Source organism: Pongo pygmaeus, chromosome X (assembly GCF_028885625.2).
Source record: "Pongo pygmaeus isolate AG05252 chromosome X, NHGRI_mPonPyg2-v2.0_pri, whole genome shotgun sequence".
NCBI lineage: Eukaryota > Metazoa > Chordata > Mammalia > Primates > Hominidae > Pongo > Pongo pygmaeus.
Window position 1 is genome coordinate 49,688,337 of NC_072396.2, and position 70,242 is coordinate 49,758,578.

Here is a 70,242-nt window from a genome sequence, read left to right on the forward strand (position 1 = left end):
ATATTTTCAATGTAGCCCCATTAAAAAGAGAAAAAAACAGATAAAATTATTTTTAATAACATCAATATATTTAACTTTACCCAATATATTCAAATATTATTTCAACATATAATCAATATAAAAATTACTGAGCTATTTTAAACTTTTTATACTGAGTTTTGTGATCTGGTGTACATTTCACATTTATAGCACATCATCTCAAGTTAGACTGGCCACATTTCAAGAGCAGTAGCCACATGTGGCTAGTAGCTACCATATAGGACAGCATAGGTCTGTGGAGTCTACGGAACAGACACTGCTATAAGCTCATTGAAACCTGTTCCTGTTCTTCCTGAGCTCACTCTACCTTTTCCAACCTCCTCTGCAGATAGATGTGGGCACATGACAGAGTTCTGACCAATGGAGTATGGGCAAAAGTGACATATACCAGTTCCAGGCCTGGCCCATAAAAATCTCTCATGCAATCCTCCATTTTCTCTCTTTCCCTATCTACCAACTGAAAACCAACTAACTCCAAGGACCTAGAGGAGGACAGAGTCACAAAATAGAGTTTGCCTGGGTCCATGAATGAACAGTAGTAAATATTCAGATTGGCTTTTGAATGAGCAAGAAATAAACATTTATTTGTCAAGCCCCTGAAATTCTGGGTTACAGCAGCTAGGATAATTTAGCCTAATTAATAATAATCTCTCCCTCTCTCTTTTTTTTTTTTTTTTGAGATGGAGTCGCCCAGGCTGGAGTGCAGTGGTGCAATCTTGGTTCACTGCAACCTCAGCCTCCCGAGTAGCTGGGATTACAGGTGTATGCCATCACGCCTGGCTAATTTTTGTAGTTTTGGTAAAGATGGGGTTTCACCATGTTGGCCAAGCTGGTCTCAAATTCCTGACCTCAAATTATCTGCCTACCTAGGCCTCCCAAAGTGCTGAGATTACAGACGTGAGCCACCATGCCTGGCCAGTAATTTTTTTTTTTTTTTTTTTTGAGACAGGATCTCACTCTATTACCCAGGATGGAGTACAGTGGCACAATCTCGGCTCACTGCAACCTCTGCCTCCCCTCCCAGGCTCAAGCGATCCTCCCACCTCAGCCTCCCAAGTAGCTGGGACTACAAATGCACACCACCACACCCAGCTAATTTTTGTGTTTTTTATTGAGACGGGGTTTTGTAATGTTGCTCAGCTGGTCTCAAACTCCTGAGCTCAAGCAATCTGCCCTCCTCGGCCTCCCAAAGTGCTGGGATTACAGGTGTGAGCCATTCTGCCTGGCCAATAATAATCTCTTGACCGAAATCTAGACACCGGATCTTACTGTCTATATGAACACAAGCTCTGAACCTATACAGAAACACCTGTGACCCAGTACTGGCCCACCTGATCTCTTTGTAGGAAGCTGTCATAACATAGGTCTAAGAAGCCCCATCCTGGCCACGAACAGTGGCTCACACCTGTAATCCCAGCACTTTGGGAAGCTGAAGCAGGCAGATTGCTTGAGTCCAGGAGTTTGAGACCAGCTTGGGCAACATGGCAAGACTCCATCTCTATAAAGAAAAAAAAATTAGGCAGGCATGGTGGCATGCACTTGTAGTCCCAGCTACTTGGGAGGCTGAGGTGGGAAGGTAGCTTGAGCCCAAGAGGTTGAAGCAGCAGTGAGCAGTGTTCACACCACTGCCTCCAGCCTAGGAAACAGAGTGAGACCCTGTCCCCTGTCTCAAAAAAAAAAAAAAAAAAAAAAACTTAATCCTTAACTTGCACAGGAACAGGAACCCAGTCTGGAGCTCTCTAGAAACCCCTGCTTGATTCAGTAAAGGTACAACAATATAGAAACCATAGGAATCCCTGTCCTCATTCTGTCCAGGAACATTTGAAATGACCCACCAGAGGTATACTAGAAGTGACCTGACCCTGCCCATGAATCCCTGTCCTCACACACCTCACACAAAAGGAATACCTCTCCTTAAGAAAAAAGGCCCCTACCCTCAATCCTGCAAAAGAATGTCAGCCAGATAGAGACCAAGGCCTGACACTACAGCACAGATCGGCAAACTATGGCATTCAAGCCAAAGCCAGACTGTGGGCTGTTTTACATTTTTAAAGTGTTGTTTTTTAAAAAGAGAAAAAAAGAAAAATGCCACTGAGACCGTATGTGGCCTGCAAAGCCTAAGATGTTTACTCTCTGTCCCTTTATAAAGTTTGCTGACCCCTGCTCTACAGAAACCTCTCTTCTGATCCAACAGAAAAATGGGCCTTGACGCTTTGCAAGACTCCCTACTCTATCAGGCTGCAGGTATCAGAACTCTAGAATTTTTTGTAGTGTGTTATCATTGTATGTGTTTTCTTTGGTGAGTGTAGGGGTTTAAAGGTCTTAGGTCTGCAACTCTTTTGCGCTGAGACAAAAGATAGGTTCAGGTAAGAGGGGTGAGAGGGAAGAGGCGGCAGGAACTGGCATCTTCAAGAGGATCAGAGGGCAAAGCCACTGGGCGATGAGACCGTCAATCTGTCAGTCTGATGCGGAACCCCCGGACTGCTTATCTCTCCGGTCCCAGCTTATAGCCCGGTAGGAAATGGTGGAGAATGAGAGAGGGAGATTAGGAGGACAAACCGGCCTCCTGCAGAGCTGACACTTAGACACGGAGTGGGAGTTGCGGGGGAGAGGGGGTGCCCAGGGACAGCTCCCCAGACTCCCCAGGCGCACACACACTTTCTATTACTTCTTGGGAGCAGTGGTTACCCGTTGGAGGAGGCAGATAGGGAGAGCTGCTGCCCATGAGAACTCCCATCCTCAAGTCCATTCTGGCCCTGGGCACTATTATTATCACAACTTTCCAGATGAGGAAACTGAGCACAGAGCTGTTCAGCAACTTGACCAAAGTCACATGGTTAAGTCCCGTAACCTCAGTTTCCTTATCTGCAAAGCAGCCTTAATAATGGGAACTACCTCATAGAACTGTGGCTTACAACGATGCCTGTCACATAATACTTGCTATCGTTACCATTCCCTGCCCCCACTAAGACTCCTTCCACTCAGAATATTGCGGCAGAATATTAATAGCTAATATTCGGCCAGTGCTTCCTGTGTACCACCGTAGTGAATATTAACTCGGAAAATCCTCACATTTAGCATCGTCACCACGCCTATTTTGGCCGCCACCAGCCAACGTCCAGTGGCAACCTCGCTCTCGGCCCAGCCACAACCAGCCCGCTCGCGCTACGTCATCACGGTGCGTCGCGCGGGAAGTCGCGGGGAAAAGGGAAGACGCCCCTTCCTAATTCCCTCGCTTCCTTGCTTGCTGTCGAGACACCGCCGGCCCGAAGGGCTCCTAAGTGACTGGACAGGGACGGAGGGGCGGCGGCTATGGCATCCGGGACGACAGCGACGGTAGCCGAGGCAAAGGAAAGCTTGCGCCGCAGCCGCGTCGGGAACCGCCGGCGCCTGCCTTTTACGTAGGCGCAGCACAGCTGGCGTAGCACGCCGGCGCACCGCCCCGTCGCCTGTGAGCTCGCGAGAGGTGTGGCTCAGCACAGCTGGCGTAGCACGCCGACGCACCGCCCCGCCGCTTGTGAGCTCGCGAGAGGTGTGGCTCGCGCGAGGGGCGCGGCCTTGAGGAACGGTCCCCTCTGGAGGCGGGATCTGGGCGGGCAGTCGAGAGACCAGGCCCAATGGAAAAGAAAGGCCCGGGCGCTCGCGTCTCCACGGGTCGCCAGAAACTTGGCGGAGCGAGCCAAGGGCGGAGTTTGAGAAAGGGGCTGCGTCCAGTGAGTGGAGCGGCGAGTACAGTGCGTCGACGGCGGAGGCGGGAAGGGGGCGGAGGCCGACCGAAGGCGGCTAGGGACTGGCTGAAGGGGGTTAGCGAAACGTTAGCGGTCGAGTCTGGGCAGGGGGTGGAGCTGGTTGAAGGAACGGGGCAGTCCCCTGAGGAGCGGGGCTGGTTGAAACGCTAGGGGCGGGATCTGCCCGAGTGGAAGGTACCGGTCCGGCCCGATAAGGGGTGGAGTTAAGTGAATCGTTAAGGGTGGAGTCGAGACCGGGGCCGGCTGAGTGAAAGGGTGGGTGATTATCCCGGGAGATAGGCCGAAAGGGCCGGTTCGTGAAGGAATGGGGTCTGGGCCGGGCTTAGAGGGTCTGGGAATGGGGCTTAGGAGAGTAGAAGGGGCGGTGATTGGTTGGAAAGGGCAGGCCCTAAAACGGACTGAGTGAGTCCGGGGGCTCATTGCTCCGTGAAAGGGCAAGACCAGGGAGAGAGAATCGTGTAAAAGGGGTGGAGTCTAGCGGGCCGGGCGGGGCCAGGTAGAGTGGCCACCTGAGTGGATGGAGAAGGCCTGAGAGAGGCGGAGTTTGGAAGGCTGTGGAGAATCAGATCGCGTAAGGAATGGAATCTAATAGAGGGGGCGGAGCCTGGAAAAGGGCAGAGAGGTGGGGTCCTCAGGGCACACTAACCCCCTCACATACCCACGCTCCCCCCCACCCCCTGAACCGCGGCAGGGGCCAAGCCTCCTCAACTATGACCTCAACCGGCCAGGATTCCACCACAACCAGGCAGCGAAGAAGTAGGCAGAACCCCCAGTCGCCCCCTCAGGACTCCAGTGTCACTTCGGTGAGGCCCTAGACCCGCCCTGATGAGGGGGAGAGGGAGCAAGTTGGTCATGCCCTGGACTCTGACCCTTCTCTCTGATTCACAGAAGCGAAATATTAAAAAGGGAGCAGTTCCCCGCTCCATCCCCAATCTAGCGGAGGTAAAGAAGAAAGGCAAAATGAAGAAGCTCGGCCAAGCAATGGAAGAAGATCTAATCGTGGGACTGCAAGGGATGGTGAGCAGGGCCTGGCTGCAGTTTAGCCTCGTATGACAATCAAAACCCAAAGGTTCCCCACCCTGGACAGTTCCCTCTGACTCAGGGCCTAAAATGGATCTGTGTCTCCTTTTTTTTTTTCCTCTGCAGGATCTGAACATTGAGGCTGAAGCACTGGCTGGCACTGGCTTGGTGTTGGATGAGCAGCTAAATGAATTCCATTGCCTCTGGGATGACAGGTGAGGCCGGGTCCTCCAGGCTGTCTCCAAACCACAAAAATAACACACACTTACAGCCCATTAGCAAGAATAAATCTTTTCTTACCCCAGCCTGGATACTGGAAGCAGATGATTTGGGGAGGTAGGGCTCACACTTGAAAGGGTTCTTCTATGTAGCTAACAAACATTTATTGAGTGCCTATTGTGTGCCAAGAGTTGGTGATACAAATGTACCAAACAACAGACAGGGTCTCTTCTCTAGGAGCGGATTGGTGAGTAGGAGGGCAGATCATTAAACAGCCAACAGCAGTATGAGGTGTTTAATGAAGACAGACTTAAGACCAGGGGATTCAAGGGTGTATGATAGAGGATCCTAAACTAATATCCAGGCTTCCCAGAAGCCTTTATAGAGGAAGAGACGTTTGTACTGAAACAGAAGGATGAAACCTCCGATTTGCTTTACTTTTCAAAAAGAATCAGCAAATCCTTTTGGCTATATGTTCAAAATATATTCACCATCTGACCTCTCCTCACCACTTCCACTGCCACCATCATCATCACTCACCTAGACTTGCAGAGACCTCCCTGGTCCCCTACTTCCAACCTCACCTCTATTATCTGTTCATGCAGCAACCTAAAAAAATATGTATGAGATGATGTCTTTGTTAAAATACTTTAAGGAGGCCAGGCATGGTGGCTCACGCCTATAATCCCAGCACTTTGGGGGGCCAAGGCAGGTGGATCACTTGAGGTCAGGAGTTCGAGACCATTCTGACCAACACGGTGAAACACTGTCTCTACTAAAAATACAAAAATTAGTCGGGCGTGGTGGCGCACACCTGTAATCCTAGCTACTTGGTAGGCTGAGGCAGGAGAATCGCTTGATCCTGGGAGGCGGAGGTTGCAGTGAGCCGAGATTGTGCCATTGCACCCCAGCCTGCGCAACAAGAGCAAAACTCTGTCTCAAAAAATAAAAAAAAAAAGAAGTACTTTAAGGGCAAACTGTTGCCCTCAAGGTAAAGTCCAAATTTTTCATCCTGGCCTCAAAGGTTCCACATGATCTGACTCCACATCACTCTGTGACCTCATCAGCCAATCCTTCTCTCCCACACTAGTCCCCTTGTTCTTCCAATATGCCAGGCACCCTCTTGCCTCTGGTCTGTACCCTGACCAATCCCTTTCCCAGAGATTCTTTTCGGCCTTCTCCTCTTCCAGCTACCTTTCACATCCCAATGAAACTTTCTCAGAGAAGGTTTTGCCTGGCCAAACCCTACCCCAATACCTGATCTCATTTTCCTAGCCCATGACATTGTTTGCTAATTATCATACATGTGTGTTTACCAATTAACATCTATATCCCTTATCCCAACCTAAGACTAACTTACTATGGGAAAAAGACTTCTTTTATGGAATACCTATTTACAATCTATTGAGGAGCTAGGGATACAGCAGTAAACAAAACAAACAAAAGCTTGTGTCTTCAGGGTAAAGGGGGAAGACAGACAAAAAATAAAAAATAAATGATACACTGTGGTAGAAAGAGCAGTGTTATGGAGAAGCAGTAAAGGGAGGATAGTAGGAGAAAGTACAGTGGAGGAGACTTCAGTTTTAAATAGGCTGGTCAGGGAAGGCCTCACTATTTGAGCAGGGATCTGAAGAGGTGAAGGAGTAAGTCATGGAGACAGTTGGAGGAAGAGTATTCTAGGCGGGGGTTTGGGGGGCCAGCTAGAGTAAAGTTCTAGGGCTGGCTGAAGAGTATTTGGTTCAACTGAGAACCAGGGAAGAGACCAGTGTAGGTGAAGCGAAGCAAAGGAAAGAGGGAGAGGTAGGAGATGGGGTCAGAGAGGTGATGGAGGACAGATTGTTTAGGGCCTTCTGGGCATGGGGAATACTTGGCTTTTACTCAGAATGGGATGGGAGCCTCGAAGGGACATGAACTGATTAGGGTTTTAACCGGTGTCTGGCTGCTATGCACAGAAAGGACTGTTGAGGTGGCGAGGGTCGAAGCAGGGAGGCCAAGGAGATGCCGCCACAGCCCAGGCGGGAGGGTATGGTAATAGCAGTGACAGTGGTGAGGAGAGGGTCACACACCAGAGCTGATGGGAAGCAGGACTGACACCACAGTTTTGGGGTAAGCAGCTGTGGAAGGGTGGATGGGGAGATGTGGAGAGAGCAGATGTGGAGCTCCCCAGTGTCCTCATGCATCTGTGACTGTGCCTCCATCTCGCCAGCTTCCCGGAAGGCCCTGAGCGGCTCCATGCCATCAAGGAGCAACTGATCCAGGAGGGCCTCCTAGATCGCTGCGTGTCCTTTCAGGTAAGGCCCCCAAGCCAACACTCTGGGTGAAGGGCAGGGAGCTGACCTGACCTGGGCGCAGCCCATGCCTTAACCCTTTATCCCCCCTTTATTCCTCATCTCTCCCCAGGCCCGGTTTGCTGAAAAGGAAGAGCTGATGTTGGTTCACAGGTGAAGGCTTGGGAGCCTTGTAGGGATGGGGAGGAGCCTGCCCTGGACAAACCAGGGCAAGCTAAACGCTTTGGGAAGGAATGTCATGGTCTCTGTGGCCAGCCTTGGGCAAGTCACTGAGCCTCTCTGAATCTGTGTCATCGCCTGTAACAAGGGGACCAGTAAACATAAGTTCCTCAGGAGAGTTTGATGTGTGTCAGGTGCTTAGAACAGGGCCTGATATATAATCAGCCCATGATGAGCTATTACTGTTATCACGATCTGATTGTGTGAATAGATGGTGGATGTGTGGACAGAGTGATCGGGGTTCCCCCAGGGGCTGCAGGAACCCAGATTTAGAGGCCTGGTGCTATGTGGCTTGAGGAAAGCTACCTTCCAGAGCAGGTATCTGAGCTGAACTTTAAGAGGAGAAAAAGAGTGAGTCAGATGAAGAGGGTGACTGAGGGGAGGGAAAAACAGACAGCTGGACCAGTGTGGCCAAAGGCCTGAAAGTAGGATTTGGTGTGGCTATTGCAGGGGAGCAGAAAATATTACTGGAACTGAGGCGGGCTAGGGAAGAAACAGAATGTGTCTTATATCCTGGCTATTCCTTCAGGTTGACAGTTAGGGGAGCCAAGCCCTAATTTGACCAGGGGGTTGGTGTATGGACAGCTCAGCTGGGGAAGAGACAGGGCCCTGAATCTCATCTCCCATCTGTGTCTAGCCTAGAATATATTGATCTGATGGAAACAACCCAGTACATGAATGAGGGAGAACTCCGTGTCCTAGCAGACACCTACGACTCAGTTTATCTGCATCCGGTATGGATGAGAACTCTGGGGGCAGGGAATGGTGGCAATCTTGGGGTCCCCATCCCTATGCCCACCCCACCCTGGGGGAAGCAGCTGAGTGGATAGGGCTGTTCTCTCCCTTATTCCCTTTCTGGCTCCCCACTGTCTCTCCAGAACTCATACTCCTGTGCCTGCCTGGCCTCAGGCTCTGTCCTCAGGCTGGTGGATGCGGTCCTGGGGGCTGAGATCCGGAATGGCATGGCCATCATTAGGTAGGACTCTACAGCATTTGACTTTTTACATTGTTTTAAAGTCCTTCCTTCAAGTGTAAAATGTATTAATATGGGTAATATATTCATGTGATTCAAGAATCCAAAGGTACAAAAGAGAATGTAATTAAAAATCTTGTCTCCCATCCTTGTCACCCAGACACCTGCTTCCTCTCATGGGACGTAGTCATTGGAACCACTGACTCTTGTGTCCTCCCATAAAGTCTTATTCAAGAAATAAATACCATATTTCATTGATTCTAAGGTGTACATTTTTTCATATCTGTAACATCTTGAAATCCAGATGCATCTTACAAACAGTGACATCTCAGAATTCCATTGGCAGTATTTTCTGCTTCGTTTTTGGCATGTAAAATCATGGTACATCTTATCATCATTGGCATCCCAGAACTGATGAAATGCAAAAGCTTTCTCCTCCCTCCCCTTTTTTTAACCACAAATGGTAGTAACATGACATACTCCCTTCATACCATCTTTTCACTTACACATCTTGGAAACCTGTCTCTAACAGTATGTATCTTGGAGCCCGGTAGAACACCACTGTGTAAATGCACTCTATGTTAATCAGTCCCCAACTAATGGGCAATTTGGTTCTCCCCAGTCATTTGCTGTTTTAAAAAAATGCTACAGCAAATATGCTAGTACCTTTAAAAATAAAATTTTATTTTATACTAACATAAAATAAAAATGTTACTTCACCCTTTTTAAAATACAGGTTGTGGGCTAAGTTCCTGCAACAGAATGACTGGGTATGAGAATGAATGCATTGATCATTTTATTTTTATTTTTATTTATTTATTTATTTTGAGACAGAGTCTCGCTCTGTCACCAGGCTGGAGTGCAGTGACGCAATCTTGGCTCACTGCAACCTCTGCCTCCCGGGTTCAAGTGATTCTCCTGCCTCAGCCTCCCAAGTAGCTGGGACTACAGTCGCCCGCCACCACACCCAGCTAATTTTTTGTATTTTTAGTAGAGACGGGGTTTCACCATGTTGGCCAGGATGGTCTCGATCTCTTGACCTCGTGGTCCACCCGCCTCGGCCTCCCAAAGTGCTGGGATTACAGGCCTGAGCCACCGCACCCAGCCTTTATCATTTTAATGAACATTTTCAAATCTCTTTTGGAGACAGGGGTAGATTGGCAGGGGGTGAGAGTTTGAAGGCCTCCATTACTCAGTTCCTGGCAGATTTTTAGGCATCAGCATTAAAGGAATTGGTGGTCCAGGATTAGAGAGCAGGGGACAGTCTGTCTCTGCAGAGGAGGACCCCTCACATACTCCAAGCTGTTACTTTCTTGTCTTGCCCAGGCCTCCTGGACATCATGCCCAGCACAGTCTTATGGATGGCTATTGCATGTTCAACCACGTGGCTGTGGCAGCCCGCTATGCTCAACAGAAACACCGCATCCGGAGGTCAGCAACAGAGGGCAGATGTGATGGGGGTGGCATGGGGTGGGGTGTCCTGGTCTGGGCTCTTCCCCCAGATTCACCTTGATCCCCTTGCACAGAGTCCCCTCTCTCTCCTGCTCCTAGGGTCCTTATCGTAGATTGGGATGTGCATCATGGTCAAGGAACACAGTTCACCTTCGACCAGGACCCCAGGTATACCCCGACTCCCACCTAGGTGCTAGACTCCCAGCCACTACCCACCCTTACAGGCCCAGCCAGAAGGGGTCCAGAAGGAGGAAAGGGCATTCACATTCATGGGGCCTATCCTGGGATCAGGATCTGTGCTACTTTCTGTGTGTCTGCCGTCTCTCCTAATTTCATTCTGAGGCAGGGACTATTGGGTTCCCTATTTTACAGATAGGGGGACTGAGGCTTATAGGTTAAGAGGTCACACAGAGAAGAACTGGGAGAGATGGGATTTGACCCACAAATATTTGAAGATCTTATTCACTGATTAACCCTTGGGTTAGAGTGAACCTTAAATTACTGCTTTATTTTTTCTGATTAGGATAATGCTTCAAAGTGTTTGTTTATCCTTTCAGTAGATAGTAAAAAACAAATATAAATAAATAAATAACAAACTATTTGTTTAAAGAAATTAAATAATACAGAAGTGTCTGAAGTAGTAAGTCTCCTCTAATTTCCATTACCTCAAAAATAAGTGTTGACAGTTTAGGTTATATCCTTACAGATTTTTTCTATAGATGTCTGAATTTTTATTATTATTGTTATAATTATTAATAACACACTGCCTAATGGAATAATTCTCCACATGTTCTTTGACAACTTGCTTTATTCATTTAACAGCATATCTGGGACATTTCTCCATGTTAGTACCTCTTAAAGTATCTTGTTCTTTGTAGTATTCAATTTTATGACTGTACCTCTGGTTATTTAACCCCAGGACTTTTAAGATGCTTCCCAGTTTTTGCTATTACAGGCACTTCTACCGTGAATAGTCTAGTAAATATGTAATTCTGCACTTCTCTGAGTCTATTTGTAGGATGAATTTCTAACAGTGGGTTGCTTGGGCCAGAGAGTCAGCATACTTAAAAGTCTGGTATACACTGCCAGACTTCCCTCCAGGAGGGGACGGGAGGGGACCAGCTTACCCTTCCTGCAGAAAGTGATTGAGCAAGTCCTTGTCAGTAGGGGACATTACTAAGTACATGTTGAGTATCCCTTATATGAAGTGCTTGGAACCAGAAGTATTTCAAATTTCAGATTTTTTTCAGATTTTGAAATATTTATATTATACTTAGTGGTTGAGCATCCCTAATCTGAAAACCCAAAATCCGAAATACCCCAATGAGCATTTCCTTTGAGCATCATGTTGGCCTTCAAAAAGTTTAGGATTTTAGGGCCAGGTGAAGTAGCTCACGCCTGTAATCCCAGTACTTTGGGAGGCCGAGGCAGGCAGATCACCTGAGGTCAGGAGTTCAAGATCAGCTTGGCCAACATGGTGAAACCCCGTCTCTACAAAAATACAGAAAAATTAGCCAGGCGTGGTGGCACACACCTGTATTTCCAGCTACTCAGGAGGCTGAGGCAGGAGAATCACTTGAACCCAGGAGGCAGAGGTTGCAGTGAGCTGAGATCGCACCACTGCACTCCAACCTGGGTAATAGACTGAGACCCCATCTTAAAAAAAAAAAAAAAGTTTAGGATTTTACAGCATTTCAGATTTCAGATTTCTAGGTTAGGGATGCTCAACCTGTAGTAGTTTTATCTAGCCTTCTACCCAGCTGACTACAGAGAATCCACTTATCCAAGACATTTTACATCTGAAGAATCCAATTCAGGTTGGTTGTTCTCTAGACATTGCTTTATTATTTTCCAGCATTCAGTGTTCCTGACAGGTGTCTGCTTTTCATTCCTTTCCAAGTAATCTACTTTCCTCTCTGCAAGGTTATCTTGGTGTTTTTTTTTTTTAATTATTAGACAGGGTATCACTCTGTCACCCAGGCTGGAGTATAGTAGCATGATCGTAGCCCACTGTAACCTCAAACTCCTGGGCTCAAGCAATCCTCCTGCCTCAGCCTCCCAAGTAGCTAGGACTGCAGGCATGTGCCACCACACCAGGCTAATTTTTTAAATTATTTGTAGAGACAGGGTCTCATTATGTTGCCCAGACTGGTCTCGAACTCCTGACCTCAAGTGTCCTCCCACTGCAGCCTCTCAAAGCACTGAGATTACATGCATGAGCCACTGTACCTAGCCTTGATGTTCTAAACTTTTACCCTGGCCTTTTCACTCTGTTTAATAGTAGGTAGACATTTTACATCTGAAGATTCATGCTTTTCTTAAATTCTTGGAAATTATTTTCTATTAGATCTTTGATAATTTCTTCTTTGTTTTCTCTGTTCTCTTTCTAGGACTTCTGTTAGTCAGATGTTAGACTTCCTGGGTTGATCCTCTATGTCTCTCTCTTTTTTATTATTTATTTATTTATTTATTTGAGACAAGGTCTTGCTCTGTTGCCCAGGCTGGAGTACAGTGGCACAAATACGACTCACTGCAGCCTCGACCTCCCGGGCTCAAGCAGTCCTCATGCCTCAGCCTCCTGAGTAGCTGGGACCACAGGTGCACACCAGCATACCCAGCTAATTTTTTAATCTTTTGTAGAGACGGGGTCTCACCATGTTGCCCAGGCTTCTTATTTTTTGTCTCATGTTTTCTGTCTCTTTTTTCTTTTGCTGTGACCTGGGAGATTTTGTCAACTTTATCTTCAAGCCCTTCTGTTGAATTATGTATTTAGATATTCTGTTAAACTCCAAAAGCTCTTTCTTCCTCTCTGTTTCTATGTCCTCTCATTCCTGATCTTGTTTTTATAGAGTATGGATTAGAAGTGCCGGCTGGGTGCAGTGGCTCATGCCTGTAATCCCAGCACTTTGGGAGGCCGAGGTGGGTGGATCATTTGAGGCCAGGAGTTCGAGACTAGCCTGGCCAACATGGTGAAACCCCATCTCTACTAAAAATACAAAAATTACCCAGATGTGATGGTGCGCACCTGTAATCCCAGCTACTCAGGAGGCTGAGGGAGGAGAATCGCTTGAACCCAGGAGGCGGAGGTTGCAGTGAGACAAGATCATGCCACTGCACTCCAGCCTGGGCGATAGAGGGAGACCCTGTCTCAAAAAAGGAAGTGCCTTAAGTTTCTTCTGTTGTCTGAATTATGTCTCTATTCTGAGGCTGGTTGAATTATTTTTTTTTTGGTCCTTCTCTTTTATGCTGATGGTTTTCCTCAAATGTCTAGCAATCCTTATTTGGCTATTTATACCCAAGAATGAAGGCCCATTGTAGGGGGCTGTCAGAGGACTACTCTGCTGCAGTGTTTGTAGGTCTGTTTTCCTGAAAGGCATTTCCCCAGAATGGGGACAGGGAATGTCCACTGACAGGTTGCAACTTTAGCAAGTGTGGGCAAGGACCTGGGCATTAGATGGGATCCTGCCAGATGTCAGAACAAAGGAGGCCTCTTCTTTGGGGTAACATCTCTTTTTTCCCTCAGCCTTTCCAAAGGTGTGTCTGTTGTACTTATCTTTTCCAGTCTAGCTTTGGGCTTTGTTGGTCATCTCTACTGTTTTATTATGGTGGGTTTTTAATACTTCATTAATTTTTCTGGTTTTATCTTTATTAATTTTTTCCTCCAACGTTCTTTATTTTGTTCATTTCTGGCTTCTGGAATTTAATGCTTCAACATTTATCAACTCATTGGCCGATCTCATTTCATCTATACCTGTACCCACTGCCCTCTTCTTGTTTTCCTTCAAAGCTAATCCCAGATACCATATAATTTCTCCTGTAAATATTTCAGAATGCATCTCTAAAATATAAGTACACTTTTTTAGAAAAGCATTACCTTAGTATCAATACCTGAAAATTAGCAATAATTATTTTTTTAATCTGCCAAGGGTCTGTCATTCAAAAAATTCTTTAATATCATTAATCATTCTTTTTGTTTGAATAAATGCATAGGAGGCTATAGCTGTGTGTTCTTTCATGGGTACACTATTGATTACACACACAGATGTGAAATACTGTGAATATATTCAGTGCATTCTTCCTTATGAACAAACATGTGTAAACAAACAAACAAAAAGAACATGTCCATGCCCTTGGATCTCCCAGCTCCCCATCTCTCAGTCTCTGAACTCCAGCAGCAGGGAGACAAACTGGATAATCCTTAAAATACTGTTGTGAAGACAAGGAAAGCAGATGATCTAAAACTAAGTAGTTAAAAGAAACAAGTAACTTTGTTGCATTGGTGATTCAGTGAATTGGCTCTTCAGAAGGGATTTTGTGTGCATTGACCTGGATCTGTACTGGATTTCTCCAGGAAGGAAACCTCAGGTTATCTTGGGTGCCCGCTTATCCTGCTCAGCATGAGACAGAGCACCCTGGGGCCCCTGGAATCTCAAGTCTACTTTCTAGATGATTCATTGAAGTCTCTTATTCTCTGACATCCTTCCACTCTCTCTTTCTGGGTTGCTGTTTGTTTACAATTTCTTTACTGTATTTTGACTGGGGTGGTAGGAGGGTGAGGAAGTAAACCTGTGCTATCAATCCACCATTTAACTCGAAGGTGGTTGAACTTATTTTGAATTTCCCTTCTGTTTTCTTTTTAAACTTAGCTTGAATGCTAGTTCTGCTGTTTGTTGACTTTGATGGCTCTCTTTTAGAGTCAGCTTTCTTCAGATCTTTTCTTTATTCCTGTCTTCCCCAATGATATTTTTTTCTTTTTTTTTTTTTTTTTTTTTTTGGAGACAGAGTCACGCTCTGTCCCCCAGGCTGGAGGGCAGTGGCCCAATCTCGGCTCACTGCAACCTCCGCCTCCTGGGTTCAAGCAATTCTCCTACCTCCACCTCCCAAGTAGCTAGGATTACAGGCACACGCCACCACGCCCAGCAAATTTTTTGTATTTTTAGTAGAGATAGGGTTTCGCCATGTTGGCCATGCTGGTTTCGAGCTCCTGGCCTCTAGTGATCCGCCCACCTTGGCCTCCCAAAGTGCTGGGATTACAGGCGTGAGCCACTGCACCCAGCCCTCTGATGATAATGTTTATGTCCTACTGTGTTTCTCTTCCTCTAATGATTAACTTACTAAAAGTTTAGAACCAAGATTTATCTATCACTGTCAAAAATAAAGCAATCATCCTCCACCTACTCAAGACCAGAGCTTTTGCGTGTTTTTATTCCCCAATTCTAAGCTCTTTTCTTTCAGTTTTAAGAATCTTTTTATATCACTTGCATTAAATTTCACAACATTATCAACCCATTAAAATGTGACTCTTAAGTTTGTCTAGATTCAATGCATACCACTATTTCTTGCATTTCCCTAAAAAAGCTGCCTTAGATCCTCTCTGGAACAAAGCAGGGGGTAAATGACCAGATAAAAGGATGGATGGATGATAGATGATTCATTTTGCTTTCCCCAGTCAGAATTAAGCCCTCCCATGGCCCCTTGCTGGGCTTTCTGTCAAAACACGTGCATCGCATCTTTTCAGTATCTGTTTTGCGTGTCGGTCATTCTCACCCCTCTGAGTGCTCATTCTCTCGCCTATAAAATAGAAGTAGTAGTAGAGGTGGCCTGTAAGGCACTGGGGAAAAGGAACTGCCCTTTCACTGGCTTCATGACAGCCCCAACCAGCACCCCCTCTCCAGTTCCACCCACAGAAGCAAGTCTCACCCCTACCCCCCAGGTCTCTCCACTTCCTGCTAGAGAATCACCCAGCTCCCCAGCCTGGCTTGAGGCTCTTTTCAGCCTTAGCTGGCTCCCCCCAGCTAAGAGCCCCATGCTCCATTTGGGCCTCCAGTGTCGCAGGGTTTGACCTGCTGTTACTACTACCTTTGTCATAGGGGCAGATAGTGGGCGGACATGATCTAGAGTACCCCACAGAGTCAGGAGCCCCCATGATCTGGGATAGACCCTAGAGCTGAGCCTGAAATTGGGTAGGCACTGAGGGGTCAGTGATGTTTGCTGAGGGAGAGGTTCTGGTGAGAGACTAAATGAATGAGCGAGTGAGGTAATGGATAAATAAAGATAAGAATGAAAAAATGATAAGATGATTAAATTGGTGACTGAATGTAAGAGTAAATTAATGGAAGAATGGATTCATGGATTAAATAATTAATGGGGAAATTAATGAATGAGAGAATGAACGAGTGGTTGAATGGGGAAATGAGTGGTAGAGGAAACTAGCAACTGTTGGGTTGGGGGTGTCTATGGGGATTGACTTCTCCAACTCTCTTACCTCTTTTTCTTCTGCCCCCAGTGTCCTCTATTTCTCCATCCACCGCTACGAGCAGGGTAGGTTCTGGCCCCACCTGAAGGCCTCTAACTGGTCCACCACAGGTTTCGGCCAAGGCCAAGGATATACCATCAATGTGCCTTGGAACCAGGTCAGCATCCACCCACCTCTGCCCCCAAAGTGAGGCCCAGCCCCGCCCTTCTGTCAGCAGCTCGGGACAGGTGGCTGAACATCCCCCATCACACTCCTGTGTCTGCAGGTGGGGATGCGGGATGCTGACTACATTGCTGCTTTCCTGCACGTCCTGCTGCCAGTCGCCCTCGAGGTCCTGGGGATCTGGGGTGTGTTGGGAGGAGGAGTGGCCTTGAAGGTTAGGCTGTGAGGGTAGGTAGCCTCATGGAGTCTGTTCCCCCTTCAGTTCCAGCCTCAGCTGGTCCTGGTGGCTGCTGGATTTGATGCCCTGCAAGGGGATCCCAAGGTAAGGCAGGCTCCCTGGGGTGGCAGGTGGGTTGCACGGAGCCAGGCTGACCCTCCATGTCCCCCCAGGGTGAGATGGCCGCCACTCCGGCAGGGTTCGCCCAGCTAACCCACTTGCTCATGGGTCTGGCAGGAGGCAAGCTGATCCTGTCTCTGGAGGTGAGTGACTCACCTTTGTCCCTCAGCCTGTGGATCCTGGAGGGCTTAAGAACGAAGCTTTCAAGTCCAACAGGAGTTCCTGGCCCAGGAATTCACTTACTAGCTGGACAACCTTGCATAAGTCACTTCACTTCTTTGTACCTCCGCTTTCCTTCTGTAAAACGAGCATAATAATGGTAATCACCTCATATCATTGTCCAGTGAATTCAGTGAGGCCCCCTTCTAAGTTCCTTGTTGCTTGACATTTGGTATGCACTCTTTTATTATCATCATTATTATTATTCCCTGGTCATGTCTGGTCCTTTCCTGATTCCCCTTCACAACTCCTTGCCCCAGGGTGGCTATAACCTCCGCGCCCTAGCTGAAGGCGTCAGTGCTTCGCTCCACACCCTTCTTGGAGACCCTTGCCCCATGCTGGAGTCACCTGGTGCCCCCTGCCGGAGGTGAGCCCAGGTGGAGGAGGGGAAAGCGGGAGCGTCACTGCCTGCCCACATTCCTAGACATCATATTTTCTCCCTGCCCTGCAGTGCCCAGGCTTCAGTTTCCTGTGCTCTGGAAGCCCTTGAGCCCTTCTGGGAGGTTCTTGTGAGATCAAGTAGGAAGTGGGGTGTGGGCCTGGTGTGGGGTGGATGTGGGATGAGCCCTGGGGGAGACTGTCTTCAGACTTCCACTGACTTTACTGTGCTGCCTTGGTGGGAGAGGGTCAGGCCCTCTCTCTCCCTGGGCCCTGGTTTCAGGCCTCCCACCCCTTTTTCTGTTTGGGTCACCTGAGTTCCAGAGTATGACGGGGATTCAGATTGAGAGGGTAGGACAAACGTGGCCTCCCCCTTGTAGCTGAGACCGTGGAGGGGGACAACATGGAGGAGGACAATGTAGAGAGCGAGGAGGAAGGACCCTGGGAGCCCCCTGCGCTCCCAATCCTGACATGGCCAGTGCTACAGTCTCGCACAGGGCTGGTCTATGACCAAAGTATGATGAATCACTGCAACTTGTGGGACAGGTAGGCATTTGGAGGGCTGGATGAGTAGGTGTTGGGGGTCCCTCCCCCTCAGGCACTAAGCCTCTACCTCTCGTTTCCCCACTGCTAGCCACCACCCTGAGGTACCCCAGCGCATCTTGCGGATCATGTGCCGTCTGGAGGAGCTGGGCCTTGCCGGGCGCTGCCTCACCCTGACACCGCGCCCTGCCACAGAGGCTGAGCTGCTCACCTGCCACAGGTCAGACCCCGGTGCCTGGGGTGGGTGGCTTCCCAGGACTGTGGATGAGGTCTCCGGGGCTGGAGCTTGGGTTTCCCCTCCTGGGGAGCTGCTGCAGGACTTGAGAGGGGCTGAAGTTCCTGTCTTGGGGGCGGGGCCCAGGGAGGGGACAGACACTCCTCACTGTCCTGCGGGTGCTCCTCTCTGTGCTTCCAGTGCTGAGTACGTGGGTCATCTCCGGGCCACAGAGAAAATGAAAACCCGGGAGCTGCACCGTGAGAGTTCCAACTTTGACTCCATCTATATCTGCCCCAGTACCTTCGCCTGTGCACAGCTTGCCACTGGCGCAGCCTGCCGCCTGGTAGAGGCTGTGCTCTCAGGAGAGGTGTGTCCTCTGTGGGCTGGGGAGAGGAGGACCTGGGGGAAATGGAAAAAGAGGGCCACCTGCTGTTTCTGGAGGCTCTGAGAGAGTCAAGCAGGGCCTGAGGAAAGGGGCCATGGGGAGGGGCAAGGGAGGGGGTGGGCCTAGAGGCTGGAGGAATAATGGAAGGAACTGGAGAAAGGGAAGGGTGGCCACGTGCGATGGCTCACGTCTGTAATCCTAGCACTTTGAGAAGCTGAGGTGAGCTCAGGAGGTCGAGGCTGCAGTGAGCCATGATGGCACCACTGCACTCTAGCCTGGGCAACAGAGTGAGACCCTGTGTCAAAAAAAAAAAAAAGGCCGGGCGTGATGGCTCACACCTGTAATCTCAGCACTTTGGGAGGCCGAGGTGGGCGGATCATGAGGTCAGGAGATCGAGACCATCCTGGATAACATGGTGAAACCCTGTCTCCACTAAAAAACACACAAAAAATTAGCCGGGCGTGGCAGCAGGTGCCTGTAGTCCCAGCTACTCAGGAGGCTGAGGCAGGAGAATGTCGGGAACCCGGGAGGCGGAGCTTGCAGTGAGCCGAGATCCCACCACTGCATTCCAGCCTGGGTGACTGAGCGAGACTCCGTCTCAAAAAAAAAAAAAAAAAAAAGGTGGAAAGGAAGGTGAGGGCAAGCTTGAGGGCAGGCTGTCTGATCTTAGCACCCTGCTGCTTCCCAGGTTCTGAATGGAGCTGCTGTGGTGCGTCCCCCAGGACACCACGCGGAGCAGGATGCAGCTTGCGGTTTTTGCTTTTTCAACTCTGTGGCTGTGGCTGCTCGCCATGCCCAGGCTATCAGTGGGCGTGCCCTACGGTAAGGACTCCCTGGGGACCCCCCAAATCCTGATCCTTGTGGGGACCTGGATGCTCCCCCCAGCCCATTGCTTACTCATGCCCCATGGTCCAGCTTCCAGGACTTCCCCAGAAAGGAGTGAGGGTGCAGTCTTTACCCAGAGAAGGACCGAGGATGGAGCCTCTCAGTGCTTATTTAGATAGGACCCCCAGATCATGTTACCTGGGCACTTATAAAACAGGATCCAGGGTCCCACCCCAGCATTTCTGGCCTATAGCAGCTGCCTCGACAGAACCCAGGTCTAGGCTCCTGATGCATACTCTAGAAGACCCACGAACCAGCCCCCAGCATTAGCTGCCCAAGGCCCAGGGTCCAGTTCCCTAGCAATGACCCAGAAGAGCCCAGAGCCCAGCCCCGAGCACTTGCTCAGGCCTACCGGGAAGCCCTTGGGAACCAGGATCAGACTTTTCTCCTTAACTGATAGGACCCAGGGTCCTGCCACTCAGCACTAAATGCCCCTGCAGACCCCAGGGGTCTAGCCCAGCCCTCTTCCAGGGGGTGAGTATCCAAGGTTACTGAGGTGCTGTCTCCTCCCCAGAATCCTGATTGTGGATTGGGATGTCCACCACGGTAATGGAACTCAGCACATGTTTGAGGATGACCCCAGGTAAGGAGCTGCAGTCAGGGGCCGCAGTGTGATCAGGGAGGTGGGTGAGCACCTCAGGGGTACTGGAGCCCCTAACCAGCCATGGTCCCCTTCCCACCCCCTCCCCGGCAGTGTGCTATATGTGTCCCTGCACCGCTATGATCATGGCACCTTCTTCCCCATGGGGGATGAGGGTGCCAGCAGCCAGATCGGCCGGGCTGCGGGCACAGGCTTCACCGTCAACGTGGCATGGAACGGGCCCCGCATGGGTGACGCTGACTACCTAGCTGCCTGGCATCGCCTGGTGCTTCCCATTGCCTACGAGGTACAGCTCAGGATAGATCGCAGGATGTATGTGACACACCTGTGCAGGTGGCAGCCTGGACCTGCCTCCTCGGCATGTGTGTGTGACTACCACGTGGCTGATCATACGAGACAGCCCATGGGTGTTTAATGAGGTTACCAGGGCAGTTGGTGGCTGTGATCATCTTGTGTATTTGTGCACAGGTGGCTGTACATGACTGCCTTCTCTGTGTGACACTGTGTGAGTGACTGTCTTGACTGTGTGTGTGAGGGCCTTCTGACTATGCAGCAGTGGCCCGTGTCCTGGCTGGATCTGTGTTGTATGTGTGTGCCATCACAAGTGCTTGAGTATGTGCGTGTGCGACTCTGTGCAGGCAGGTATTTCTCACCTTTTCTCTGTGTGATGGGTGTGATATTGTATGTCACTAAATGCAACCATCTCTGTGACAGCCTGTGTGGGACCTTCTGGATGTGGAAGGCTGTGTGTGACAGCAGTCACTGTTTGGCTGTCTGCCCTGGCTGTTTGTGTGTATGTCTCTGACTGGGAGGTATCTGCCTTCCCTCTGTGTGAGCTGGGGGGCTGGTGGCTTGTGTATGGCTGACTCTGGGAGGGAGGGAAAGGGTGTGAGCACCGCTCTGTCACCCTGGGCGCCGGTGTGCATCTTTGGATCTGCATGTGCATCTGACTGTGCATGGGTAGCCAGGACAGCCTTCTGTGTGTGTACAACTGTATGTGCAAGTAACCAGCTCTTGTGGACACACCAGAGTGCATGTCGCTGTTGTGGCTGTGTGGTGATGGCATGTGTATGTGACTGTGCCGGGTGGCTGTGGGTTATTGTCCTCTTTGAGAAACTGTGTGTGTGTACATGACTAGTGCAGATATATAGTACTGGTCTATATGGTACTGTCTGTGTGGCAGTACGTGTGGCTCTGTGTGACCATCTTCTCTGTGTGTGGTGCTTGCTTTGCCATCTTCTGTTATGGAAGTGTGCAAGCACCTCTCTTTGGCACCATGTATAAAAAACCCTGTATCTTGTGTATGTGTGTCCCACGTTTGACCCTGGGGTATGTGTTTGTGAGGACATGTCTCTGTCTCTCTGTTTTTCATGTCACTCTCTTGACGTGTCATTCTGTCTCATGTCCCCATCTGTCTCTTTTTTTTTTTTTTTTTTTTTTGAAACGGAGTCTTGCTGTGTCACCCAGGCTAGAGTGCAGTGGTACAATCTCGGCTCACTGCCAGCTCCGCCTCCCGGGTTCACGCCATTCTCCTGCCTCAGTCTCCCGCGTAGCTGGGACTACAGGCGCCCGCCACCACGTCTGGCTAATTTTTTGTATTTTTAGTAGAGACAGGGTTTCACTGTGTTAGCCAGGATGGTCTCAATCTGACCTCGTGATCCACCCGCCTCAGCCTCCCAAAGTGCTGGGATTACAGGCGTGAGCCACCATGCCCGGCCCCTATCTGTCCCTTTCTGCCATCTCCATGTCTCTAAGTCTACATCTATTTCTTCTACCTCTGAGTCTGTATTTCTTCTCTTCCCCTCTTCATTTTCAGTCTCTGCTTTTGTGTCTCCTAGTCTCCAGGTTCTGTGTCTCCATCTCTCTGACTTGCATCTCCATGTCTTCATTTGTCCTTTTCTCCATGTCTCTGGGTCGCCATCACTTACTGCCTACCAAAAGCCCCTACCCTCATGCTTATACATCTCTTCTCTCCCTGCCTCAGTTTAACCCAGAACTGGTGCTGGTCTCAGCTGGCTTTGATGCTGCACGGGGGGACCCGCTGGGGGGCTGCCAGGTGTCACCTGAGGGTTATGCCCACCTCACCCACCTGCTGATGGGCCTTGCCAGTGGCCACATTATCCTTATCCTAGAGGTAACTCTCTCTTGGTCCCTCTTCCCACAGTGGGAGGGTAGTTTGGAAATGTTGGCACCATCACTCAGGACAGTTTCCTGAAATCTCCTTTGAGTGTCCCTGCCTGGGATTGTTGGCACATACTGGGTAGTAATAAGAATAACAGCAACATTAACATCCTTAATTGAGTGCTCACTATGTGCAGAGCACTCTTCTGAGCACTTCTTGTGTCTTATTCATTCAGTTACTTAGCAGAGCAGCCTTATGAGGTAGGGTCAGCTTACCTCATTATTTTCCTCTCTGAAGATCAGGGAAACTGAGGCACAAAGAGGTGTGATGACTAGCCTGAGATGGCACATTTACTGATGGCAGAACCAGGACTTGAACCCATGCAGCCTGGATCCAGGGTTTGTGCTTTTTACTCTACCTGAACTGCCTCTAACAAGTTCCTGGGACAAAGGAAATTCACTGACCTTTGTAAATGACTCAGTATCCCCACACCCTGTGCCTCAGTTTCCTCATCTTTACGAGGCAGGCTAATCATGGAGGAATGCCTGGCATATGGTAAATGCTGGATCTTTTGGATCTGGTTTTTGTTTTGTTTTGTTTTGTGTGTGTGAGACAGAGTCTTGCTCTGTCACCCAGGCTAGTCTGCAGTGGCGTGATCTCAGCTCACTGCAGCCTCCACCTCCTGGGTTCAAGTGATCCTCCCACCTCAGCCTCCTGAGTCACTGGGATTACAGGCACCTGCCACCACGCCCAGCTAATTTTTGTATTTTTAGTAGAGATGGGGTTTCACCATGTTGGCCAGGCTGGTCTTGAGCTCCTGGCCTCAAGAAATCCACCCACCTTAGCCTCCCAGAGTGCTGGAATTACAGGTATGAGCCACCGCACCTGGCCCCTGGTTACTGTTATGCATTGTTCAGATATTAACCTGCTCAGCAACCTTCTGTGCTCTTATTTTCTTTTTCTTTCTTTCTTTTTTTTTTTTTTTTTTTTTTGAGACGTTGTCTTGCTCTGTCGCCCAGGCTAGAGTGCAGTGGTGCGATCGCAGCTCACTGCGTTCAAGCAGTTCTCTGCCTCAGCCTCCTGAGTAGCTAGGATTACAGGCGCCTGCCACCACACCCGGCTAATTTTTTTGTATTTTTAGTAGAGATGGGGTTTCACCATGTTGGCCAGGCTGGTCTTGAATTCCTGACCTTGTGATCCACCCGCCTCAGCCTCCCAAAGTGTTGGGATTACAGGCATGAGCCACCGTACCTGCCTCTTTTTTTTTTTTTTTTTTTTCCTTTTGAGACAGAGTCTCGCTCTGTCACCCAGGCTGGAGTGCAAATGGCACTATCTCGGCTCACCGCAGCCTCCATCTCCCAGGCTTGAGCAAGCAATTCTCATGCCTCAGCCTCCCGAATAGCTGGGACTACAGGTGCATGCCACCACGCCTGGCTAATTTTTGTATTTTTAGTAGAGATGGGGTTTCACCATGTTGGCCAGGCTGGCCTCAAACTCCTGACCTCAGGTAATCTTCCCGCCTTGGCCTCCCAAAGTGCTGGGATTATAGGGGTGAGCCACCACGCCCGGCCTGTGCTGTTATTTTCACCACTTTACAGATGAGGAAAATAAGTCACAGAGAAATTAATTGGCTTGCAAAAGTCCCACTTACTATGTGCCCAGTACTGCTTGTGACAGGACACAGTGGGAGTTAAGAACACAGATGACTCCATCAGAGAGCCCAAGTTCAAACCCCAGTGCTGCCTCTTCAGCTGTTATGACCTCGGACAAGTCATCTAACCACTCTGAGCCTCAGTTTCTTTATCTGTAAAAAGAATTGCGACTGGGATTCCTGTAAAGTGTAAAAAAAGTCAATACAGGAGTCCATGTGGAGAAAGAGTCCAGTTGTTCCTGTACTAGGTCAGGGCAGGGGCTTTTGTATGGGTTCACAGCAGTCGTCTTGTGCAGGTCAGGTCAGTGGTTACTGTATGATGTGAGGCCAGGGGTTCCTGGACAGTGTGAAGACGGATTTCTGTATGGCATGAAGGCAAGTTCCTGTATAGATTAGCGCCTGTGGTTGTGAGGATTGAGTTAATATGCATGAAGTACTTAAAATCGGGTCTGGCACACAGCAAACAATAAATGTCAGCTGTTACTAATGCTTTTATCAGTATTGTTATCTTGCACTTTACATCACAATTTACTCCCCACAACAACCACCTTACACAGTGGGTGCTGCCCATCTTAAAGGTGTGGGTTCTGTTCACTTGTTCCCAGTACTCCCCCTCCCTCTTCAGACTTTCAGGGCTCAGTAGGGAGGATTGGGGAGGCAGGACATGTTGCCCTCCAAATTCCCCAATGAACCCCCACCATACCTTTCCCTCCCCTTTTCCTTAACAAAGGGTGGCTATAACCTGACATCCATCTCAGAGTCCATGGCTGCCTGCACTCGCTCCCTCCTTGGAGACCCGCCACCCCTGCTGACCCTGCCACGGCCCCCACTATCAGGGGCCCTGGCCTCAATCACTGAGACCATCCAAGTCCATCGCAGATACTGGCGCAGCTTACGGGTCATGAGTGAGTGGATTTGGGGGCGATGGGGGGAACTCAGGGAAGGAGGGGGCTGAGGGGCAGGGATTAGAGGCAGGAAGGGGGACAGTACCCATACTCAAGGATCTCCCTCCCTGGTTCCAGAGGTAGAAGACAGAGAGGGACCCTCCAGTTCTAAGTTGGTCACCAAGAAGTCACCCCAACCAGCCAAACCTAGGTTAGCTGAGCGGATGACCACACGAGAAAAGAAGGTTCTGGAAGCAGGCATGGGGAAAGTCACCTCGGCATCATTTGGGGAAGAGTCCACTCCAGGCCAGACTAAGTCAGAGACAGCTGTGGTGGTCCTCACTCAGGACCAGCCCTCAGAGGCAGCCACAGGGGGAGCCACTCTGGCCCAGACCATTTCTGAGGCAGCCATTGGGGGAGCCATGCTGGGCCAGACCACCTCAGAGGAGGCTGTCGGGGGAGCCACTCCGGACCAGACCACCTCAGAGGAGACTGTGGGAGGAGCCACTGTGGACCAGACCACCTCAGAGGATGCTGTTGGGGGAGCCACGCTGGGCCAGACTACCTCAGAGGAGGCTGTAGGAGGAGCTACACTGGCCCAGACCACCTCGGAGGCAGCCATGGAGGGAGCCACACTGGACCAGACTACGTCAGAGGAGGCTCCAGGGGGCACCGAGCTGATCCAAACTCCTCTAGCCTCGAGCACAGACCACCAGACCCCCCCAACCTCACCTGTGCAGGGAACTACACCCCAGATATTTCCCAGTACACTGATTGGGAGTCTCAGGACCTTGGAGCTAGGCAGCGAATCTCAGGTAAGGCCCACCACACCCAGGTAGGGGCAAGAAGGGGCAAGACTCGGGCTTCTCTGATACATCTCTTACTTCTGCGTGTCCAGGGGGCCTCAGAATCTCAGGCCCCAGGAGAGGAGAACCTACTAGGAGAGGCAGCTGGAGGTCAGGACATGGCTGATTCGATGCTGATGCAGGGATCTAGGGGCCTCACTGATCAGGTGAGCTCAGGGAGAGGCTGGGACTGTGGCTTCCTTCTCTTGCCAATTTGTGTCTCCAGGTAGGAGCATGTGATGTATAAACATATAATGGGGAGATGGGGTCTTCAGCTTACCTAGTTTCACCCACCCACTCCAGGCCATATTTTATGCTGTGACACCACTGCCCTGGTGTCCCCATTTGGTGGCAGTATGCCCCATACCTGCAGCAGGCCTAGACGTGACCCAACCTTGTGGGGACTGTGGAACAATCCAAGAGAATTGGGTGTGTCTCTCTTGCTATCAGGTATGGAGCAGAGGAAGGGGATGGGGCGGAGGTTGGCCCGGGAGCAAACTGCAGGGGGATGCTGACCCCCACCTGACACTCACACCCCCAACCTCAGGTCTACTGTGGTCGTTACATCAATGGCCACATGCTCCAACACCATGGAAATTCTGGACACCCGCTGGTCCTCAGCTACATCGACCTGTCAGCCTGGTGTTACTACTGTCAGGCCTATGTCCACCACCAGGTGGGCCCTGGGTAGACCCTTCGACACGTGCACACTCACCCCCCACACACACACCCCTTCTGTGATTGGGTAAAGGGAGACCACAGGCCCCTCTGCATGGCTGCCTCATGTGATTATTTTGCATGGGGCGGGGGCTGTGGGATAGTCCAGAAGACAGAGTGGTTGAGGGCTGGAGTGGGGGCAGCCCTGCAGCCGAGGTAGAGGGGTCCTCACTCTCTCTCACCTGCCCTATTCTTGCCTCCTCCTCAGGCTCTCCTAGATGTGAAGAACATCGCCCACCAGAACAAGTTTGGGGAGGATATGCCCCACCCACACTAAGCCCCAGAATACGGTCCCTCTTCACCTTCTGAGGCCCACGATAGACCAGCTGTAGCTCATTCCAGCCTGTACCTTGGATGAGGGGTAGCCTCCCACTGCATCCCATCCTGAATATCCTTTGCAGCTCCCCAAGAGTGCTTATTTAAGTGTTAATACTTTTAAGAGAACTGCGACGATTAATTGTGGATCTCCCCCTGCCCATTGCCTGCTTGAGGGGCACCACTACTCCAGCCCAGAAGGAAAGAGGGGCAGCTCAGTGGCCCCAAGAGGGAGCTGATATCACGAGGATAACATTGGTGGGAGGGGAGTTAACTGGCAGGCATGGTAAGGTTGCATATGTAATAAAGTACAAGCTGTTAAAAAACCTGGAGAAAGCCTTTTGACTTTGAGCAGGTGGAGAACCCCACATCCCTGGCCAGCAGAGCCGATGAGTAATGAAGGAATGAGGGAGTGGGTCTCTGTCAGGTCAATCCCCTGCCCATCCATTGCCCCCAAAAAACTAACTGAAAATAGAGCAGCCATCTTGACTGGCTCCACGGGATATGAAATGGTAGAATCCATGAGAAAGTGGGTGCTTGCCTTATAAACAGGAGCCTCACAGCCAGTCCCAGCCATACCCACACCCTAGGCTGAGAAGGCAAGAAAACTAGCAGGAAGTATCCTCACCAGGCCTGTTTCCCCACTGTCTCATTGGCCTGACTGGGGATGGCGGGAGGTCCAGGTTTAACTTGAATGTGGTGGTCATGGTAGCTTCTTGGCAGAAGGGGTGCCTGCCATTGACCAGAGGTGGGAAATTGGAGGACAGTCTGAGAGTTGAATTTCTCCCACGTGGTGAGAATTACTTTGGCAGCTCAAGGGAGTTGTGTCTGAGGTTTCCAGGACTTTTCTTCATGGCCACCTTATGATCCCGAGCTGACCACCACAGCCTTACTGAGTCAAGAAGAGGAGGGATGGGGAAGGGCCGGGGCTGCCCCGTTCTTGTTGTTTTGTTTTTTGAGATGGAGTCTTGCTCTTGTCACCCAGGCTGGAGTGCAGTGGCACGATCTCGGCTCACTGCAGCCTCCGCCTCCCAGGTTCAAGTGATTCTCCTTCCTCAGCCTCCTGAGTAGCTGGGATTACAGGTGCCTGCCACCACACCTGGCTAATTTTTGTATTTTTAGTAGAGATGGGGTTTTGCCATTTTGGGCAGGCTGGTCTCAAACTCCTGACCTGGTGATCCGCTGGCCTTGGCCTCCCAAAGTGCTGGGATTACGGGTGTGAGCCACCGCTCCCGGGCCAGGGGCTGCCCTGTTTTAAGAGCCCTCTGGATGCCCCACCTCTGCTGCCCTCTCATTGATCAGGACTGTGCATGTGGTTGCTATAGCTGCAAGGGAGCCTGGGAAATGTGTAGCTTGACAGGCAACTGCCTTCAATCAGGGTCTTTCTTCCCTGACAGAATGACCCCTCCTCTGTCACTCTCTTTTCTCCAGAGCTACCAAAAAACCGAGTTGAGGCAGCACAGGCTCTGTGGCCTGAAAGAGCTTCCCACAAAACAGTTCCCAAAGTCAGGCCATCCTGGTCAAAATCTGACCCGCAACTCCCCCCCCCACACACACACACCACCAACAGGAAAGCAAGGGAGAGGCGCCGCAGGGGACACATGGGGAGGTTTGGCCGCCGTCCGTGCACCCCTAGAGGCCGCTGTGGCACCCACGTGCCTGTGCGCAAGCCGCCTGGGGGGACACGACCCCTTGCTCCCCCGGGGCAATGGCAGGGGCAGGGGCAGGGGCGGGGCAGGGGCAAGGGCGCGGCGCAGGGGGGTGGGCGGCCTGAGGAGCCGAGGGAGGGCGGCTGCGCATGTCCACTCCCCCACCCGCCGCCGGGGTGCCCCGGGGAGCAGCGTCGCCCCCCGCCAGGTCTGTCAGAGCGTCCCAGTGCGCCCGCCTCCCCACGGACACAGGTGAGCGAGGCGCCGGTGCCCCTGGCCCTGCCAAGCCTGGGGGTATCCCCGCGCCGGCTTTGGGGGACCCTCCCCCAAGCGCCAAGCCTTCTCCCGGGCGAGCGGCCCCTCACTCGGCCGGCCGGGAGGGGTGTCGGCGCTTGGCTGGAAGCGGGGCCGCCTCACCCGGAGTCGGGATGGGTCTTGACAGGATGCCTGGGCGACGCTGCTCACACCGAGCCCGAAGTGGAGTCCTGGTTTCGGGGACCCCTCCGCACTCCGAGCTTTGCACCTCACCCGGCCTCGTCCGGGAAAGCGCGACCTGGCGAGGCCGCCCTGACCCCAGGTCCCGGCCCCTTAGCGCGCCAGCCTCGGTGAGCTGGGCGAAGCCCCCCAAACTGGTCCCGGCGGCTCTGAGCGCGCGGCCACGGGGACCCGCCAGGAGCCCAGGGGACCCCACGGGGGCTCCGCGCCACTTGAGAGGACCGAGCCCCCCATCCCCGGCGCATCCCGCGGGCTAAGACCCCGGGCCAGTGCCCTCGGCACGTGCCTCTGAGCCTCGGGCTACTCCCGGGAGCGGAGCCGTGGGGACCAGGGCCGCGGCCTCCCTGCGAGTCGCGGGGACTGGGCGAGTGTGGCCCCGTCCCGCCAGGCACCTGGGGTGGAAGCTGCGCTCCGCCACTCGGCCAGGCCCCGGGCTTTCCTTCCTCACCGTCGGCGCCCCCAGACTCCAGCCGCTCCGACCCCGACTTAAGAGGCAGCCTCGACCCCGCCTCTGCCTTCTGACCCATCCCTAAAGATGGCCGGGCACCCCTACAGGACCCCCAGAAGCCGACCTCTCCCTCCACGTGCGCCGCCGCCTCGCCCCTCCCCGCAGTCCTCCAGGTCTTCTTCCTGTCCCCAACCGTCGGGGACCCCCAAGCTCCGTCCTCTGCTTCCTACTGTCTTCATCCCGCCCCCGCTCCTTCTGGGCCAACGCAACCAGTGACTATTCCCAGGGATCCCTCAGAGCTGAGGACGCCGCGGCCGCATCCCCATTTGGGACCTTGCCCGGATCTCCAACTCCACCAAACCTCGAAGCCACCATCCGCCCCCAAACTGCCGCTGCGCCAGGCTTTCGGAGGGGAGTCGTGGCAACAGCCATTAGGATGCACTAAGCAGGGCACTTCCTGAGCCCAAGGACACCGAGGGGCATTCACTGAGTGAATGGGGATATGCTGCTAATAACTAACACTAATTGACCACCTGCCGTGTGCCCATCCTCTTCGAACATGCAACTTCCTTGTTCCTTATCTTGTTACTGTCTCTTTCTCTCTGCCAGAATCTAATCCTCACAAGGGCAGGGACTGGGGTCTGTTTTGTTAACTGCCATATCACAATACCTGGCACGAAGGAAGATTCTTGAATTAATGAATGGAGATTAAATTATAATTTAAAAGCCTGGCATGAACTGCGCACCTTCTGCATGCTTATCACCCGCTACTGACATATAGTTCACTTTTTTTTTTTTTTTTTTTTGAGATGGAGTTTTGCTCTTGTCTCCCAGGCTGGAGTGCAAGTGGCGAGATCTCTGCTCACTGCAACCTCCGCCTCCCGGGTTCAAGCGATTCTTCTGCCTCCGCCTCCCGAGTAGCTGGGATTACAGGCGTCCGCCACCACGCCTGGCTAAATTTTTGTGTTTTTAGTAGAGACGGGGTTTCGCAATGTTGGGCAGGCTGGTCTCGAACTCCTGAACTCAGGTGATCCACCCGACTCGGCCTCCCAAAGTGCTGGGATTACAGGCGTGAGCCATTGTGCCCAGCCCACTTTTTTACCTAGTTTGTTGTCTCTCACCCCGACCAGAATATAACCTTCATGAGGGCTACAGTTTGTTGTCTATTTATTGCCCACCTCCATGTCCTTGCCACACAGTAGGTTCCCAATAAATGTATATTGAATAATTAATAAATAAAGACTACATTCTAATGATAATGGCTAACAGACCACGTGATTTACATATTTATTTGGTTTATTGTATTATCTGCCTCTGCCTTTTAGAACATAAACCTTCTGGGAGTGGGAATGTTGAGTCCCTACTGTCTGGCAGGCACTGTGCTGGGCTGGGGTTCAATGGTGACCAAAACCGGCAAAATCCTGCCCTCCCTCCGTCATGGGGAGGAACTGCTAATGGGCATGGGGATTCTTTTCCGGGTGAGAAAAATGTTCTAAAACTTAGTTATGGTGATAGTTGCACAACTTCGTGAATATGCTATAACCCGTTAAATTGGACACTAGCTGGCTGCACTTGATAGGATGTAAATTACATCTCAATAAAGATGTTTGGGAAATCCAGCCTTCACAGTTGTTGATTCGTGTGAAGAGGGAAGGAGAGATGGGGGGACGTGGGACAGGGATAAAACAACATAAATCATATATATATAGCATGCAAATTGGAAGGTGATCAGCACACAATAGGCATTCAATAAATGTTGAAATGACACCCCACTGTCTCCTTGCCCTCAAATGGTCTCCCCTAACTTATTCCCTGTTGTCTTGCTTCTTCTCTTCCCACTTGCAGAGCCTGCTGCCCACGTCTCTTCCCTGAGCTGTCTGCTGGGGTCATGGAGCTGCCAACAAAGCCTGGCACCTTCGACCTGGGCCTGGCCACATGGAGCCCTTCCTTCCAGGGGGAAACCCACCGGGCTCAGGCACGCCGCAGGGATGTTGGCAGGCAGCTGCCTGAGTACAAGGCTGTGGTGGTGGGCGCCAGTGGCGTTGGCAAGAGTGCGCTGACCATCCAGCTGAACCACCAGTGCTTCGTGGAGGACCACGACCCCACCATCCAGGATTCCTACTGGAAGGAGTTGACCCTGGACAGTGGGGACTGCATTCTGAATGTGCTGGACACAGCAGGGCAGGCCATCCATAGGGCCCTGCGTGACCAGTGCCTGGCTGTCTGTGATGGTGTGCTGGGCGTCTTCGCTCTCGATGACCCCTCGTCTCTGATCCAGCTACAGCAGATATGGGCCACCTGGGGCCCTCACCCCGCCCAGCCCCTTGTCCTCGTGGGCAACAAGTGTGACCTTGTGACCACAGCTGGAGATGCTCATGCCGCTGCTGCAGCCCTCGCACACAGCTGGGGGGCCCACTTCGTGGAGACCTCGGCCAAAACACGGCAAGGCGTGGAGGAGGCCTTTTCCCTGCTGGTCCATGAGATCCAGAGGGTCCAGGAGGCCATGGCGAAGGAGCCCATGGCAAGGTCCTGTAGGGAGAAGACCCGGCACCAGAAGGCCACCTGCCACTGTGGCTGCTCTGTGGCCTGAAGGTCTTGGCCAAGAAATGTAGACCTTCCCCCACGCCAGGGTGATTGTTCATTTGACATGAGACCCCTGAGGCAACTAGCTTTGAGGGACACATCCAGTATACTAGGGAAAGATGGACACCTCTCTTGTTTTCACTTGGTGAGGGGCTTTTTGGTAACATGGGAGTGCCTAATGTTGCTTTTGTTATGTCAAGTTGAGAGATTTTGTGCAAAATTAAATAAATGGTGTTTTGGGTTTCAAAGCTGCCTCCGTGCCGAGTGTTATGTGGGTGGGAGTGAGACTGGGTAGAATGTTACTTGAGTTGTGAGAATTCTTTCATTCAAGAAATTCAGGGAGAGCCCACTGTGTGCCAGGCTCCACTTTAGATATAAGGGAGGTAGAGGCAAACAAGACACTTAAAAATCCTTGCCCTTATAGATATGGCATCAGGCTAGACAGTGATAAAGGCTACGTGTTAAAGGCAGGTGAAGGAATAGGGTGACAGGTCCAGGAAAGCCTTCCTGAGAGTAAGTGACATCTGGACAAAAACTTGAAGATATCCAGAGGCAGAGGGACTAGCCAGTGCAAAGACCATGGCCACAAATCAGCTGCCACCACAGCAACCCTCAGTATCTCCAGGGCCTGGAGCAAGAGTACAGGTAGGCCTCTACACTACATAACTAAATATGTAAACATTCAGACATTACAAATCAAGCTTTACAAAGTAAACCAAATACACCCTATCCTACTTTGGCAAATACACTTTATTAGTGACCTGGATACCCAGGCTCCAATTTCTCAGCCTTCTCAGAGTTCCCTGCCAGAACGTGCCTGTCTGCCAAAGAGTGCGCCTGTATTGGGGCCTCCCGACCCTCAGTGCCTTCTCCCTTTCTCTCCGCCCTCTCCCTTTCTCTCCCCCGCATCAGGAGGTGTTCATGTGTGCCTGTGACATCCCAGCCAGCACCTCAAGCTCTACTCACATGCCCCACAAAGCCACCCCTTGGCCCTCAGGAGGATGGTCCCTTGGAAGATGATGGTGCAGGCCCTGAAAGTGGCCTCAAAGCCTGGGATCCCCATACCCAAGTGAGGCCTAAAAGGGGGACACAAGATCCGCGATTGTCTATGTGGATGTCTTCCCCTCCACCCCTAGGAGAGACATAGACCGAGCAGGTGATTGCTCTAAAGTGCAGGACCCAGGGTAGGGTCTCCTCTCTCCTGGTCTAAGGGCAACCACCACCGCGGCGAACCACCAGCCCCTAGAAACTGCCACTCACACAGACAAGCACAGAGCTGCTTCAGATCATGTTTATTGTGGGGCCGGGGGTAGGGATCCTCAGGTGGGAGGGCTGGCTGGCCGGGGTAAGTTGCTTTGGACGTGCTGGCGGGGAGCAGTCCTGCTGGCGGGATGGCGGGGGCATTTCTGGGTCCCAGGGTGCACGGGATCCGGGCTGTGCTCAGGGTGGCAAGAGGCGGCGTGCAGTCACCTGGGGCGCCGGGGTCTCTAGGCGTTTCACACGCAGCAGCGCCCCCAGCACGCCCTCAGGGGGCAGCTCAGAGCCCACATCCTGGTCGGCGGCACGGCGGAGGCGGCGCGGGGCTGCCACCCCCTCGGAGTCCGCGCTTCCCGCAAGAATCCGTCCCAGCAAGTACCTGCAGGGCCGAGTGCAATGCAGTGAGGCGGTGTCCGCGGTGGGGCGTTCCCCGGCCCCACGCTCGGGGCCTAGAACGCAGGATCCACAACCACATACTGCCTGGGGACACGGTTCCCTCCCCGAGCAGGCGTCCTCAGCCCATTGCTTTCAGGAGACAGCCGTCCTCGCCTTTCATCCCAGAAACTGTGGCTTCCCCGCCTCCCTCTCCCCAGGACCTGGGGTCCACTTCCCTCACTGAGTCCTCAGCCAGGCATCCTTGCTCCGACTCCCTGGATCCAGGACCTCACTCCCTCTTAGGGCCCCAGGACTTAGGGGTTCGCACTCCACGGGGGAAGCAGGCTTCCCAGTTCCTCGCCCTCGTCCTCCCCGGACGCAGGCGCCCGACCCCTCCCCACCCCCTGCCGGGCACCTCAGCAGCTCGGGGTCCACGTCGGGTGTCTCGTCGCCTGCCTCCTCGGCATCCGGGCCCGCGGGGCCGTCGTCGTAGACCGGGGGCCGGGGTCGGAGCGCCGCGGCGGGGACGGGCGCGGGGACAAGCTGGGCTGCGAGGGCGGCAGGGTCAAGGCGGGCGCGGAGCAGAGCGCGAGCGAGCTGCGCTGCAGGCGCGTCGGGGTCGTCGTCCAGGCCCAGAGCCGGATCAGAGTTGCGGGGGGCGCCCCAGACGCGCAGCAGCTGCGCCAGGACGCGCGCCTGCTGATCCTCAGCCTCCTGCGCCTCGGCCCGCGCCCGCTCCTGACGTTCGGCCTCCAGCAGATGCGCCAGCGCCCGCGCCAGCTCCTGCACCGCCCCCGCCGCCTCACCTCGGGGCACTGACCGCCGGAAGCGGCGGGGAGCGCCAGTCTCAGCCAAGGGCGGTGACGCTGCGCTTAGGCCGCGGGGCTCCTGCGGGAAAATGAGGTGGGGAAAAGAGTTTGTCAGCGTCCGTCGAGACAGGGACCCCCAGCCCGGGAAGCTCCGTGGGCCTCAAACATCCCAGATGCCACCAAAAGCACCGTGACCATCCAAATATACCCGGACACCCTTAAGGCCACTGGAAACCACCAAATATCTCCAGACACACTTAAGACCACCAAAGATCCCCAGACACCCCCCACCCCCACCCCACAGCGCGCCAGTGATCCCTTGATGACTCTCATAATTCCTCCCTCCCCACCCCCACTCCTGGAGACCGAGTTTCTTCATAAGAGTAGTGATGGTAGATATGACAGTTATAGATTTTTCCATATTTAATATTGTGGACAATAGGAACTATATGAATAAACTTGTTCATATATCATTTGGCATGTGTACAAGTTCATCTGTAGAATAAATTACCCAATGACAAATTTTCAGTTCAAGCAGTTTTGAAACAATTTCCACAAGTTTAAAGAAATAAAAGAGGGTACCAATAATCTGAGCAAGGAATAAAAGATCATAAAAATGACTGTGAAGGTCTGGAAAAGAAACATACAGGCCACATATAAATATGTTTAAAAGGAGTGATGCCTGCAACACAAATAGTCAATGAAAGAGTAGTACACAGAAGATACAGAGAATTCCTAAAAAGTAGTAAGAGAAAAACAAACTCATACAGAAATAGAAAAAATACATGATCACTTATTTCACAAAAATGATTACTAAACATATGAAAAATTGGGCCAGGTGTAGTGGTTCATGCCTGTAATCCCAGCACTTTGGGAGGCCAAGGCAGGAAGATCGCTTGAGGCCAGGAGTTTGAGACCAGCCTGGTCAACATAGCAAGACCCTGTCTCTACAAAAAATAAAACCAAAAAAAATAGGCGGAGCACAAGCCCATAGTCCCAGCTACTTGGGAAGATGAGGTGGGAGGATCACCGAGTCCAGAAGCTCAAGGTTGCAGTGAGCCCAGATCGCACCACTGCACTCCAGCGTGCATGACAGAGGAAGACCCTGTCTCTAACAAACATAAAATAAAATTAAAAACCTCATTAGTAATCAGGGGAAAGCAAATTAAAATGCCAGGGAGATACTATGCATAATATAACCAAAAGATTGACCCAAATCAAAAAGTCTGATAATATGAAGTGTTGATATGAATGCAGAAAAATGGGAACTCTCATACTATGCTGGTGAGAATTAAACTGGCAAAGTAATTTTGCAGAGCAGTTTGACAATATCTAAAAAGATGCACATATCCTATGACCCACTCCTGGGATGTCACGTCCCAGAGTAGCTTTGGCACATATGCTACTGGTCACAAGTTCGTGAAAGATGACGGCAGCACTGTTTGTAATAGCATAAAAGGGTGGGGGAGAAAGAAAAGCCTGGAAACAATCCAATGTCCACTGACAAATTGAGAATACATATATAAATCATGATGTCCTCATAGGATATAATATTATGCAGCAATAAAAATAAATGAATTACAGCCACCTGCATCAACTTGGATGAATCTCACGACCAGAGTAGAGCCAAGGGAAAAAAAAAGTCAAGTTCCAGAATTTCACTGCAGACTTCCTGAGACTACTAGACACCCTGAGGACTTCCTAGTGACCCCTAGTGACTACGAGGAACCAGTCACCCAGTATGATTCCATTTTAATGATGTTCAAAAGCAGGAAAAACTAAACAATGGATTTTTTTGAGAGCTACACATATGTGATAAGCTACAAACAAAAGTAAGGGATCAATGGACAGAAAATACAGAATAAGGACTGTGGGGGAACAGGGGCTGCCATGGAGAGGGGCACACAGGGGCTTCTAACTCTTGGTCAGGCTCTATTTATTCAGCTGAGTGACTGCTACACGAGGGAGTTATTTTGTCATCATTCTTTACATTGTACATATATATTAAACACATTGTTACACGGATATAAGGTAATAGTTTTTTTTAATTCCCATCTTTGTTGCAGACAGTATTGAAGAGCTAGAGGAGGATGCCTCTCCAAATGCCCTTGCTTGGCGCCCACCACTCCTCAGTCACCCCGGGATATCACACTCACCAGCAATCACAGCCTCACACACACTCATGAGGACCGACAGTCCTGGAGATATCACATATACAGCCCAACACTGCCACAGCCACATGAAGGACCTGCACACGTTCACATCCGCAGCTGCTCCTGCAGTTACAATCGCCAAGCCATCCAGGTGCAAGGACATGCACCATCCTTAAAGACACAATGCAGCAGAGAGACATCATGGCTCCTCTCCTCAGGATGACACAGCTCCACAAAGAAACAGAGAGAAACAGTCTCAGGAACACGCAAACGAAATCCCAGGCACTTGGTCCAACAGAACCACTATGGAATGTGCACACGGAGATGCGAAGACCACTCCCTCTCAAACACAAACGAAATCACACACACAACGCACACACACACACACACAGACACGCCCATAGGCCATGCCAACACACATAATAAGGATTCACAAATATACACACGGTGTCACTGAGAAAACAATCGGACCCACAAAAGAATCGCGCAAAGAAGTATCCCGGTCTCACACACACTACACACCCAGACGCACCACGGCACCTTTGTAGGACACTTGGAAGCGCTCAAAGAACACACACTTTCAAGGACACGACACCTCCACACCGCTGTCCTCACATTACACGCACACACACCGATGCGCGCGCGCCCTTTCTTAAAGCGCCTTAGTGCCGTGGACAGCGTCACAGGCACCGGGCACGGAGAGGTGGGCAGGGCACGGTTACCGGCGGCGCCCTGGACAACGCCACCCGCACAGGCAGAGACCGAGTCAGGTCTCAGGTGTGCCGGCGTGGCCTGGGCGCGGACCTGCGGCCGGAGCCCGGGCCACCCTCGTCGATCTCTCCGCACGTCCCGGGAGCCGGCTCGGGCGAGGGTGAGGCGGCGCAGCCCCAACCCCAACCCTCGCCGGTGGCATCCTCCCCCAACCCCCACCCCGCGCCGGACTGGGGTCGCACCTTTACCGGCCGCGCGCAGAGCGCGGGGGGCGGCCGAAACAGGCCGAGCAGCAGCAGCACCAAAAGGCCGACGCCCCCGGCCCGCGGCCCCCAGAGCAGCGGCGACCCCGCCATGCTGCCCCAGCTAGCCGGGCTCCGGACGGGCGAACTGGCTGGCAAGTGCGCAGTGCCGGGGCGAGCTGGCGAGGCTGCGGCGCTCTGCGGCTGCGCACGCCCGGAACCAGGCCCCCCCCGCCCCCCCCACCCACCCGACGCAGGCGCAGCCTAGGGGAGCTGGCAGCCCCACCAGACCTCCCGTCGCCATGGAGATGCCCAAAGGGCAAGGTGGAGAGCTGGCGGTTGCCATGGCAGTCGGAGGGCAGTTGCTGGGGCAACCGACCTTACTGTTACCTTAGTAGACAGGAAAACAGGCAAGAAAAATTGACTCAGTGGAGTGGAATAGGGGTCTGGTCCTCATCTCTCTTCCTTGGGGAGGAGATGGACTTTAGTTTGTTCATTAGATAAATAGTTAATGGATCACCCGCAGTGGGCCCGGCCCGCGCCAGGGAGATGGGTTCAATCTAGGTGATGTGACCATGGACAGCTCAGTTGGCTATTCTAAGGCTCAGGCTCTCAGCGGCGTAAAGGGGTTACTACTGACAGCCTCCCTCAAAGTGACCTTGGAGGTTTAGAATGACATTCAGTAGGAGCTCAATAAATGCTCCTTTCCATCCTCTCCTTGTCTCTTTGTCTTTTTTTTTCTGACAGGGTTTCGCTGTGTCCCCCAGGCTGGAGGGCAGTGGCCGGATCTCAGCTCACTGCAATTTCCACCTCCAGGGTTCAAGCAATTCTCATGCCTCAGCCTGCCAAGTAGCTGGGACTACAGGTGCCCACCACCATGCCTGGCTAATTTTTGTATTTTTGTAGAGATGGAGTTTCGTCATGTTGCCAGGTTGGTCTCCAACTTCTGAGCTCAAGCAATCGGCCCTCCTCGGCCTCCCAAAGTGCTGGAATTACAGGCGTTGAGCCACCATGCCTGGCCCCGGCCCAATACTTTCATGTCTCCATGGCTCTCTGTGTTTATCTTTCGCCCTTATGTGCCCACAGCTCTCTCTGTGTCTTCCTCTCCCCATATGTCTCTCCTTGTCTATGACTTTCTCTCCTTTCATCTCTCCAACCGCTGTCTTGTCTCTGTCTTTATTTTACTGTCTATATCTACTTGTTTTCCATAGAGAGATAGATACATACATAGATACATATATGCATAGACTTTACCCATATATTGTTCCAGAAATAAGTTCAAGCCACTAAAATGACATATCAAAGGAAACAAGATCTTGAAAAAAATGTATGTGTATCCATAGGGGGAAAAATGTTGGGGAGGGAATGTTAACAATGGTTATCTCTGGGGAGGTAACTAATGGTTTGTTACTTTCTCCTTTATACTTTTCTGTAAAAAAAAAATTACAATAGGCCAGGCGCAGTGGCTCATGCTTGTAATCCCAGCACTTTGGGAGGCCGAAGCGGGTGTATCACCTGAGGTCAGGAGTTTGAGACCAGCCTGGCCAACATGGTGAAACCCCATCTCTACCGAAAATACAAAAATTAGCAGGGCATGGTGACACGCGCCTGTAATTCCCAGCTACTCAGGAGGCTGAGGAGGAGGAGAATTGCTTGAACCTGGGAGGCAGAGGTTGCAGTGAGCCGAGATAGTGCCACTGCATTCCAGCCTGGGCGACAGAGCAAGACTCCGTCTCAAAAACAAAAAAAGATCATCTGAATAAATGAAGACACAATACATGTTCTTGGATGAGGCAATTTCATTTTATAAAGATGTCAAGTCTATCCAAACTAATATATAATTTCTATGTAATTTCAATTTAAACCCCAGCTGAATATTTTAAAGAAAATCAATTAAATGTACTTTTTATTTTGTTTTATTTTTAATCCTACTCCTTCTGTAATAAAATGTGTAATAAAATTTGTTTTGGTTTGTTTGTTTATTTGTTTTTTGAGACAGGGTCTCACTCTGTCACCCAGGCTGGAATGTAGTGGCAAAATCACGGCTCACTGCAACCTCCACTTCCCAGGCTCAAGCAATCCTCCCACCTCAGCCTTCTGACTTGCTGGGACTACAGGTGTTCCCCACCATGCCCAGCTAATTTTTGCATTTTTTTGTAGAGACGGGTTTCACCATGTTGCCCAAGCTGCTCTTGAACTCCTGGGTTCAAGTGATCCACCCACCTTGGCCTCTCAAAGTGCTGGGATTACAGGCATGAGCCACCACACCTGGTCATATTTTTAAATATATGTAAGAGTCCATGCAAAAATTTGTACACAAATGTTCAAAGCAGCATTATTTATAATAGCAAAAAGTGGAAACAACCCAAATGTTCATCAATAGATGAACAGATAAGTAAAATGAGGTTTCTCCATATCGTTGAATATTATTCAGTCATAAAAAGGAATGAAGTGAGGCCGGGTGTGGTGCTGTAATCCCAGCACTTTGGGAGGCCGAGGCAGGTGGATTACTTGAGGCCAGAAGTTCGACACCAGCCTAGCCAACATGGCGAAACTCCATCTCTACTAAAAATATAAAAATTAGCGGGGCATGGTGGTGCATGCCTGTAATCTCAGCTACTCAGGAGGCTGAGGCAGGAGAATCGCTCAAACCTGGGAGGCATAGGTTGCAGTGAGCAGAGATCGCACCACTGCACTCCTGAGCAACAGGGAGAGACTCCGTCTCAAAAAAAAAATCTCATGTACCTCATAAATATACACACCATGTACTTATAAAAATTAAAGATTAAGGGGCCGGGCATGGTGGCTCAGGCCTGTAATCCCACCACTTTGGGAGGCTGAAGCAGGTGGATGACAAGGTCAAGAGATCCAGACTATCCTGGCCAACATGGTGAAACCTCGTCTCTACTGAAAATACAAAAATTAGCTGGCATGGCAGCAGGCGCCTGTAATCCCCAGCTACTCCGGAGGCTGAGGCAGGAGAATCGCTTGAGCCCGGGGGCCGGAGGTTGCAGTTAGCCGAGATCGCGCCACTGCACTCCAGCCGGGCGACAGAGCAAGACTCTGTCTCAAAAAAAAGAATTAAAGATTAAAAACATTTGATATGCATGGTTGATTATCCTAGGTAAAAAGAATTACAAATAAATACAAATATGTATACATGAAAATGGATATGAGTTTTATTTGTTTATTGAAAAGTTACAGGGATGAGGACAAGACAGACTAAAAAATTAAGAAATAAAAATAAAAAGTTATTATAGCTTATTAATGGTAATATTATAATTAATACATACATAATTTTATTTATCATACTAAGTTAATTGTATTTTGAAACTGTGGAAAATTTTTTAATTTATTGACTATGTGTAGATTGACTGACTTCGAGACAGAGTCCTGCTTTGTCACCAAGGCTGGAGTGCTGTGGTGCCATCTCAGCTCACTGCAACCTACTACCCTTGTGTTCAAGTGATTTTCATGCCTCAGCCTCCCGAGCAGCTGGGACTACAGGTGCACACCACCACATCTGGCTAATTTTTGTATTTTTTGTAGAGACGGGGTTTTTGCCATGTTGCCCAGGCTGGTCTGAAACTCCTGACCTCAAGTGATCTGCCTGCCTCAGCCTCCCAAAGTGCTGGGATTACAGGTGTGAGTCACCATGCCAGGCCTGTATCTGTAGATTTATATTTCCATGTATAACTAACTACATACACATACTTATATTAATAAATTCTCTACTGGAAATTATTGCATGAATAATGTACAAAAGGTGTAAAATTAGAATTTGTGTCCTTTTCATATGAAATAAATAAATTATTGTTTTCCTAGTTTAGTGGAGGTTTCTTTTGTCATCAAAAATAATCTATCTTTCAGTGCTTTTCAACATATTCTTAAATCTTTTGTTGTTGTTGTTGTTGTTGTTTGAGATGGAATTTCACTCTGTTGCCCAGGCTGGAGTGCAGTGGCATGATCTCGGCTCAGTGCAAACTCTGCCTCCTGGGTTCAAGTGATTCTCCTGCCTCAGCCTCCCGAGTAGCTGGGATTACAGGCGCATGCCACCATGCCCAGCTAGTTTTTGTATTTTTAGTAGAGATGGGGTTTTGCTATGTTGGCCAGGCTGGTCTCCAACTCCTGACCTCAAGCAATCCACCCGCCTCAGCCTCCCAAAGTGCTAGGATCATAAGCGTGAGCCACCACGCCCAGCCACTTAAACCATTTTTTAAAAGAGTCCTTCCTTACCTTTTTTTTTTTTTGAGACGGTCTCACTCTGTCACCCAGGCTGGAGTGTAGTGGCGCGATCTTGGCTCACTGCAACCTACGCCTCCTGGGTTCAAGCAAGTCTCTTGCTCCAGCCTCCCCAGTAGCTGGGACTACAGGCACGTGCCACCACACTCAGCTAATTTTGGTATTTTTAGTAGAGATGAGGTTTCGTCATGTTGGCCAGGCTGGTCTCCAACTCCTGGGCTCAAGTGATCTATCTGCTGGCCTCAGCCTCCTAAAGTGCTAAGATTACAGGCGTGGGCCACCACGCCCAGTAAGTACTTATTTTTGAAAAAAGTTTCTAATAAACGTTGTTTATTGCTTTATGATTCTGCAGTAATTATAAATATTTATTGTGCTTAGATATTTATGAAATATTTTGACTCCTCCAACAACTCTTTGTAATTCTGATTTTCCCAAATTCAGAATAAAATTGGTTAGATGTCTTTTCTGTATAAACTATTTTGGGGCTTATTAAAATGGTTATTAGGGCTGGGCATGGTGGCTCACGCCTATAATCTCAGCACTCTGGGAGGCTAAGGTGGGAGCATTGTTTGCGCCCCAGAGGTCAAGGCTGCAGTAATTAGAGCCATAATTACGCCACTGCACCCCAGCCTGGGAGACAGAGCACGACTGTCTCAAAAACAAATTGAATTAAATTAAATTAAATTAAATTAAATGGTTATTAGATAATCTGAATATTTCTCCTTCACCTTATAAAAGGAAGGGCAAGAGAAGTAATTAGGTTTATCTAGAATGCTTCACATGTTAATTAATTCAAAATTCTTATAAGTGCTCTTTGGCTTATTAAACAGATTTTTTAAAAATGGACAAATCAAAAAGAAAACTTATCTTTCTATGCTAATTCTGCAAAAGTAAAATATGTTCTCATAAGTGTATTTTAATGATTATAGACTTTTTGTCTTTAAAAGAACCATAATTATGACACAATCAAGCACAAATCCTGGTATGAGAACTGTCTACAAAAAGATGTGTTTCCAGGATTCTAGATGCCCGCTTCCCTTTTTGTTGATGATATGTCTAAACAAGTATCAGGACTATTGCCTCAATTACCTGGGACTCTTTGGAGGCCTGTTATTTACTTTAGTCTTCGATTAGATCCAGGAGCCAAGGCGTAGCCTATGAAACGTTATTGCTTCCCCTTCACACATCACTAGCCATTGCTGCAACACTCTGCCCCTCCTGAATGACCTGGGCGTTGAGAGCCCCTTGTTGCTTACCTCTGCTAGGAAACCAGCCACACCCTGCGCGCACTTGCTAGAGACCCCCTCAGCTCTCCCGATTTAATTGTGTTGTTGGCAGTTCATACTCAAAAAGAAACACTAGTTGGGACTCGGTGGCTCATGTCTGTAATCTCAGCATTTTGGGAGGCTAAAGCCAGAGGATCGCTTGAGGCCAGCAGTTCAAGACCAGCCTGGGCAACATGGTGAGACCCCATTTCCACAAAAAATAAAAGTGAAAACTAATACGAACTAAAGGAATTCCACTTTTTAAAAACTTTTATTATTATTATTATTATTATTATTGAGATAATGTCTCGCTGTGTCACCCAGGCTGGAGTGCAGTGGCAGTGATCTCTGCTCACTACAACCTCCGCCTCCAGGGTTCAAGTGATTCTCATGACTAAGCCTCCCAAGTAGCTGGGACAACAGGCTCACGCCACCATGCCCAGCTAATTTTTGTATTTTTAGTAGAGATGGGGTTTCACCATGTTGCCCAGGCTGGTCTCGAATTCCTAAGCTCGAGAGATCCACCTGCCTTGGCCTCCCAAAGTGCTGGGATTACAGGAGTGAGCCACCACACACAGCCTTTTTTTTTTTTTTTTTTTTTTTTACTTTTATATACCCTAGGAGTAGGTAGAATTTCACTTCTGAGTATACAGCAAAAAGAATTGAAAGCAGGAACACAAAGAGATATTTATACACTCATGTTCAGAGCAGCATTATTCACAATGGCCAAAATGTAGAAGCAACTCATGTTCCTTGATGGATGAATGGCTAAGCAAATGCGATATATACATACAATAAAATGTTATTCAGCCTTAAAAAGAAGGACATTCTGACACCTGACAACATGAATGAAGCTCGAGGACATTATGCTAAGTGAAATAAGCCAGTCACAAGACAAATGCTGTATGGTCCAACTTATATGAGGTACTTAGAGCAGTCAAATTCAGAGACAGAGAGTAGAATGGTGGTTTCTAGGGTCTCGGGGGATGAGGGAACGGAGTTTATCACTTAATGGGTGTAGAGTTTCAGTTGTGGAAATGAAAAGAGTTCTGCAGATGGATGATGACTGTACTTACACAACAATGCAAATATGCTGGGCACGGTGGCTAATGCCTGTAATCCCAGCACTTTGGGAGGCTGAGGCCGGGAGATCTCTTGAGTTCAGGAGTTCGAGACCAGCCTGGCCAACATGGTGAAACCCCGTCTCCACTAAAAATACAAAAAATAGCTGGGCATGGTGGCGCATGCCTGTAATCCCAGCTACTTGGGAGACTGAGGTAGGAGAATCACTTGAACCCAGGAGACAGAGGTTGCAGTAAGCCGAGATTGTGCCACTGCACTCCAGCCTGGGCGACAGAGTGAGACTCTGTCTCAAAAAATATATATTTATGGCCAGGTGTGGTAGCTCACACCTATAATCCTAGCACTTTGGGAGGCCGAGGCAGACGAATCATGAGGTCAGGAGATAGAGACCATCCTGGCTAACACAGTGAAACCCCGTCTCTACTAAACATAGAAAAAAAAAAATTAGCCAGGCCTGATGGCACGTGCCTGTACTCCCAGCTACTCAGGAGGCTGAGGCAGGAGAATCGCTTGAACCCGGGAGGCAGAGTTTGCAGTAAGCCGAGATCGTGCCACTGCACTCCAGACTGGCAACAGAGCGAGACTGTCTCAAAAAAAAAAATACATACATACACACACACATATCTATCTATCTATACATATATAGAGAAAGTTATATATAAATTAGTTCATATGGCTAAATTAATTGCCCTTGCCTAGATCTGCCAGCTGACAGAAAACAGAGGATGCATTTGGGTTTTTTTGTTTTTTTTGAGACGGAGTCTTGCTCTGTCGCCCAGGCTGGAGTGCAGTGGTGCGATCTCAGCTCACTGCAAGCTCCGCCTCCCAGGTTCACGCCATTCTCCTGCCTCAGCCTCCCGAGTAGCTGGGACTACAGGCGGCCACCACCACACCCAGTTAATGTTTTGTATTTTTAGTAGAGACAGGGTTTCACCATGTTAGCCAGGATGGTCTCGATTTCCTGACCTTGTGATCCGCCTGCCTTGGCCTCCCAAAGTGCTGGGATTACAGGCGTGAACCACCGTGCCCAGCCTAGAAGGTGCATATATTAATACTGACATAAAGATATATGATTTTGGGTCAGTCCATGACTTTGAAATGTTTTATGAGCAAAAGGATTCCCTGAGCACTACAGGAACCCTTATAAGAATGGACAACAAATTAAGAAAAATTTGTATGCCTTATTATTACTTGAGATAGCTATTAATGAAATGAGCCAAGGCCAGGTGTGGTGGCTCACAACTGTAATCCCAGCACTGGCCCAGGCGGGCAGATCACCTGAGGTCAGGAGTTTGAGACCAGCCTGGCCAACATGGTGAAACCCCATATTTACTTTAGAAAAAAAAATTAGGCTGGGAGCAGTGGCTACGCCTGTAATCCCAGCACTTTGGGAGGCCTAGGTGGGCAGATCATCTGAGGACAGGAGTTGGAGACCAGCCTGGCCAACATGGTGAAACCCCGTCTCTACTAAAATACAAAAATTAATCGGGCATGGTGGCGGGCACCTGTAGTCCCAGCTACCAGGGAGGCTGAGGCAGGAGAATCACTTGAACCCGGAGGCAGAGGTTGCAGTGAGCCAAGATCGTGCCACTGCACTCCGGCCTAGGCAACAGTGCGAGACCCTGTCTCAAAAAAAGAAAAAAAAAAGAAGAAGAAAGAAAAGAAGGAGCCATGATCTGAGAACTAAATGGACCCTGATACTGAACCAACATTGATGGGGTCACTTTAAGGGTATTGCCAGGATGGTTCTTCCATGTCCTACTTCCAGTGACACAGTCATGGCAATGACTATAAAGGTAGAACATGGATAGGAACCAAAGACCTGAGGCCCTTTTGAACACTTCCAAGTGGGCTATGAGTAAGTTCTGGTCCTTGGTTATTTTCAGGGTGAATTGAGCTTTTCTTTGCTGGAGAGCCATTGCAATACAGGGGGAAACTGTATTCCGACTTGGGGAATCCCAATTTATTCTCCAGTAAAAGGGACACCAAATAAACTGGTACTGAGGACATCATGCTAAGTGAAATAAACCAGTCACAGAAACACAAACACTACATGATTCCATGTAACTGAGGTATCTAAAATAGTCAAATTCATAGACCCAAAGAGTGTCATGGAGTCGTTGCCAGGGGCCAGGAGGAAGGGGAAATGGGGAGGGTTTTTTTTTTTTTTGAGATGGAGTTTCGCTATTGTTGCCCAGGCTGGAGTGCAATGGTGCAATCTTGGCTCACCGCAACCTCCGCTTCCCGTGTTCAAGCAATTCTTCTGCCTCAGCCTCCCAAGTAGCTGGGATTACAGGCATGTGCCACCACGCCTGGCTAATTTTTTTTTTTTAAGACAGAGTCTTGATCTGTCTCCCAGGATGGAGTGCAATGGCGCAATCTTGGCTCACTGTGACCTCTGCCTCCCGGGTTCAAGCAATTCTCCTGCCTCAACCTCCCGAGTAGTTGGGATTACAGGCTCCCACCACCACACCCAACTAATTTTGTATTTTTAGTAGAGATGGGGTTTCACCATGTTAACCAGGCTGGTCTCAAACTCCTGACCTCAGGTGATCCACTCACCTCGGCCTCCCAAAGTGCTGGGATTACAGGCGTGAGCCATTGCACCTGGCCAAAATGGGGAGTTATTAATGAACAGGCATAAAGGTTAGTCTCAGGCAAGATGAATAAGCTCAGCCGGGTGCGGTGGCTCACACCCGTAATCCTAGCACTTTGGGAGGCTGAGGCGGGCAGATTGCCTGAGCTCAGGAGTTCAAGACCAGCCTGGGCAACATAGTGAAACCCTGTCTCTACTAAAATACAAAAAAAAAAAAATTAGCTGGGCGTGACGGCATGCACCTGTAGTTCCAGCTACTTGGGAGGCCGAGGCAGGATAATTGCTTGAAACCAGGAGGCGGAGTTTACAGTGAACCGAGATCGTGCCACTGCACTCCAGCCTGGCAACAGAGCAAGACTCTGTCTCAAAAAAAAAGAAGAAGAAAAAGAAAAAAACAAGATGAATAAGCTTTAGAGATTTGTTGTGCAACATTGCATCTAGCATCAACAATACTGTATTGTGCACCTAACATTTTGTTAAGAGGGTAGATCTCATGTTGTGTTGTACCATAATAAAATACATTTTTAAATAAAATCATTGGTAGGCTAGGCACGATGGCTCATGTCTGTAATCCCAACACTGGGCAGCTGAGGTGGGTGGATCACTTGAGCCCAGAAGGTTGAGAGACCAGCCTAGGCAACATGGTGAAACCCCGTCTCTACTAAAAATTCAACAATAAAAAAATTAGCTGGGCATAGTGGCAAGGACCTGTGGTCCCAGCTACTCTGGGGGGCTGAGGTGGGAGGATCAATTGAGCCTGGGAGGTCGAGGCTGTGGTGAGTGGTGACCACACCACTTCACTCTAGCCGGGGTGACAGAGCAGGAGAACTGTCACCTCCTGGGGACCCTGTTTCCCTTGGGTATTCAAAAATCTCCCAAAGGGAGGCAAGCATAGGCTACGCAGAAGAACTCTCAGTAGGGACTGCTGAGTCTCTTCATATGAGCTGCAGTTCCCACAGTAGCAGTCACACAATTGGAAAAGGTGGTCCCAAACTTGTCTCTGACCTTAGCAGATGACACAACTTCTACTCTAGAAACCCAACAAACCAGTTTAAATTTAAATTCATTTGCCATCTCGATGTAATGAGATGCGAGATAAGGCCAGGCACTGTGGCTGACACCTGAAATCCCAGCACTTTGGGAGGCCGAGGCGGGTGAATCACCTGAGGTCAGGAGTTCGAGACCCGCCTGACCAGCATGGAGAAACCCTGTGTCTACTAAAAATACAAAATTAACTGGGCGTGGTGGCGCACACCTGTAATCCCAGCTACTCAGGAGGCTGAGGCTGGAGAATCGCTTGAACCCGGGAGGCAGAGGTTGAGGTGAGCCGGGATCGCACCATTGTACTCCAGCCTGGGCAACAAGAGCAAAACTCTGTCTCAAAAAAAATAAATAAATAAAAATAAAAAATAAAAGAGAGATGCAGGATAACCCCCACAAAAATATTCATTAGCCAGAATTGTCATGAACATAACCCTTGATTTCCTTTGGCTAGTCAAGGGGGAGTGTATGCTTTAGTAAACACTTCTTTTTTTTTTTTTCCTCATTGTCAAGACTCAACATGAAGCAAATACTTTTTGATGCACCTATATCAACTCTGCAAGTCAAGTAGAACAGTTTCTGATGAGGTTAAAAGAAAAAGTTGGCCAGGTGCAGTGGCTCATGCCTGTAATCCTAGCACTTTGGGAGGCTGAGGCAGGAGGATCACTTGAGCTCAAAAGTTCGAGACCAGCCTGGGCAACATAGCGAGAATATCTCAAAAAAAAAAAAAAAAAAAGAAAAGAAAAGAAAAAGTTACCTGGTTCTCTACAGGAGACCAACTAGGCTTTGGGACATGTTTCCCTGGTCTGGTTTGGCCATCTAGGCTCCTGTCTTCGGAGTCTAGTTTGTTTGGTTGAGGTTTTTTTGAGACAGGGTCTCACTCAGTCACCCAAGCTGGAGTGCAGTGGTGCGATCACAGTTCACTGCACCCTCGACCTCCCCGGCTCAGGCAATCCTCCCACCTCAGCCTCCTGAGTAGCTGGGACTACAGGTGAAGGCCATCATGCCTGGCTAATTTTTTGTATTTTTGTAGAGACGGGGATCTTGCCATGTTGCCCAGGCTGGTCTCAAACTCCTGGGCTCAACCGATCCTCCCGCCTCAGCATCTGAAAGTGCTGGGATTACAGGCGTGAGCCACAGCTCCCAGCCTTCAGTGTCTATTATAAAGACTAAACCTCAGCTTGTTTCTGTGATTGCCTGTGTTGCATTTGGCCGACGTATCCTGTCCAGAGTCTTTTTTTAAAAAAGGTTTTCAAAGTCCAGTGTCATGGTTCACGTCTGTAATCCCAGCCACTAGGGAGGCTGAGGTGGAAAGATCACTTGAGCCTGGGAGGTTGAGGCTGCAGTAAGCTGTGATCACTGCACTCCAGCCTGGGCAACAGAGAGAGACCCTGTCTCAAAAAAAGAAAAAGTTTTGGCCTGGCACAGTGGCTCACACCTGTAATCCCAGCACTTTGGGAGGCCAAGGCAGGCGGATCACCCAAGGTCAGGAGTTCGAGGCCAGCCTCACCAACATGGCAAAACCCGGTCTCTACTAAAAAGAAAAAAATTATCCAGGCATGGTGGCAGGCACCTATAATCCCAGCCACTCAGGAGGCTGAGGCAGGAGAATCGCTTGAGCCCAGGAGGTGGGGGTTGCTGTGAGCCAAGATCTCGCCACTGCACTCCAACCTGGGCAACAGAGTGAGACTCTGTCTCAAAAAAAAAAAAAAAGTTTTTAAGATAGTATTTATTTGTAGTTAGAGCTGAGTTCTGTTAGTTTTTAAATATCTTCCTGGGGAGTAGCACTTTCTAAGGGTTCCAAGTTCATCCGTTGGCTGTCGTAGCCATCCAGCAATCCAAGGCTGGGCTTTGGTGTCCTGCAGGGAAGCTAGGTCCCTCCTGGGTCGGGGATCCTGGCCTTGCAGGGGCCTGGCCAGGCATAGAGGAGAGCCTTGTGCGAGCACCTCACGTTCTGCACTGTGGGGACCCCAGTCCATGGGGTGTAGGCTGCAGCGCTGGGAGGAGCCAGAACTTGCGACCTCGGGAGAGGCAGTGGCAGTAGCAGTAGCCCCGGCTGGGCCTGTAACATCTGGACCTTTTCTTAGGGCTGAGGCCGCTCCTCCGCCAGGGCAGCGGGAAGCATCGTGGATGGTGGCCAGGTGGGCCATGCAGCTCTCCGTTGCTGCGGCAGCGCTGGGAGCTTGGGAGACTGAGGCAACCCAGCAGCCATAATGGTGAGTATAAATGTCCTGGCCGATGCTCTCCAGAGCATCAAAAATGCAGAAGGGAGTGGCTGGGCACAGTGGCTCACGCCTGTAATCCCAGCACTTTGGGAGGCCGAGGTGGGCAGATCACCTGAGGTCAGGAGTTCAAGACCAGCCTGGCCAACATGGTGAAACCTGTCTCTACTAAAAATATAAAAATTGGCCAGGCATGGTGGTCCGTACCTGTATTTCCAGCTACTCGGGAGGCTGAGGCAGGAGGATAGCTTGAGCACAGCAGTTTGAAGCTATATTGCACTATTATTACGTCTGTAAATAGCCACTGTACTTCATCCTGGGCAACATAGCCAGACCCCATCTTTATTTTATTTTATTTTTTGAGACGGAGATTCGCTGTTGTTGCCCACACTGGAGTGCAATGGCGCAATCTCAGTTCACTGCAAACTCCACCTCCCGGGTTCAAGCAATTCTCCTCCCAAGAGGAGCCTCAGCCTCCCAAGTAGCTGGGATTACAGTCATGTGCCACCATGCCCAGCTAATTTTTGTATTTTTAGTAGAGACAGGGTTTCACCATGGTGGTCAGGCTGATTTTGAACTCCTGACCTCAGGTGATCCACCCTCCTTGGCCTCCCAAAGTGCTGGGATTACAGGCGTAAGCCACTGTGCCCAGCCAAGATCCCATTTTAAATAAATAAATAAATATATGGTTTTTGTTGTTGTTGTCTGTTTATTTTGTTTTGTTTGTTTGTTTGTTTTTCACAGAGAGTCTCGCTCTGCTGCCCAGGCTGGAGTGCAGTGGCATGATCACAGTTCACTGCAATCTCTGCCTCCCAGGTTCAAGCAATTCTCATGCCTCAGCCTCCCGAGTAGCTGAGATTACAGGCATGGACCACCATGCCTGGCTAATTTTTTGTATTTTTATTAGAGATAGAGTTTCACTATGTTGCCCAGGCTGGTCTCAAACTTCTGGGCTCAAGTGACCCACTTGCCTTGGCCTCCCAAACTGTTGGGATTACAGGTGTGAGCCACCATGCCTGGCCAAAAAAAAAACTTCTTTTTTTTTTAATTATTATTATACTTTAAGTTTTAGGGTACATGTGCACAATGTGCAGGTTAGTTACATATGTATACATGTGCCATGCTGGTGTGCTGCACCCATTAACTCGTCATTTAGCATTAGGTATATCTCCTAAAGCTATCCCTCCCCCTTCCCCCCACCCCACAACAGTCCCCAGAGTATGATGTTCCCCTTCCTGTGTCCATGTGTTCTCATTGTTCAATTCCCATCTATGAGTGAGAACATGTGGTGTTTGGTTTTTTGTTCTTGCGATAGTTTACTGAGAATGATGATTTCCAATTTCATCCATGTCCCTACAAAGGACATGAACTCATCATTTTTTATGGCTGCATAGTATTCCATGGTGTATATGTGCCACATTTTCTTAATCCAGTCTATCATTGTTGGACATTTGGGTTGGTTCCAAGTCTTTGCTATTGTGAACAGTGCCACAATAAACATACGTGTGCATGTGTCTTTATAGCAGCATGATTTATAGTCCTTTGGGTATATACTCAGTAATGGGATGGCTGGGTCAAATGGTGTTTCTAGTTCTAGATCCCTGAGGAATCGCCACACTGACTTCCACAAGGGTTGAACTAGTTTACAGTCCCACCAACAGTGTAAAAGTGTTCCTATTTCTCCACATCCTCTCCAGCACCTGTTGTTTCCTGACTTTTTAATGATTGCCATTCTAATTGGTGTGAGATGGTATCTCACTGTGGTTTTGATTTGCATTTCTCTGATGGCCAGTGATGATGAGCATTTTTTCATCTGTTTTTTGGCTGCATAAATGCCTTCTTTTGAGAAGTGTCTGTTCATGTCCTTCGCCCACTTTTTGATGGGGTTGTTTGTTTTTTTCTTGTAAATTTGTTTGAGTTCATTGTAGATTCTGGATATTAGCCCTTTGTCAGATCAGTAGGTTGTGAAAATTTTCTCCCATTCTGTAGGTTGCCTATTCACTGTGATGGTAGTTTCTTTTGCTGTGCAGAAGCTCTTGAGTTTAATTAGATCCCATTTGTCAATTTTGGCTTTTGTTGCCATTGCTTTTGGTGTTTTAGACATGAAGTCCTTGCCCATGCCTCTGCCCTGAATGGTATTGCCTAGGTTTTCTTCTAGAGTTTTTATGGTTTTAGGTCTAACGTTTAAGTCTTTAATCCATCTTGAATTAATTTTTGTATAAGGTGTAAGGAAGGGATCCAGTTTCAGCTTTCTACATATGGCTAGCCAGTTTTCCCAGCACCATTTATTAAATAGGGAATCCTTTCCCCGTTGCTTGTTTTTCTCAGGTTTGTCAAAGATCAGATAGTTGTAGATATGCGGCATTATTTCTGAGGGCTCTGTTCTGTTCCATTGATCTATATCTCTGTTTTGGTACCAGTACCATGCTGTTTTGATTACTGTAGCCTTGTAGTATAGTTTGAAGTCAGGTAGTGTGATGCCTCCAGCTTTGTTCTTTTGGCTTAGGATTGACTTGGTAATGCGGGCTCTTTTTTGGTTCCATATGAACTTTGAAGTAGTTTTGTCCAATTCTGTGAAGAAAGTCATTGGTAGCTTGATGCGGATGGCATTGAATCTATAAATGACCTTGGCCAGTATGGCCATTTTCATGATATTGATTCTTCCTACCCATGAGCACCCTAACATCACAATTAAAAGAACTAGAAAAGCAAGAGCAAACACATTCAAAAGCTAGCAGAAGGCAAGAAATAACTAAAATCAGAGCAGAACTGAAGGAAATAGAGACCAAAAAAACCCTTCAAAAAATTAATGAATCCAGGAGCTGGTTTTTTGAAAGGATCAACAAAATTGATAGACCGCTAGCAAAACTAATAAAAAAAGAGAGAAGAATCAAATAGACACAATAAAAAATGATAATGGGGATATCACCACCGATCCCACAGAAATACAAGCTACCATCAGAGAATACTACAAACACTTCTATGCAAATAAACTAGAAAATCTAGAAGAAATGGATAAATTCCTCGACACATACACTCTCCCAAGACTAAACCAGGAAGAAGTTGAATCTCTGAATAGACCAATAACAGGATCTGAAATTGTGGCAATAATCAATAGCTTACCAACCAAAAAGAGTCCAGGACCAGATGGATTCACAGCTGAATTCTACCAGAGGTACAAGGAGGAACTGGTACCATTCCTTCTGAAAAAATGTCTTTTCTTAAAACAACTTTATTGAGGTATACTTGTGTTGAGATATAACTAATGTTGTACACTTACAACAAAAACTACACATATCTAGTGTATACAATCTGTGAGTTTGACTTATGTATATGCTCATGATACTATCACCACAATCAAGGTAATAATCATATCCATCACCTCCAGCATTTGCTTGTGTCCCTTTGTGGTGGCTTGTTTTAGCTTTGGTTTTTGTGTGTGTGGCATAACCCTTAACATGAGATCTACCCTCTTAACAAATTTTAAAGTGCACAGTGCCATATTGTAAGCTATAATTATTATGTTGTACAGCAGATCTCTAGAACTTATTCTTCATGCATAACTGAAACTTTATACCCATTGAGAAACAAGTCTCCCTTTCCTCTCCCCGGAGCCCCTGGCAACCACCATTCTATTCTCTGCCTCTATGAGTTTGACTACTTTAGATACCTCATATTAGTGGAATCCTGCAGTATTTGTCTTTTTTTGTGACTAGCTCATTTCACTTAGCATAACATCCATGTTGTTGCAAACGGTAAGATTTCTTTTTTTTTTTTTTAATTTTATGGAGACAGAGTCTCACTCTGTTGTCTAGGCTGGAGTGCAGTGGCACAATCTCGGCTCACTGCAACCTCCGCATCCTGGGTTCAAGTGATTTTCATACCTCAGCCTCCCAAGCAGTAGCTGGACTACAGGCATGAGCCACCACACCCAGCTGGTTTTTTGTATTTTTAGTGGAGACGGGGTTTCACCATGTTGGCCAAGCTGGTCTCTAACTCCTGACCTCAAGTGATCTGCCTGCCTCAGCCTCCCAAAGTGCTGGGATTACAGGTATGAACCACTGCACCCGGCCATAAGATTTCCTTCTTTTTGTGGTTGAATAATGTCCCACTGTGTGTATATACCACATTTTTGATATCCTTTCATGTGTCAATGGACTTTCAGGTTGTTTCCATACTTTGGCTATGGTAAATAATGCTATGATGAACATGGAAGTGTGGATAGCTCTTTGAGATTCCTGTAAAATCAACATACAAAAATTAGTTGTGTTTCTATACACTAACAACTATCTGAAAAGGAAATTAAGAAAACAATCACATTTGCAATAGCATCACAAATAATTAAATACTTAGGAAGAAACTTAACCAAGTAAATGAAATATCTGTACACCAAAAACTAGAAAACATTAGTGAAAGAAAGTAATGAAGACACAAATAAATGGAAAGACATCCTGTTCTCATGAATTGGAAGACTTAATAGTGTTAAAATATCCATACCATTCGAAGAAGTCTACAAGGCTGGCGCAGTATCTCACACTTGTAATCTCAGCACTTTGGGAGGCCGACGTGTGTGGATCACTTGAAGCCAGGAGTTAGAGACCAGCCTCGGCAACATGGTGAAACCCCATCTCAACTAAAAATACAAAATTAGCCAGGCGTATTGGTGTACACCTGTAATCCCAGCACTTTGGGAGGTCGAGGAAGGCGGATCACTTGAGGCCAAGAGTTCGAGACCAGCATGGGCAACATGGTGAAACCCTGTCTCTATTAAAAATACAAAAAAGTTGTTGGGTGTGGCGGCACTCACCTGTAGTTCCAGCTACTTGGGAGGCTGAGGTGCGAGGACTGTTTGAGCCTGGGAGGTGAAGGTTGCAGGGCTGCAGTGAGCCGAGATTGTGCCACTGCCCTCCAGTCTGGGCAACAGAGCAACATTCCGTCTCAAAAACAACAGCAACAACAACAAAGTAATCTGCAGCCTCAATCCTAGACCCATAAAAATCCCAGTGACATTTTTTACAGCAATAGAGAAAACAATTCTAAAATTCATATGTAGCCACAAAAGACCCAGAATAGCCAAAGCAATCTTGAGAAAAAAGAACAAAGCTGTGAGGTCAGAGCCACCACAGAGAATAGGTCTAGTGGAGCTTTGGAGGTGGCCCACCCCCACCCCTTGAACCCAGAACTGTAGAGCTACCAGCAAGCAACAGCAGCTTGGGTGCCTGCAACCCCTGAGAGATTGCTGTGTGGGCTGAGCCCAGCAAGCTTGTGGGGGTGGGGCTACCTGAAGCCTTGAGGGCCCAATCCCTACCCCAGTGTGCCCAAAGGTGGTGCATACAGTCAAAGATAATTGTGGAAGTTTAAGACAATGTTGTTTGCCCTGTGGGCTTTTGGATTTGCTGGGAACTGCTATTCCTTTTTTCTTTCCTGTTGCTCCCTTTAGGAATGGGAACATTCATCTTCTGCCTGTCCCACTGTTGTATTTTGGAAGTAGATAACTTGCGTTTGTTTTTGAGATGGAGTCTCACTCTGTCACTCAGGCTGGAGTGCAATGGTGCAATCGCCGCTCACTGCAACCTCCACCTCCTGGATTCAAGTGATTCTTGTGCCTCACCCTCCTGAGTAGCTAGGACTACAGGTGCATGCCACCACTCCTGGCTAGTTTTTGTATTTTTAATAGAAACGGGGTTTCACCATGTTGGCCAGGCTGGTTTTGAACTCCTGACCTCAAGCGATCCACCCACCTTGGCCTCCCAAAGTGCTGGGGTTGCAGGCGTGAGCCACCGCATCCAGCCGAGATAACTTGTTTTGATTTCACAGGTTCACAGCTGGAAGAATTTGCTTTAGAATGAACTGTGCTTAGAGTATCACCCATATCTGGTTTAGACAAGACTCTGGGCTTTGGACTTTTTAGTTGGTACTGGAACAAATTAAGACTATGGGTCTATTGAGATGGAATGAATGTATTTTACATGTGAGAAGGGTATGAATTTGGTGGACCAGAGGCAGAAGGCTGTGGTTTGAATGTGTCCCCAAAAAGCATGTGTTAAAAACTTAATTCCCAATGCAACAGTGTTGGGAGGTGAGGCTAATGAGAGGTGATTAGGCCATAGGGCAGAGTAAAGGAATTAATGCTATTATCACAAGAGTGGGTTCACTGTAAAAGGGGGAGTTTAGCCCCCTGTATTAGTCTGTTTTCATGCTGTTGATAAGGACATACCCGAGACTGGGCAATTTACAAAAGAAAGAGGTTGAATGGTCTCACAGTTACACGTGGCTGAGGAGGCCTCACAATCATGGTGGAAGATGAAGGGCACATCTCACATGGCGGCAGACAAGAGAGGAGAGCTTGTGCAGGGAAACTCCCCTTTATAAAACCATCAGATCTCGTGAGACTTATTCACTATCATGAGAACAGCATGGGAAATACCTGCCCCCATGATTCAATTACCTCCCACCAGGTCTCTCCCACAACAGATGGGAATTCAAGATAAGATTTGGGTGGCGACACAGCCAAACCATATCATTCTGCCCCTGGCCCCTCCAAAATTTCATGTCTTCACATTTCAAAACCAATCATACCTTCCCAACAGTCCCCCAGAGTCTTAACTCATTCCAGCATTAACTCAGAAGTCCACAGTCCAAAGTCTGATCTGAGACAAGGCAAGTCCCTTCTGCCTATGAGCCTGTAAAATCAAAAGCAAGTTAGTTACTCCCTAGATATGATGAGGGTACAGGCATTGGCTAAATACAACTGTTCTAAGTGGGAGACATTGGCCAAAACAAAGGGGCTACAGACCCCATGGAAGTCAGAAATCTAGTGGGGCAGTCAAATATTAAAGCTCCAAAATGATCTTCTTTGACTCTATGTCTCACATCCAGGTCACACTGATGCAAGAGGTATGCTCCCATGGTCTTGGGCAGTTCCACCCCTGTGGCTTTGCAGGGAACAGACTCCCTCCCAGCTGCTTTCATGGGCTTGTGTTGAGTGTCTGTGGCTTTTCCAGGTGCATGGTGCAAGCTGTTGGTGGATCGACCATTCTGGGGTCTGGAGGATAGTGGCCCTCTTCTCACAGCTCCACTAGGCAGTGATTCAGTGGGGACTCTGTGTGGAGGCTCCAACCCCACATTTCCCTTCTGCACTGCCCTAGCAGAGGTTCTCCATGAGGACTCTGCCCCTGCAGCAAATTTCTGCCTGGACAGCCAGGCATTTCCATACATCCTCTGAAAGCAAGGCAGAGGTTCCCAAACCTCAGTTCTTGTTTTCTGTGCACCTGCAGGACCAACACCATGTGGAAGCTGCCAAGGCTTAGGGTTTGCACCCTTTGAAGCAACAGCCTGAGCTGTACCTTGGCTCCTTTTAGCCATGGCTGGAAAGGCTGGGAGTCCCTAGGCTGCACACAGCAGAGGGTGCCCTGGACCCAGCCCAGGAAACCATTTTTCCCTTTTAGGCATCCAGGCCTGTGATGGGCGGGCCTGCCCCAAATGTCTCTGACATGCCCTGGAGACATTTTCCCCATTGTCTTGGTGATTAACATTCGGTTCCTCGTTACTTATGCAAATTTCTGCAGTGGCTTGAATTTCTCCCCAGAAAATGGGGGTTTCTTTTCTATCACATATTCAGGCTGCAAATTTTTCAAACTTTTATGCTTTGTTTATTTCCTCTTGAACACTTTGCTGCTTAGAAATTTCTTCCGCCAGATATCCTAAATAATCTCTCTCAAGTTCAAAGTTCCACAGATCTCCAAGGCAGGGGCAAAAAGCCACCAGTCTCTGTTAAAGCATACCTTTGCTCCAGTTCCCAACAGGTTCCTCATCTCCATCTGAGACCATATCAGCTTGGAATTTATTTTTCATATCACTACCAGTATTTTGGTCAAAGGCATTCAACAAGTGTCTAGGAAGTTCCAAACTTCCCCACATCTTCCTGTCTTCTTTAGAGCCCTCCAAACTGTTCCAACCTCTGCCTTTTACCCAGTTCCAAAGTTGCTTCCACATTTTTGGGTATCCTTATAGCAGCACCCCACTCCTGGTACCAATTTACTGTATTAGCCCCTTTATAAAACCATTAGTCTAAGGGAAGAGACCACCCCTCATATTGTCTTATGCTCAATTTCTGCCTCCAAATAAAGAAGAAGTAAAATTAAAAGGCAGAAATGAAATCCGCAGGCAGGCAGCCCAGTGCCACACCCTGGGTCTGGTTAAAGATTGACCCCTGACCTAACCAGTTATGTTATCTATAGATTCCAGACATTGTATGGAAAAGCATTGTGAAAATCCCTGTCCTGTTCTGTCCCATTCTGATTACCAGTGCATGCAGCCCCCAGTCACGTACCCCCTGCTTGCTCAATTCATCATGACTCTCTCACGTGGACCCCCTTAGAGTTGTAAGCCCTTAAAAGGGACAGGAATTGCTCACTCGGGGAGCTCAGTTTTTGGAGATGTGAGTCTTGCCGAAGCTCCCGGCCGAATAAAGCCCTTCGTTCTTTAACTCGGTGTCTGAGGGGTTTTGTCTGCAGCTTGTCCTGCTACATTACTTGGTTCCCTGACCGGAAAGCTAGGTGATTAATGGACCATGGAGGCAGCCCCTTGGGCAGCTTAGGCCTGCCCTGTGGAGCATCCCTGTGGGGGACTCCAGCCAGCTTGAGTGACGCAGATCCTGAGAGTGCTCTGGGGTAGGCAATTACCCCAGTGGAACGCCTCACCAGAGCAGCGCATGGCAGGCCCCTGCGGAGGATCAACTCAGTGGCTGAACACCGGGAAGGAACTGGCACTTGGAGTCTGGACATCTGAAACTTGGTAAGACTGGTCTTTGGAACTTGCCCACTCCATTTGAATGGAAGCATGGCCTGATCACCCATGATGTGCCTGTACCGGCACTTTGGTTTTTGTTTTTGACTTGACTTGGATTGCTTGATACTTTGGTTTTGGTTTTGACCTGGCTTGGATTTCTGGATACTCTGATTTTGGTTTTGATTCTAGTTTGATGTAAACTGTAAAAGTGTGTGTGTGCCCTTTTTACCCGTTCTTTGTTTTGTGGTGTGTGTGTGGTGTGAGAGTGGTGTTTTGTCTTGAGGAAGCATGGGTCAGGCACAAAGTAAGCCCACCCCACTAGGAACTATGTTGAAAATTTTCAAGAAAGGATTTACGGGAGATTACAGTGTTACTATGACACCAGAAAAACTTAGAACTTTGTGTGAAATAGACTGGCCAGCATTAGAGGTGGGTTGGCCATCAGAAGGAAGCCTGGACAGGTCCATTATTTCAAAGGTATGGCACAAGGTAACCTGTAAGCCGGGGCACCCAGACCAGTTCCCGTACCTAGACACTTGGTTACAGCTGGTTTTAGACCCCCCCACACACACAGTGGTTGAGAGAACAGCAGCATAAGCAGCTGGCAGAGGCAAGAAAAGACCAGCAGAGGGAGAGAGAGGAAAGAGACAGAGAGGAAAAGAGTCAAAGAGAGAGAGGAAGAGACAGAGAGACAAAGAGGGAGTCAAGGAGAAAAAGAGAGAGAAGAAGAGACAGAGGCAAAAGGAAAGTCAAAAAGAGAGACAGAAAGTCAAAGAAAGAAAGAGAGAAATATACAAGTAGTTTAGAAAAAAAAAAAAAAACAGCGTACCCTATCTATTCCTTTAAAAGCCCGGGTAAATTTAAAACCTCTAATTGATAATTGAAGGTCTTCTCCGTGACCCTACAACACTCCAATACAACCTTGTTGTAAGTGTAAACAAGGGCGTAGCCCGAAAGCACTGAGGCCACTGACTACCTGTAGCCTTCCTATCAAAAATCCTTAACTCAGTAACCCGCAGATGGCCCAAATGCATTCAATCTGTAGCGGCAACTGCTTTGCTAACAGAATAAAGTAGAAAAATAACTTTTAGAGGAAATCTCATTATGAGCACACCTCACTAGTTCAGAAGTATCCTAAGGGGGAAAAAAAAGATGATTTAACATTAACCACTGAAAATTCCCTTAACCCAGCAGGTTTCCTAACAGGGGATCTAAATCTTAATTACCATACAAAGGTCCGATCAGACCTACGAGGAACTCCCTTCAGGACAGGATGATAGATGGTTCCTCCCAGGTAATTGAAGAAAAAAAAAAAGCCATCTATACCAATTCTAAGTTAATTTGGACTAAACAAGGTCTTATTAATAGCAAAGGATAATTGAAATCCCAAACTTACAAGGTTTTCAACAAAAGTAAAGTTTGCCAAAAGTTAACAATGTAACATATATTATAGTAACTTCTAATCTTGTGGCCTTAGACAATCTATCCCACAGACATAAAGGAAGTTCGCTTTGGAAAAGAATGGTTATCTTCGAAGAAAAAAAAAAAGGGAAAAAAAGGGGGGGCAGAGTTTATGTAAAAAGAATATTATATGGTAAATTCTTGTCCTGAAATAAATTAACTGGTTGTTTAAAGAAAGAAATGTTTGTAATAAGTCTGAAAGTTGAGGCAGGTCAAAGAATTGTCTGTGAAAGTAATGAAAGAGAAAATATATATATTATTAAAAAAAGAATTTATGCAAGAAATGTTGTATAATTTAAAAGTAACTAGGCCTCCTGAATGTAAAACTATTGAAAAAACAGTTTATGTGCAAGGTATATAAGGAAAGTAAAATATACCTTTGGTAAAAGGATTATAAGGAGGCATAAGAATGTAAATTTTTACCTACATTAAAAGGTTAAAACAAATTTGTTTTGAAGGTTTAAGCAAGTTTTAAAATGTTAATTGTAAAAAAAATTCTGCGTGTAAACATATTAGCTAAAGTTAAAGGGGTATCATCCAGTTTTTCTGTGAACTGAACATTAAAATAAAAACACAATGTGTTTTTCTTAAAGCACTAACCTGCTCTTTAACAAAGATTATAAAAGGTTAAAAAGAGTCTATAAAAATCTTACCTTATGGTCCGACATTAAAAACTGAATAAATATGTCTGCAAAGTTTTATTAAAACTAAGTTTAACATTGGCCGGGCTTGGTGGCTCATGCCTGTAATTCCAGCACGTTGGGAGGCTGAGGCAGGTGGATCACGAGGTCAGGAGATCGAGACCATCCTGGCTAACACGGTGAAACTCCGTCTCTACTAAAAATACAAAAAACTAGCCGGGAGTGGTGGCAGGCGCCTGTAGTCCCAGCTACTTGGGAGGCTAGGGCAGGAGGGAGGCAGAGCTTGCAGTGAGCCGAGATGGAGCCACCGCACTCCAGCCTGGGTGACAGAGCGAGACTCCATCTCAAAAAAAAACCCAAAAAAACTAAGTTTAACATTAATAACCCACTAATATAAAGGTGAAATTTAGCTTGTCTGGTATAAAAATCATACAGGAAGCATTGTCAAATATAAAATGGTGTTTGACTTCTTTGGTCCAAAAACTAATAAAAATAGGTGCTAAATGAAATTTCTCAGTAGAAAGGCACCAAGGACTATAAAGTCCACTGCTGATGTCCCCACATTTAAAACAAAAGTTCAGTTTCTTAAAAATTATATACTTGGTTAATCCTCCACTTCCCTTTCCCTCAAAACTAAAAGTCTTTTAGCACATGTACCACCCCCAGAATTTCCAGTAAACCAGCATCAGTCTGAAGATCACGTTCTCATCAAAAGATGAAAAAAAAGGAAACTCGAGCCAGACTAGGAAGGACCCTATCTTGTGCTGCTAACCACTGAGACTGCTGTTCGTACAGCGAAAAAAGGATGGACTCATCACACCTGAGTCAAGAAAGCACCACCCCCTCCAGAGTCATGGACCATAGTCCCAGGGGAAAACCCTACCAAATTAAAGCTAAGAAAAATTTAACTCTTTCATCTATTCTATTACTCTTTCTTCTTTCCTCGCTCTATTGCTGACCATCTAGTTATTAACATAACCAAGTCAATTTTACCTCAGACTATTGCATTTAATGCTTGTCTTGTTATACCCTGTGGGGACCTGCCAAGTCAAAGACAGCTCTGTACTTGAGAAAAGTACCTCTGTCCCTCCTGACTCTCCTCAGACTGGGCATTAGTAAATTAGGACCATTTAATCAGGGGAAATTTCAATAAAGACTCCAGTGTTGACCAGGAGTCTTGCCCCCAATGTAGAGCTTTTATGCTGTAGTTGGTCCAATGTTCTGTGGACCACTAAAGTGCAAGGATGGACTGCCCCAACTGGTTTTTGTAATTTCCTAAAATCATACATTCATTTTACTAGAGGATCATAGGAGTTAAAGACTTAAAACAAACTTTGGCAATTAACACAGGATACCAAGATGCAAATGCCTGGTTGAAATGGTATTCCATCTGCACATTAAACAAAAGCAATTGTTATGCTTGTGCACATGGCAGGCCAGAGTCCCAGATTGTCCCCTTTCCACTAAGGTGGTCCTCCAGTCAACCAGGCATGCGCTGCATGGTAGCTCTTTTCCAGGATTCTACAGCCTGGAGTGATAAGTCATGCCAAGCTCTCTCTGCTATATCCCAAAGTCCAGCACCCTGTGGGTCAGCCCCCAAGGGCCATCCAGCTTCCCTCTCCCAACACTAAGTTCACTTCTTGTCTCTCACGACAGGGAGGAAACTTAGCATTCCTTGGAGACCTGAAGGGATGCAGTGAGCTTAATCATTTTCAAGAGCTTATCAATCAGTCAGCCCTTATTCATCCCTGAGTGGATGTGTGGTGGTATTGGGGTGGACCTTTACTGGGCACTCTGCCGAATAACTGGAGTGGCACTTGTACTTTAGTCCAATTGGCTATCCCTTTCACCCTGGCATTTCATCAACCAGAGGGAGGAAAAATAAGACATCGTAAAGCAAGAGAAGCCCCTTATAGGTCTTTCGACTCTCATGTCTATTTAGACACAATTGGAGTCCCATGGGGAATACCAGATCAATTTAAAGCTTGAAATCGAATAGCTGCAGGATTTGAGTCAATATTTTGGTGGGTGAAAGTTAATAAAAATGTAGATTGGATAAACTACATCTATTACAACCAACAGCAATGAGCTTTTCATGAGTTAAAAGAAAAACTCATGTCGGCCCCAGCCCTGGGGCTACCTGACCTGACAAAACCCTTTACACTCTATGTGTCAGAAAGAGAAAAAATGGCAGTTTTGGAGTTTTAACCCAGACTGTGGGGCCCTCTCTCAAAACAACTAGACGGGGTTTCCAAAGGCTGGCCCCCATGTCTAAGGGCCCTGGCAGCAATGGCCCTGTTAGCACAAGAAGCAGATAAACTAACCCTTGGGCAAAATCTGAATATAAAGGCCCCCCATGCTGTGGTAACTTTGATGAATACCAAAGGACATCACTGGATAACAAATGCTAGATTAACCAAGTACCAAAGCTTGCTATGTGAAAATCCCCACATAATCATTGAAGTTTGCAACACCCTAAACCCAGCTACCTTGCTCCTGGTATCAGAGAGCCCAGTTGAACATAACTGTGTAGAGGTATTGGACTCGGTTTATTCTAGTGGGCCCAACCTTTGAGACCATCCTTGAACATCAGTAGACTGTGAGCTGTACATGGATGGGAGCAGCTTCGCCAACCCCTGCAAAGTAACTCTGAAGAAGACGCCAAGCCTTGCTCCAGTCACACCCAGAAGCTGACTGGTCCACGCACAACCGAAGCATGAGAAAATTCATCACAGGACACATTTTCCTTAACATTTGGACTTGTACAGTAAGGATTTCAACTGACCTTCCTCAGACTGAGGACTATTCCCAGTGACATCAAGTCGCTGAGGTAGGACAAAAGGTTGCTACGGTCCTATTATTTTACGGTTATTATAAGTGTACTGGAACTCTAAAAAGAACTTGCTTGTATAATGTTATTCTATACAAGGTATGTAGCCCAGGAAATGACCAACCTGATGTGTGTTATGACCCATCTGAGCCTCCCATGACCACAGTTTTTGAAATAAGATTAAGAACTGAGGACTGGTGGGGGCTCATAAACAATATGAGTAAAGTGTTAGCCAAAACAGAAGAAAAAGGGGTGCCCAAACAAGTCACCTTGAAATCTGATGCCTGTGCTGTCATTAATAGTAATAAGTTAGGAATAGGATGTGGTTCCCTTAGTTAAGAAAGAGGCTATATGGCAGAACATAAGTATATTTGTCATGAATTAGGACTGTGTGGAAATAAATGTGGATAGTGGTCTTGTGTCATTTAGGCTACTTGGATAAAAAATTAAAAAAATCCTGTCCAACTTCAGAAAGGGAAAAGTGGCCCTTCCTGTACCAGTGGTCAGTGTAACCCCTTAGAACTGGTAATAACCAAACCTCTTGATCCTTGCTGGAAAAAAGGGGAGCGTGTAACCCTAGGAATTGATGGGGCTGGACTGGATCCTCGAGTAAATATCGTGGTTTGGGGAGAAGTTTATAAACGCTCTCCTGAGCCAGTATTTCAAAACTTCTATGATGAACTGAATGTGCCAGTACCAGAAATTCCAGGAAAAACAAGAAATTTGTTTTTGCAATTAGCCGAGCATGTAGCCCAGTCTCTCAATGTCACTTCATGTTATGTATGTGGAGGAACGGTAATGGGAGAACAGTGGCCATGGGAAGCCCAAGAATTAGTACCTACAGACCCAGTTCCTGATGAATTCCTGGCTCAAAAAAATTACCCTGATAATTTCTGGGTCCTAAAAGCCTCAATCATTAGACAATACTATATAGCAAGAGTGGGGAAGGACTTCACCCTTCCTGTAGGAAGACTCAGATGCCTTGCGCAAAAACGGTATAATAGTACTACAAAAACAGCCACCTAGTGGAGTTCAAACCACACTAAGAAAAATCCATTTAGTAAATTCCCAAAGTTGCAAAACACATGGACCCACTCAGGTCCACCGGGACTGGACAGCCCCCACTAGATTATACTGGATATGTGGGCATAGACCTTATGCCAAATTACCTGACCAGTGGGCATGTAGTTGTGTTATTGGCACTATTAAACCATCTTTCTTCCTACTGCCCATAAAGACAGGCGAACTCCTGGGCTTCCCTGTCTATGCTTCCCACGAAAAGAGAAGCATAGCTATTGGAAATTGGAAAGATAATGAATGGCCCCCTGAGAGAATCATACAATATTATGGGCCTGCTACTTGGGCACAAGATGGCTCATGGGGATACCAGATCCCCATTTACATGCTCAACCGAATCATATGGTTACAAGCTGTCTTAGAAATAATCACTAATAAGACCGGCAGAGCCTTGACTATTCTGGCCCAGCAAGAAACTCAGATGAGAAATGCTATTTATCAAAATAGATTGGTTCTCGACTACTTGCTAGCAGCTGAAGGAGGGGTCTGTGGGAAATTTAACCTTACTAATTGCTGTCTACACATAGATGATCAAGGGCAAGTAGTTGAAGACATAGTTAGAAATATGACAAAACTGGCACATGTGCCTGTGCAAGTGTGGCATGGATTTGATCCTGGGGCCATATTTGGAAAATGGTTCCCAGCACTAGAAAGATTTCAAACTCTTATAATAGGAGTTATAATAGTAATAGAAACCTGCTTACTGCTCGCTTGTTTACTATCTGTACTTCTCCAAATGATAAAGAGCTTCACCGCTACCTTAGTTCACCAAAATGCTTCAGCACAGGTGTGCTATATGAATCACTATCGATCTGTCTTGCAAGAGGACATGGGTAGTGAGAATGAAAGTGAGAACTCCCACTATTGAGTGAGATTCTCAAAGCGGGGAAATAAGGGAGAAGACCACCCCTCATATTGTCTTATTCCCAATTTCTGCCTCCAAAGAAAGAAGAAGTAAAAACTAAAAGGCAGAAATGAAATCCACAGGCAGACAGCCCAGCGCTGCACCCTGGGCCTGGTTAAACATCGATCCCTGACCTAACCGGTTATGTTATCTATAAATTCCAGACATTGTATGGAAAAGCACTGTGAAAATCCCTGTCCTGTTCTGTTCCATTCTGATTACCGGTGCATGCAGCCCCCAGTCACCTACCCCCTGCTTGCTCAATTGATCACGACCCTCTCATGCGGACCCCCTTAGAGTTGTAAGCCCCTAAAAGGGACAGGAATTGCTCACTCAGGAAGCTCGGTCTTTGGAGATGTGAGTCTTGCTGAAGCTCCTGGCTATTCAGCCCTTCCTTCTTTAACTCGGTGTCTGAGGGGTTTTGTCTGCGGCTTGTCCTGCTCCAAGTCCCTTTATAAAACCATTAGATCTCATGGGACTTATTCACTATCAAGAGAACAGCACTGGAAACACCTGCCCTCATGATTCAATTACCTCCCACCAGGTCCCTCTCAAAACATGTGGGAATTCAAGATGAGATTTGAGTGGGAACACGACCAAATCATATCACCCCCGTTCTCTCTCTCTCTCACCCTTGCTTTGCCCTTCTGCCATGGAATGATGCAGCAAGCTTTGCCTAGTTGCTGGACCCTTGATCTTGGACTTTCCAGCCTCCAGAACCTTGAGCCAATGAAATTCTGTTCATTATAAACTACCCAGTCTGGCCAGGTGTGGTGGTTCACGCCTGTAATCCCAGAATTTTGGGAAGCCGAGGCAGGCGGGTCACGATGTCAGGAGTTCAAGACCAGCCTGGTCAACATGGTGAAACTTCGTCTCTACTAAAAACATAAAAATTAGCCAGGCATGGTGGCATGTACCTGTAATCCCAGCTACTCTGGAGGCTGAGGCAAAAGAATTGCTTGAACCCAGGAGGCAGAGGTTGCAGTGAACCAAGATTGTGCCACTGCACTCAAGCCCACGAAACAGAGCAAGACTCTGTCTCAAAAAAAAAAAAAATTACCCAGTCTGTAGTATTCTGTTATAGCAGCACAAAACAGACTAAGACATGTGGTCAACTGATCTTTGAGTAGAGTGTCAAGAATATACAATGGAAAAATGATAGTATCTTCAACAAACATTGTTGGAAAAACCAGATAGCCACATGCAGAAGAATGAAATTGGACCTCTATCTTACACTATACACAAAAATCAACTCTAATTGGCTGGGCATGGTGACTCATGCCTGTAATCCCAGCACTTTGGGAGGCCGAGGCGGGCAGATTGCCTCAGGTCAAGAGTTAGAAACCAGTTTGGCCAACATACTGAAACTCCATCTCTACTAAAAATTCAAAAATTAGCCAGGCATGGTGGTGCATGCCTGTAGTCCCAGGTACTTGGGAGGCTGAGGCAGGAGGATTGCTTGAACCTGGGAGGCAGAGGTTGCAGTGAGCTGAGATCGTGCCACTGCACTCCAGCCTGGGTGACAGAGCGAGACTCCGTCTCAAAAAAATCAACTCAAAATGGATTAAAGACTTAAATGTAATACCGGAAACTGTAAAACTCCTAGAAGAAAACACAGGAGGAAATCTTCTTGACATTGGTGTTGGCAGTGATTTATTGGATATGACACAAAAAGCACAGGCAACAAAAGCTAAAATAGACAAGCGGGACTACATCAATCCGAAATCTTCTGCACAGCAAAGGAAACGACACAGAGTGAAAAGGGAGCATACAGAATGGAACAAAAGATTTGCAAACCATTTCTCTCTTAAGGGGTTGATATCCAAAGTACAGAAGAAACTCCAACAGCTCAATAGCAAATAACAAAAAGAACAACAATTTTTTTTTTTTTTTTGGAAACAGAGTCTTGCTCTGTTTCCCAGGCTGGAGTGCAGTGGCACAATCTCGGCTCACTGCAACCTCTGCCTCCTGGGTTCAAGCGATTCTCCTGCCTCAGCCCCGCAAGTAACTGGGATTACAGGCACCTGCCACCATACCTGGCTAATTTTTTGTATTTTTAGTAGAGATGGAGTTTTGACATGTTGGCCAAGCTGGTCTCAAACTCCTGACCTCAAGTGATCTGCCCGCCTTGGCCTCCCAAAGTGCTGGGATTACAAGTGTGAACCACCATGCCTGACCAAAAAACAAATAATTTGATTAAAAAGTGGACAAAAGACTTCTCCAAAGAAGACATACAAATGCCACCAGGGGCAGGGTGCGGTGGCTCACATCTGTAATCTTATCACTTTGAGAGGCCAAGGCAGGAAGATTGCATGAGGCTAGGAGTTCGAGACCAGCCTGCGCAACATGGTGAAACCCCGCCTCCATAAACACATACAAAAATTAGCCAGTTTGTGGTGGTGCATGCCTGTAGTCCCAGCTACTTGGAAGGGTGAGGCGGGAGGATCACTCAATCCCAGGAAGTCGAGGTTGCTGAGCTGTGATTAAACCACTGCACTCCAGTGGGTGACAGAGCAACACTCCGTCTCAAAACAAAACAAAACAAACATCATTTTCAGACCAGCTTGGGAGCCAGCCCTACTCTCTCTCAAAAGCCTCATTGTGTGAGTAATAAACTTTTCATACCTTCTTGGTGCATGCATGGCATCAGCAGGCTTGACATTTGAACCAAATTTGCTGTGTGTGTGGATTCATTGATCCACCCCACCTCTGCAGGGTGATACAGTAATGACCTTGACAAAAGGGGTACTGACAAAAAGAAATGCAGTCCCTGACATCCAAGAACTGGCCTGGTTCATCACCTAAGGCTTGGTGTTGTGAGCAGCTGACCTGACACTCCCATTGGTGTCTCCTGTTGATCATGAACAATTCCACAAAATATTAACATCAGAAGAAGCTGCTCTGCGGTCATGGTAGATCAAGACAAATACAAGACCAGTCTGGAATCAAGTCTGAGACACAGAAAAAAACATGGACGTTGTCCAAACCACAAAATGGCCAAACATCTCTCCATCCTGGCTGATGTGAGTGGTTCCTGCTTCCTTATCAGTTATAGCTTTCATCCACTTCATTCCTTTTGCCTTGTAGATATAAATCAAGATATTACATCCTAGAATTACTCCTACTTTCTGACAGGAGGCAATCCGGAGCAAAGTCCTGCTTCTTTAACCCTCTCTGAAATCACCTAACATAAACTCCAACCCAGTAATACCTTTTCTTTTCTTTTCTTTTCTTCTTCTTCTTCTTTTTTTTTTTTTTTTACCGAGACGGAGTCTTGCTCTGTTGCCTAGAACTGGAGTGCAGTGGTGTGATCTCAGCTCACTGCAACCTCTGCCTCCCGGGTTCAAACAATTCTCCTGCCTCAGCCTCCCGAGTAGCTGGGATTACAGGTGGACGCCACCATGCCTGGCTAATTTTTTTGTATTTTTAGTAGAGACGAGATTTCACCATGTTGGCCAGGCTGGTCTCAAACTCCTGACCTCGTGATCTGCCTGCATTCGCCTCCCAAAGTGCTAGGATTACAGGCATAGCCACTGTGCCCAGCCTCTTTTTCTCTTTTTCTTTTTTTTTTTGTTGTTTTTTTGAGACGATCACAGCTCACTGCAGCCTCGAACTCTTGGGGTCAAGCAATCCTCCCTCCTCAGTCTCCTGAGTAGCTGAGTCTACAGGTGCATGCCACCATGCCTATCTACTTTTTAAATTTTTTGTAGAGATGAGGGTCTCACTAGGTTGCCCAGGTTGGTCTCGAACTCCTGGGCTCAAGTGAATCTCCCACCTCAGCCTTCCAAAACGCTGCGATTACAGGTGTGAGCCACCGTGTCCGGCTGCCTTTTCTAACACCCTTTTAATGAGATGCTCCATGGTTTCCCACAATGTGGATGCTTCATCATTGCAATGAGTTAATAAATCCAACTTCTGGGCCAGGCACGGTGGCTCACGCCTGTAATCCCAGCACTTGGGGAGGCCAAGGTGGGCGGATCACCTGAGGTCAGGAGTTCAAGACCAGCCTGGCCAACATGGCAAAACCCTGTCTCTACTAAAAATACAAAAAATTAGCCAGGCATGGTGGCAGGCTCCTGTAATCCCAGCTACTCAGGAGGCTGAGGCAGGAGAATTGCTTGAACCTGGGAGATGGAGGTCACAGTGAGCCAAGATTGCACAGCTGCACTCCAGCCTAGGCAACAAGAGCGATACTCCATCTCAAAAAAAAAAAAAAAAAAAAAAAAATTAGCCGGGCTTGGTGGCCCATGCCTGTAGTCCCACCTATTCAGGAGGCTGAGGTAGGAGAATCGCTTAAACCCGGGAGGTGGAGGTTGCAGTGAGCCAAGATCACACCACTGCACTCCAGCCTGGATGACAGAGAAAGACTCTGTCTCCAAAAAAAAAAAAAAAAAAAAATCTAATTTTGGTAAACTACCACTATGCTCCTGGTGGTCTTTGGCTGGAGGGCATTGGTGTTATTCACTTAGAAAATCCAAGAGAATCATAAAAAAAAAAACTCTTAGACTTAATAAGAGAAGTTAGCAAGGTGACCAAAACCAAAAATGAATACAAAATACAAAGATGGGGCCGGGCGCGGTGGCTCATGCCTGTAATCCCAGCACTTTGGAAGGCCGAGGCGGGTGGATCACGAGGTCAGGAGATCGAGACCATCCTGGCTAACATGGTGAAACCCCGTCTCTACTAAAAAAGTACAAAAATTAGCCGGGCGTGGTGGTCGGCGCCTGTAGTCCCAGCTACTCGGGAGGCTGAGGCAGGAGAATGGCGTGAACCCGGGAGGCGGAGCTTGCAGTGAGCCGAGATCGCGCCACTGGACTCCAGCCTGGGCGACAGAGCGAGACTCCATCTCAAAAAAAAAAAACAAGAAAAAAAATACAAAGATGGGTATAGCC

General features: G+C 48.3%; 3 protein-coding genes across 11 annotated transcripts; 2 read left to right on the forward strand and 1 right to left on the reverse strand.

Moving 5' to 3' along the window:
* The first annotated feature begins 3,549 nt into the window (after window positions 1-3,549).
* Window positions 3,550-26,802, forward strand: HDAC6 (histone deacetylase 6). Of its 9 annotated transcripts, none has more exons than XM_054471244.2 (29): window positions 3,550-3,571; window positions 4,480-4,591; window positions 4,677-4,805; window positions 4,935-5,023; window positions 7,234-7,318; window positions 7,428-7,468; window positions 8,172-8,268; window positions 8,413-8,510; window positions 9,834-9,938; window positions 10,059-10,127; window positions 16,246-16,372; window positions 16,481-16,546; window positions 16,640-16,699; window positions 16,768-16,857; window positions 17,194-17,300; window positions 17,385-17,452; window positions 17,692-17,857; window positions 17,946-18,074; window positions 18,270-18,438; window positions 19,145-19,278; window positions 19,856-19,924; window positions 20,036-20,228; window positions 21,927-22,076; window positions 24,446-24,620; window positions 24,738-25,414; window positions 25,498-25,611; window positions 25,748-25,894; window positions 25,992-26,120; window positions 26,370-26,802. In XM_054471244.2, the coding sequence occupies exons 2-29, from the start codon at window positions 4,499-4,501 to the stop codon at window positions 26,436-26,438; spliced, it is 3,645 nt and encodes a 1,214-aa protein (XP_054327219.1). In that variant the 5' UTR covers window positions 3,550-3,571; window positions 4,480-4,498; the 3' UTR covers window positions 26,439-26,802. The 9 variants fall into 9 exon arrangements, with proteins under 9 accessions (XP_054327219.1, XP_054327215.1, XP_054327217.1 ...); XM_054471240.2 differs by lacking the exon at window positions 3,550-3,571 and adding an exon at window positions 3,605-3,752; XM_054471242.2 differs by lacking the exon at window positions 3,550-3,571 and adding an exon at window positions 3,624-3,773.
* Window positions 26,803-30,859: 4,057 nt separating this feature from the next.
* On the forward strand, window positions 30,860-31,889 carry ERAS (ES cell expressed Ras). Its single transcript, XM_054471247.2, has one exon. The coding sequence runs from the start codon at window positions 30,957-30,959 to the stop codon at window positions 31,656-31,658; it is 702 nt and encodes a 233-aa protein (XP_054327222.1). The 5' UTR covers window positions 30,860-30,956; the 3' UTR covers window positions 31,659-31,889.
* A 1,035-nt stretch (window positions 31,890-32,924) lies between these two features.
* PCSK1N (proprotein convertase subtilisin/kexin type 1 inhibitor) lies at window positions 32,925-37,434 on the reverse strand. The gene is made up of 3 exons (XM_054473108.1): window positions 37,199-37,434; window positions 33,699-34,171; window positions 32,925-33,287 (listed from the first exon to the last, which is right to left on the reverse strand). The coding sequence occupies exons 1-3, from the start codon at window positions 37,310-37,312 to the stop codon at window positions 33,092-33,094; spliced, it is 783 nt and encodes a 260-aa protein (XP_054329083.1). The 5' UTR covers window positions 37,313-37,434; the 3' UTR covers window positions 32,925-33,091.
* Between the last annotated feature and the right edge of the window lie 32,808 nt (window positions 37,435-70,242).

Bases quoted from the DNA above. Each gene is read 5' to 3' on its own strand.
- PCSK1N (XM_054473108.1), bottom strand. From the start codon at position 37,312: ATGGCGGGGTCGCCGCTGCTCTGGGGGCCGCGGGCCGGGGGCGTCGGC. The intron at 34,172-37,198 runs GTGCGACCCCAG...ATTTTCCCGCAG, and splicing joins TCTGCGCGCGGCCGGTAAAG to GAGCCCCGCGGCCTAAGCGC. The intron at 33,288-33,698 runs GTGCCCGGCAGG...TCGGCCCTGCAG, and splicing joins GTGGACCCCGAGCTGCTGAG to GTACTTGCTGGGACGGATTC.
- HDAC6 (XM_054471244.2), top strand. From the start codon at position 4,499: ATGACCTCAACCGGCCAGGATTCCACCACAACCAGGCAGCGAAGAAGT. The intron at 8,269-8,412 runs GTATGGATGAGA...CTGTCTCTCCAG, and splicing joins ACTCAGTTTATCTGCATCCG to AACTCATACTCCTGTGCCTG. The intron at 26,121-26,369 runs GTGGGCCCTGGG...CCTCCTCCTCAG, and splicing joins AGGCCTATGTCCACCACCAG to GCTCTCCTAGATGTGAAGAA.
- ERAS (XM_054471247.2), top strand. From the start codon at position 30,957: ATGGAGCTGCCAACAAAGCCTGGCACCTTCGACCTGGGCCTGGCCACA.